General features: G+C 47.8%; 1 protein-coding gene across 4 annotated transcripts; it reads left to right on the plus strand.

The window, feature by feature from the left end:
• The first annotated feature begins 3,070 nt into the window (after window positions 1–3,070).
• Window positions 3,071–54,077, plus strand: BLK (BLK proto-oncogene, Src family tyrosine kinase). 4 transcript variants are annotated; one of them, XM_020877195.2, is made up of 13 exons: window positions 3,071–3,278; window positions 35,303–35,411; window positions 37,699–37,753; window positions 39,129–39,222; window positions 40,064–40,162; window positions 41,112–41,215; window positions 45,158–45,304; window positions 45,762–45,914; window positions 47,175–47,354; window positions 48,462–48,538; window positions 50,940–51,090; window positions 52,629–52,760; window positions 53,431–54,077. In XM_020877195.2, exons 2-13 carry the CDS (start codon window positions 35,304–35,306, stop codon window positions 53,634–53,636), a joined length of 1,506 nt encoding a protein of 501 aa, XP_020732854.1. In that variant the 5' UTR covers window positions 3,071–3,278; window position 35,303; the 3' UTR covers window positions 53,637–54,077. The 4 variants fall into 4 exon arrangements, with proteins under 4 accessions (XP_020732854.1, XP_070336763.1, XP_070336765.1 ...); XM_070480662.1 differs by lacking the exon at window positions 3,071–3,278 and adding an exon at window positions 30,004–30,145; XM_070480664.1 differs by lacking the exon at window positions 3,071–3,278 and adding an exon at window positions 30,049–30,141.
• Window positions 54,078–64,291: the final 10,214 nt, after the last annotated feature.

A 64,291-nucleotide genomic window follows, 5' to 3' on the forward strand; every position in this document is an offset into this window, starting at 1 on the left:
AATATAAGTAGTAGTTTAAAAAAAAAAAAAAAAAGCTGTGTTTCTCATCAGCCAAGCTAAGGTGTGTGGACGAGGCACAGAAAATCCAAACAAGAAGACCACAGACTCACAGCCGTTCTGATGCAGGAGCAGTTTTCCAAGATTAAACACTTCTCAATCTGTCTGCCTTTGGTCAGGCTCCAGTGCCTTTAAATGGTGAATTTTGATGATTTTATCTGGCTTTATGCTTGTTTTCTTCAGAGGGAATTTGCCCCACTTCTCACACCACCATTCCTAAGTGAATCTTGGACTGGATTATTTTAATGTTTCTTCCCTTCAACTATTCTACTGTCCACAGCTTTTTTTTTTTTTTTCAGAAATGTTCTGATGTCAGAAGGCTATTGCAAACACATGGAAGGATAGCTCCGAATTTTGCATATGTCACCTCAAATGTGCAAAAATAAATGGGGCAGCCAGTGAGGTTGAACACTGAGCTGAGAGGGGGAGGATCAGAGCTGGAGTCTCATCTCAGTGCAGCCCTGGGAGCCCTATCTGAGGTTCTCCAACAGAAGTTTCTGCTAAGGACACCCCTCGCCTCACCTCCTGTGTCTTGCTGCTTCCAATCTTCTCTCCCGGCTCCTCCTCTCCTCCCCCTGCCTTTCTTATGGATGCTATGACTCTGTCAGGGTGAAAATGGCTGAAAGTAACTTTCACTTCTGCTTAGACAACTGAAACCCAAGAGTAAGGTCATTTCCTCCTTCTTTTCTGGGTGGCTGCTGGAATCCATTTTGGGGTTTTTTTCCGATCCCTGTCTGTTGGGGGTGGACAGAAAGGTGACCATTTTTTCCCCCCAAATCATACAAAAGCCAGCTTCCCTGGACTCCTTTCCCTGCAAACCTCTCACATCTCCTCTCACTCTAACCTTGAATAGATAAGTCATTGGAGGAAATGGATTTTCTCTTTAGAAAGGTAGACCCCCTGTTTCCCACTGTATTCTCTGTATCTCGGGTTTAAGTATGTACAAATTCTTCACAATTCACTTATTTAAGCCCCATAGATTAAAAAAAAATTAGACATAATGCAGGCAGTATCACTGGACCCTTGGTAAGTAGAAAGCTCAATGCGGGCTCTGCCCCAGAGTTTGCAGGATCCTTAGAGACAAACCATGTTCAAAGCCACCTCCTTGGTAATGTTCTCCATAGTCTCTGGTGGAGGACATAGTCCCTGTTCCTGCCTCTGTTCTAACACGTGCCTTGTTGAGGTACCTATGGCCTCACTTACCACACGCAGTCATTGTTGTCTATCTACCAGACCCCTCCCAGACACCTTAGACTGGCTCCCACAGAAGACAGGCATGCTTACTTATATCTGTATCCCCAGCCTCTTGTGTGTTCTTAAAGCAAACAATCAGAAAAGTTTGTTGTGTTAGTTGAATTGAAATAATAGGACTGAATAATCTCTCCTCAATTCAGTAACTTTTCTGTATTTAAGATTTTATTTTATTTTTTTGACTTCCAAGTTTTGTTTCATTTTTAATTGGAGGATAATCACTCACAGTGCTCTGTTGGTTTCTGCCGTACAACGATGTGAATCAGCCTAAGTACACACATATATGCCCCCTCCCTCTGGGGACCCTTCCCACCGCCTTCATCTCTCTCCTCTAGGGTGTCTCAGAGCACCAGGCTGAGCTCCTGTGTAATTACTATATATCGAATCAGTAACTTTTAAATCATAAGTTTAAGTGGTTTGGGAGTCTTCAAACTAGAGTGTAAACGCTTAGGTCCAACTCTCAGGTGTCAGGAAGTGAATACAAAAATAGTAACACCTACGATTCACTGAGCACAGCCAGTTCTGGGCACGGCTCTGGGCCCTTTGCTGTCAAGGATGCAAGAAGACAGAGCAGTTTTTCTAAAAGATCAGATTTGGCACTTGGATTAGGCATATTCACATCAGCTACCAGTTATTTGGAGTTCTCATGTGCTAAATACTGTAATAGAGGCTTTTTATACATTAATCCGTCTGTTCTCACAAAAAAATCTTTTGGGGGAAATAAAACAGATTGTTTCCAAGGAGGCTTAGAACCCAAGATCTCTATGTTGCTGCTACGGTTGCCATGAACATCTGTCAAAAGACTTTCCTGCCAGAGACTCACAGGGAATTACTCTCTTAATCCTAAAATCCAAGGGAAGGGACTACGTTAAGAAGCTGAGATTCTGAACTGTAGTCCCAGGGCAGGAGTAGAAGCCAATGTGTCTAAATGCTATCTTGCCCCCACCCCCCCACCCCCATATCGAGGTTCCCAGACATAAAGGCAGGAGAGGAGATCACCCCTTGGCTCCCTTAGTTCACAGGTCAGAAAGTAGGAGGCCAGTGGCTCACTATGTCCGGCTGAACCAATAAGTCTCCAGAGGGCGTCTCAGCAAACGTCTTGGTCCCATTGATCCCTCAGCTGGTGTGGTACAGGACAGCAGCTCACCACTCCAGATGTTACGGTCCTTCCCCATCACCTCCATCATTCTCTGCTCCTCTGAGTTTTCGCAGTGGAGTGACATAGCACAATTGAAAAGGCTCTGAGATCAGAGTCAAGGACTGGCTAGAGTCAAGGGAATTTCCTCACTAGAGACAAGGGAATTAGCCACATTTTCGCTGTCACTCCATTCTATCATTTGTGCTCTTACTATCCCATGAGCTGGGTATCATCAGGACTGTTTGGAAGACAAGACAAAACCAGCATGGCTGGGAGATGGCCACCTTGCTCACACAGACGGCATACGGCAGCGGAACCCAAGCTCCTGCTTCCCGTGCAGGCAACCCTGCGAGGCAGCGTGAAATACCTTGCAGGGTTAACTTGGAGGTTTACTAACTCTTCAGGCTCGCTGCGGGAAAAACACCTCCCTGTTGTTAAACCAAAGCCCCTTGGGAAAACTTTCTGACGGCAGAGGGGCACAGTGACAAACGAGGCGCAGCTCCAGAGAAAGACCAGCTGCTCGTGGCCCTTGCTCACAGGCTTTTCCTGGGCACAGAGAGCCCAGGAACGCTTTCGAAGGGCCGGTGGGAGGGGCGGGGCTCGGTGGAGGCAGCTGTGACCACAGACGGGGGTGGGGGGGTGGCCTGCCATCTCCGCAGGGTGCTTGCCATCGTCGGCAGGAAGCCACGAGCTGCTGAAGTGACTGAGACGCCTGGGATGGGCTCCTGCTTCAGGATTGTTTCCGAGTTGCTGGTTGTAGCCAGGAGGCCGCTGCCCCACAAGGCGCCGGGATTTGAAGAGCTATGGTGAGCCGCCGCTGAATACTGCCAAGGTAAGACTCATCTTCCGCCTTCCTGATCATCGCATTTCCTCATACAGCGCCGGCAGTGCTTAGGGGCCTGTGGGTGGGAGAATGGGCAGGAACATTGCTACGGGTGTTACAGGGGAGAGGGAGGACTTTCTTAGGATCTGAGCCCCAGCTGTGGATAGATTGCCCCGTCGTTTGTTCGTTTCTATTTTAGAGGGTTTAAAATTTTTTTTTCATCTTATTTCTAATTGGAGGACTATTACTTGACAATATTGTGATGGTTTCTGCCCTACTTCAATATGAAATGGTCACCCAGGAGAGTTTTTTTGATTGATAAAAGTTCAGTCCATCCAGGATAGAGTCTGCTGCTCAGGCCTTCAAATCTGGAAGAGTTGGTGAATGTGCCAGGGAAGAGAGACAGGAGGAGGCTGTGGGTGGGGTGAGGGTATGGATGGGCGCTCAGGGCTGTGTGCTCCAGGCAAGAGCCTCCCTGTGAAGGAGGGTAAAGGTTCCATGGTGCCAAGCTGATGCAGGGCTGCAGTGACTGTGGAGGGTCTGACTCAAGGTCAGTGATTGGTTGTTGCTTTCCTTTCATTTTGGTCTTCTTTTTAAAATCAGGTTTTCATTTTTCAGACATTTGGAGGTAGGGTGATGGAATAGGCTTGTTGCTGTTTGGTTGCTAAGTCATGTCCAACTCTTTGCGACCCCGTGGACTGTAGCCCACCAGGCTCCTCCGTCCATGGGATTCTCCAGAAAAGAACACTGGAGTGGGTTGCCACGCCCTCCTCCAGGGGATATGCCCAACCCAGGGATGGAACCCGTGTCTTCTGTGTTGGCAGGTGGATTCTTTACCACTGAGTCACTAGCGAAGCCCTGGAATAGGTTTGAAGATGGCCTGTTTGGCTAAGAGAGCTCTTTGGCCAACTGTGAAAAGGAAAGAATAGTTGATATCTTGAGAGGATTTTAAAAATTCTAGGATTTTGACAACTTTTCCAGTCATTTCCTAACTGGCCAATGTGTTCACTCACCCTCAATTGCCACATGACCGAGGAACTAAAGAACTGTTATTACAGTGCTTCTGTTATTATAGATAAGAATTCCACATGATATATGTCAATGCTCTTCCCTCCTGGAAGGGAGTTTGAATTCCCTCAGCTTAAATGAGGACTGGACTTACTAGAGAGTATGGAAAAGGAAAACCGGCAATCTTGCAGTGGAGAATCCTGGCCCCAAGGTCAAGGCTAACATCTCCAGGAATAAGTCACATTGTATTTATTGTGTAACTTTGGCTGCAAGGAGAAAGTACTTCATCTCCATGCTCAAACCCCTAATCCTAGTCTAGTTATGAGAAAACATCAGACAAACCCGAATTGAAGGGCTACAGACTACTTGAACTTCAAGATTTTCAAGGTCATGACAGACAAGTGAAGATAGGGAAATTGTCACTTCAGAGGAGAGTAAGGAGAAATGACAACTAAATCCAGAATTCACATATGGGTTGGATTGGATCCTGGAACAACAACAACCCCAAGGTCATTAGTGAAGAATAGGGGAACTCTAAATAAAGTCTGGAGTTTAACAGCTATCACTGATGTGCCTTTCTTGGTTCTGGCAAGTGTACCATAGTTAGGAAAGACACCAACACGAAGGGAAGCTGGGTGCAGGATGCATGGCAAGTCTCTATCCTATCTTTGTAATTTTTCTGAAAACCTAAAATTATTCCAAAATAAAAAACTAAAAAGTAAAGATCTATGCTCATCCTGCCTTGGAGCAGAAACAGTCAACATCTGTACACGCTTGGGAAAATTGGTGTCCATGGCCCAGGGGGCCCACCCCCTCTTTGAACATTCTGGAACCCAGAAAGCCTCTTGCATTTTCTATTAGCCTCTCTCCTAGCATCCCACCTGATTCTCAGAAAGCACCATATTTCCCTCTCTTCGTGGTCTTCCTCATCATTCATTTATTTTTTCATTCAACACACATTTCTGAGCCCTCACTCTGTGTCAGGGGGATTTAGGCCTAAGGACCGCACTTCTGTCTCCCAGCGGAGCTCACTGTGCTGGTTCTGGCTCCTGGGCCTCCAGCACTTGCCCAGCTGCCCACACCTGGCCCCTCCCCAGTGAGGAAGCAGGAGGCAGAGTGTGGAGGCCAATGAGGGCCCAGACCCGGCATGGAATACCCGGATGAACTCTGCCATCCTGGGCTTACCCATCCCTGCAGAATCTGTGGTCAGCCAGGCAGCAGTGAATTGTGCTGCAAACACTCTTCCATGAGCAGAGCATCTCCTGAGGAATGCAGAGTCAAACTGGAACTCTAAGAGCCAGCTCCTGCTTGAGTGACGCCTGGGCGGCCTGGTCCCTGCACAGACCCTAGAATCTGCAGCATCCGGACGAGATCACCAGGGGCAGCAGCCTTGCTTTAGGATCAAGTGTTTGGAGAGGTACCAGGGAGACAGAGAAACTCAACCCACCTCCCTCAACACGCATACACATTCTCACACACACACGCGCGCGCTTCACAGGCCCAGCAGAGCAGGTGTGCCCTTGTTCAAAGGCGATGTCTCAACCAGATTAGAGAAAGCTTCGGAAGCAGACTTGAAAGAGGAAAGAATTATGAAGCTGTGGGGAGAGAGCGTTTACACGAAAATCACAACGCTGAGATGAAGATCTGCGCTGAAGAGCGGTGATTACCCCAGGCCTGCAGCCCCTTTCCTGTCACATCTCCTGCCCCCCCCCCCCCCCCACTGCTTCTGGAGCACACCAGGCCCCTCCTGCGGGAGCACACAGGCCCCTCCTGCGGGAGCACAACACGCCCCTCCTGCGGGAGCACACCAGGCCCCTCCTGCAGGAGCACACCAGGCCACTCCTGTGGGAGCACAGCAGGCTCCCGTGCGGGAGGCTTTGCCTGCTGCACCCCCCCTCTCACCCAGGCAAGCCCCTCCTGTCCTGGCCTCAGGATCAGTGCCCGTGTCTTCTGTTGTGTCGTGCTGTGCCATGCCAAGTCGCTCAGTCGTGTCCAACTCTTGGCGACCCTATGGACTGTCGCCCACCAGGCTCCTCTCTCCGTGGGATTCTCCAGGCAAGAATACTGGAGCGGGTTGCCATGCCCTCCTCCAGGGGATTTTCCCAACCCAGGGACTGAAACTGTGTCTCTTCTATCTCCGGCGTTGGCAGGCAGGCTCTGTACCACTGGGACCACCCGGGAAGCCTACCAGTGCCCAGATCCATCCCTGAGTCCCCAAGGCCTCTGGCACATGCCTGGGGTGCTTTGTTGGCAGGCATGCTGCCCCTCTGGATCTGGGCTCTTCCAAGACAGGGACCAGGCCCTCCCTCCAAACACTATCCAAAACAGGAGAGTGTTTTAGAAAGACCTTGAAGCATGAATGAGGGTGTTAAATAAGAATTATCTTCCTTTCTGTGTACAAAACATAGATTGGTTCTTTATTTTTTCACCAAGAGGGCCAACTTATGGTGAGATATCTAGCTGTGTTTATTATAGTTAGACAAATGACCTATGTTTCAACTGTCCATTTTTACAGTTATTCTACCTTGTATTGCTACAGAAATTCTATAAAATTATTTCACAGTAAGATTCTTTTTAGTCCTACCATTTCTAAAGTAAATGAGACTTTTAAAAAACAATTTCTTTTTTTTTAATATTGCACTTTAAGACAGGATCAAAAGTAATAAACCATTTTATGATTTTGTTTGGGTGGCTTTATGGGAAAGGCTGAAGTTTCCATTTCCTAATGGAAAGGAGCCATTTCTGTTTTGTGGTGTCTGTACCTTTGTCTGTCTGGCGGACTCCCTGGCACCTGTCAGAGCTGTCGGGGACATGTCAGGTTAAGACTGAGAACAGGGGTGTGCTGGCAAATGTTTAACCTCTAACTTTCTGGGAAACACACACACAGACATGTAAGTTATTCATCAGTTTTACTGGTATAAAGGCTGAGTAACACTCATTTACAAATATTAATATATATAATACCCATACTTATAAATACCACATAACCAACTGATTCTCCCTAGAATGCTCTTGTGAACTTTTGCCAGACTCTTGGACCCAAAGTCAAGCAATTGATGCACATGGACTTCACTGATATTTTCATTTATTCCAAGAAGTAAGATCAGAGTGAAACCACAAAGACGTGTCTGAACTGCACTTGATAGTCTGTGGGGTGACCCACTTCTTTACTAAATTGGATAACAGTATTTTATTACTTGAAAAATTTTCTCCATGTTGAGGGGTGCTATCCAAAGCTGCAACTCTTTTTAAGCGAAATCAACACTATTAACATTTTCTCCATCACTGCCTTAAGTCGGGGAAATCAACAAAAATGCATCAACCACACATGTGTTCAGTTCAGTCGCTCAGTCACGTCTGATTCTTTGCAACCCTGTGGACTGCAGCACAACAGGCTTCCCTGTCCTTCAACTCCCAGAGCTTGCTCAAACTCATGTCCATTGAGTTGGTGATGCCATCCAACCATCTCATCCTCTGTCGTCCCCTTCTCCTCCCACCTTCACTCTTTTCCAGCATCAGGGTCTTTTCAAATGAGTTAGCTCTTCGCATCAGGTGGCCAAAGTATTGGAGTTTCAGCTTCAGCATCAGTCCTTCCAATGAATATTCAGGACTGATTTCCTTTAGTATTGACTGGTTGGATCTCTTTGAAGTCCAAGGGACTCTCAAGAGTCTTCTCCAACACCACAGTTCAAAAACATCAATTCTTCGGCGCTCAACTTTCTTTATAGTCCAACTTTCACATCCATGTATGACTACTGGAAAAACCATAGCTTTGACTAGATGGACCACTGTTGGCAAAGTAATGTCTCTGTTTTTAAATATGTAGCCCTTGCCTATTCCTGTGGTATAAACATTCCTACCATAGCTGATTTCAAGCTGCCAAAACATCTTGACTGAACATGAAGCTGGGAAGCCAGAAAGAGGGGAAGGTAGCACATGGTTACATTGTTTCCACCCAACAGATACAACTGAGATAAACAACTTCAGGATCAGAGACAACAGTAAAATATCAGGGAAGTTTCCACATACATGTGTTAACATATGGTTTTTGTTTTTCTCTTTCTGACTTACTTCACTCTGTATGACAGACTCTGGGTTCATCCACATCTCTACAAATGACCCAATTTTGTTCCTTTTTTATGGCTGAGTAATATTCCATTGTGTATTTGTATCATAACGTCTTTATCCTATTGGCAGGGCAGGAAGAGGTGCAGATGTAGAGAATGGATGTGTGGACATGGGGTGGGGTGGGGTGGGATGAACTGGGAGGCTGCAATGTGCCCATACACATGGTATACATATGCACACCTCTCCCTGGGGGCCAGCAGAGGAAGGAGCTGCTCCCTGAGTGCAGGCCTGCGTGTGCGGAGCGCTTTGGGAAGGAAGTGCCGGGTGTGCAGGGTGGTGGCTCTCGCTGTTCACGACACCCCAGCTACAGGCTGAGGAGATAAAAGGGAGGCGGTCAGGAGCTTGCCTGAGGGACGGGAGCCAAGTCTGAGGTCAGGAGCCTCCGTGCTCACGCCTGGTGTGATGACTGACCATGACCTCAAGAAGGTCAAGTCCCGATTGATGACGATGCTGCCTCCTCACCCCTGGCAGGTTGCCCTGCAAGAAGCTCTTCGGAAATTTTCTTTTGGTGGCTGTTTTGAGAGTAGCTACCCTCCCATGACCCAGGGGAGGGGTCTGTCACCTGAGGGGATCCTTTACTTCTGTTTGTGGGTGGTGGGGGGGCACCTAAACAGCAGAAGCTCACATGGACTTAGATATGAAATTCCCCGTGCTCTTTGCAGGAGCCAGTGTCCCCTCAGCCCAGACTCAGAGGCCAAGGCCCCAAGCTGTGCATGGTCTGCCAGGAGTGAGGCGGTGCCCCCCCCCCCTGCTCTTTCAGCCACAGGCTCAAGGCTTGGTGCTCAGTGGGGGTCTGTGGGGCTCTGACCGAGTCCTCTGGGGGTCTGTCTTCTCCACCTGCTCACTTAAAGAGCCTTCTAAGCAGGGCCACTTAGAAGCAGGAGATCAGCCACAACCCTTTGGGAGAACAGGCTGATTTTGTACAGATATTTCATGTATCTCCTTTCTTTCTAACGGTAACAATCATATAATACAAAAAAAAAAAAACCTTTTGGAAACAGATATGAGCCATCAGTAATTTCACCTCTTATTTCTACCCAAGACTTGCTCGCCTTGGTTTGTAGGATGCAGCTTTTTATCCCTGGACTCATAAGGGACAGAGACCTTTGGAGTCTGTGTTTTTTCCTTGTTTTCTTTTTTCATCTTAACATAAGTTTCTTCCCCATGGCAACATGTCTCCACAATGATCATTTTTTCTATTTTTTATTTAACTATTAAAAAAAATTTTTTTACAATATTGTGTTGGTTTCTGCCATGCAATAATGCAAATCAGTCATAATTCTTCATATATTCTCTCCCTCCCTAGCCTCCTTCCCATCCCCCCTTCCCATCCTTCCAGGTCGTCACAGAGGGCCAGACTGGGCTCCCTGAACTACACAGCAACTTCCCAGCAGCTGTCTACCTTACACCTGGTACATATACACAGTGGAATATTACTCAGCTGTAGAAAGTAGGAATCTGAATCACTTCTGGTGAGGTAGATGAACCTACAGCCTGTTGTACAGTGAAGTAACTCAGGAAGAGAGAAACAAATATAGCATATTGACACATAAGTATGGAGTCTAGGAAAATGATATTGATGAACCTATTTGCAAGGAAGGAATGGAGATGAAGATGTAGAGACTGGGCTTGTGGACACTGGGGGATGGAGAGAGTGGGACGAATGGAGAAAGTATTATCACGATGATCATGTTTGAAGCTGCATAATATTTCCTTATCTTAACTCTATTTCACACTGGACATTTCGTCTCCTTTTTTTTTAAACATCATAGAGGGCTATGATTTGGAACAAAATGACATGTAACTTGTAAAGTCCTTCCGAACTACATCACACAGCCAAAGAGTATTCTTCCCATCTTCCAAGGAACAACAATTATATAGAGAGACGAAAGGCTTATTTGGGGTGGAGTGGGGTGGTCTTGAATTTGCGTTTGGAGTCCTGGTGATCGTGGCCTGAGTCTTCTCATCTAGCTGCCTTGTTGTCAACAGCTATATTCATTGGCCAGGGTTCCTGATGTGGTCTTTGGCAGGAGAACAGACTTTCCTCTCTGTGAGATGAAATGACTCAGAAGGAAACAAAACCCAAGGATTTGGCCTCATTTGTCCCATAGTTTAAACCAAGATTCCTAATCAGAGGCCCATGAATTGTTGTGTGGGTTTGAGGGGAGAGGAGTCCTGAAACTGAACACAAAATTGGATGTGTCTGCACTTAAGTGTACTTGGGGGTGACGGAAGTGTCTGTAATTTCGCCAGATTCTCAAAGGAGATTGTGGTCCCTGAAAATATTTTTTTTAAAAACTGATCTATCTTTCTTTCTCTCTTCTTCCCTCCCATTCCCTTTGGTGAGTCCAGTGTTGAAATGAAAGAATTCTAAAGGTCTGTGCCTACATACAGAAGTCCAGATGTGGAATGGGGACCATATTATTCCATCTGAGGAGCCTTGGATTAGAACCCAAGTCTATCTTACTGCCTGATCTGTGTGTTCGTACCCATAATATGAGGCTTCCCAGATGACACCAGTGGTAAAGAATCCGCCTGTCAAAGCAGGAGACGTAAGAGATGCAGTTTCAATCCCTGGATCAGGAAGATCCTCTGGAGGAGGGAATCCACTCCAGTATTCTTGCCTGGAGAATCCCATGGACCAAGGAACCTGGCAGGCTATGGTCCATAGGGTTGCAAAGAGTTGGACACAACTGAGGCAACCCAGCACACACACATGCACACACACCCATTATGCAAAGTGCCTTATGGTTAAGAGAGTTGCTTCTCTTTTTACTTCTTCAACCAAAGCTAATTGCTAATGTGTTCAAGGTTCTGCCATGATCATGGCCATCCTTGGTTCTTCACTAAACTAAATGTTTTGATTTTTTTTTTTTAAAGCCTTGCATTTCTCTCTAGGGAGTCAGACTGACGCAGAAATATTTGTGGTTGGTTAGTTGTTCTTTCCTCCTACAGGCATTAACCGTAAGAGATGAGCTGTGTTTATCAAACTGAAATGTTATCACTCAAGGCTTAAAGAGCCAAGGAAACTTTGAAGTCCAAGAGATTGAACCCAACAGTCCAACTTAATGGGTGGGAGACTTGAGCTTATGATTTACTGAATACAAATGGACCTTTTCTCTTCAGATGTGTTTATTAACAACAATCTACTTGGCACCTGTAGGTGACTTTGGCTTCCTAAATGTGTTTGATTTCCTTTCTCTCTTAGTAGTCCTGTCCTGAATCTCCTTAAACTCAAGCATTCATACCTGGAGGCAAAAAGATGGGGCAAAATTTAATCTCAAGTCTCCTTGCTTCCTCTGAAAATCTCTGCTAAGTTAACCACTTATTATTACTGAAAACTGGCATCCTTGAAAGGGGAAAGACTTCCTGAAATATGGGAAATAATCATGCAATAGGAAAGAGTAAATTATAATTTCATCTTGGGCATCTTATATGTAATACAACATTAAATGTTATATCAGTGTGCCTTATTGGCCCTCTAGTTTTGGCCAGTGAACAATAATCAGTGCATGGAATAATACTGGCTTTGATATAAATGGCATCTTTCTACCATTGTCCTAGAAAATTAAACTGTTAACTGTTTACAGGAGTGGAGTCTTAGGGGGAAGTGGGTGAGAAGGCATTTTCTTGTATTTGTGTTTTCTCTTCAATGCAGAAGACCCAGGTTCAGTCCCTGAGTCAGGAAGATCCCCTGGGGAAGGGAATGGCTACCCACTCCAGTATTCTTGCCTGGAGAATCTCATGGACAGAGGAGCCTGGTGGGCTGCAGTCCAAGCAATTAACACTTTATAATAATATATTATCGTGCCATGGTTTAAAAGTAATAACTCACATTTATTAGTCCTTACTATGTGTTGAGGCACTCTTATAAGTGCATTATATATTTCATCTTATTTAACACAAAATCATTCAATAACTTGCTTTCATAAGAGCATTTTTGGCTTTTTCTGCCTTCGCCTCAACTTCTAGATGAGTCTAAATTATTCACTTTCAAGGTTTTCTGGGCAACAAAGCATGACTGTCTATCCAAAAGCAGGAATTAATTATTCAAGAAAGGCTGAAGCAAAGGCCTCACAAAATTTGTTGTACTCTTGATAGAATATTTTCATACTCTATCACAGTTTACTAGAACATCCGTCTGTACCACCAGCTCTGGATTGAACCCAGGCAGAGTGTGCCTGGGTCCTGAGGCACGTCCACACATTGGGCCCCAAGGAGGCTGCTGCTGAGACCGTATGATGGGCTCCAGAACTGGGACCCCCAAATCTTAAAGGAAGGGTCAGCAGTTTGGGAGATGGGGATGACAAAGTCAGAGGAACGTGGCTGAGGGCACAGAAGTGAAGACAGGTGATCTGTGGGCCGTGATAAAGGCAGAGAGGGAGTTGAGAGGGGAAGAGAAAGCAGTCTCAAAGAGATATTTGCATACTGTACTTGTTTTCATAGTGGCATTATTCGCAATAGCTGCATGGTTGAGTGGATAAATAAATTGTTGCATTACATGCCATGGAATATTATTCAGCCTTAAAAAAAAAAAGGGAAATTCTAACGCATGCTACGACATGGATGAACTGTGAGGGCATTATACTAAATGAACTGTCAGTCCCAGAAGGACAAATACAGTATGGTGTCACTTCTATGAGGTCCCCAGAGTAGTCAAATTTTAGAGACTGAAAGTAGAAAAGTGGTTGTCAGGGACTGGCAGAGGGGGAAATGGGGAGTTTTTCTTTAATGGAGATGAAGTTTCAATTTTGCAAGATGAAAAAGTTCTGGAGGTTGGGTGCCCAGCAATGTGAATATTTGTTCCATTACCGAACTGTACATTTAAAAATTAAGATGGTAAATTTTACGTCATGTGTATTTACCTAATTAAAAATTTTTTTTTGAGAAATAGAATAGAATAGGAAATACTCAAATGCATTGCTTGAGGAAGGACAAATAATGTTGTGTGAGCCTTTGTTCCAAGGTGTGGGGGATGTGTGTGTACATGTGCGCCTTGGCATGTTCTATCTTGCAGGTGTACACTGTGTTCTTACTGAGGATCATACCAACCAAGAAAAAAGTTTCTGATAAACACCACAGTGGACGACCTCAGACCACACAGCCCAGTAAGGCTTCTCATAACCTGTGTGGTTGAGCCATCCGTCCCCCAAGGCACAGCAGAGAGCTGGTTTCTGCTGTGTGGTTCTCACCTCCCAAGGCGTCTTTCCCACTCAGAAAATGCTCATTAATTGACAGATACCCTAGGAGGCCTTGCATTGATACTTCTCCATCTTCTCCCATTTCCCCAAGAACTAAACTCAGAAAACTGCGTGGATGTGGGAGAGAAAGGAAATGCATGTGTGCTCAGCAGCTCAGTCGTGTCCGACTCTTTGCAACCCCATGGTCTGTGTAGCCCGCCAGGCTCCTCTGTCCGTGGGATTTCCCAGGCAAGACTACTGCAGTGCCTTGCCATTTCCTCCTCAGAGGATCTTCTCGATCCAGGGATCAAACCTGCCTCCTAAGGCTCCTTCATTGGCAGGCAAACTCTTTGCCACTGAGCCACCTAGGAAGCCCTGAGAAAGGAAATGACAAGTACTTAATTTATTCCCAAACTGCCAAGGGAGGGAGGAATGGAAGGGGAGAAGAAAAGAAGGAAGGAAGGAAGATGGCTGTGGCTTTGATTTCTGAGACTTGCAGAGTTTAGATAAACCCTCTGTAACCTCAGGAAGCTCAGAGGATCACCAGAAGCCTTACTAGGGCTTGGACAGGGGTCTGGGAATCAGTCCAGTTCCAGGGAAGTGGCAGGAAGAAACACTCCATCCTTCTGGAACTTCATGTGTGTTTAATATAGTGGCTGCCATCAGCACCCGGCTTGTAGCATCTATAAAGCTCTGCATGGCAGCTCCTAGAGGAGGAGAGGGGCATTCAGCTAACAAGAGGCAGAGCTGCGACTGAAATGTGTCCCTTGTGACTTAAAATCGCTCCTCTTCTGCTGCCTCGGGAAAGGTGGTGCTGTAGTCCTGGGCCAGGGCGGGAAGTGAACAAGGCTGTGGACCAAAAGGAGGAGGTTTTCATCCTAGCATATCATGTAATAACCCTGAAGCCCCTAGGGCTGTGGCAGGGATGGAATTTCACGATACGATCAACTGCCTCTGTTGATGGTAGAATGGATGCCACGTGAGAAGAGGAGCTGTCCGTTCGCTCACCCAGACGTAACCGTGAGCTTTCCCTGAAACACTGAGTCACATCTGTGGACAAAACAAAGGCCTCCTCTCTGGCAGGACGACAGACACCACACAAATTTGGAGATATATGTAGTGTCAGGTGGTAATCGGGGGAGAAGAGACACGGCCTGACCTGCCTCTTCCAGCATCAGGCTGGTGGGAGGGCAGGAAGAGGAACAGAACAGCTGGGAGACCTCTGCCAGGGCCTGGCTTTGACTGGAATAGCAACAGTGGAAGAAGTGGTCCAGTCCTGGCTGCCTGTTGAGCTCACAGAACTTGGTGATGGTTTGTTTGTGGGATGTAGGAGAAAGAGCGTGAGAAACTCCAAGACGGAGTCACTGTTTGGCGAGATGGGAAAGCTTTGAGGCCCTGGGTTTTGGGGAAAAAAGCAAGGGGCTCCTTTTGGCCATTTCGAGTCTGAGCTGTTTACTAGAAATCCAGGTGGCAATATGATTGGTGATGTAGTCAACCGCTTCTCTGAGCTCTACCAGCCCTTCCTCTGGCTCTTTTCCCCTGTGAGTATCACCGACCTCCTAGGCTCCAAGCACACTTGAACCTCTCAGATGCCGCCAGGCTTCCCGGAGCCTCCTGCTGCTGCAGCCTCGGCCTGGCTCCTCTGTGCCCCGCATACTTGCTGAGTCAAATTTGAGAGAGAGCTTTTCCTGGGCATGAGCAGGGCAGGCGGCAGCTGCCCAGCTCTGGAAGACCACGCTCCACTGGGGCTGAGCCCACTGAGGTGAGACCCTGCTTATTCTGGTGCGGCCCCAGCTCTGTGGTCAGAGTTCTGGGCCCCATTACACAATTGGGTGCTACTCCCCAAGGTTCCACAATTGCATCCTGAGTTCAGGCCCCCCAACCTTCAGCTGAGAGTGACTTCTGGGAAGCCAAAGAGGTAGCTTTCTCCTGTAGCAGCTTCTAGAGCAGCCCAGTGCTGGGCCCATGGTTCAGGAGGGTAACCTCCAAGAGGAGGAAGCTGAGCACCCTTAGATGCTGAGGACAGTGAGAGGGATGCATGCCGGCCGCTCAAAACTCACTTAACAAGGGGGAAACCGGCGCAGGGAGCAGGTGGGGGAAGACACAGTGTCCACAGCCAGTTGATGGTTGAATCCCAGTTCTCCCAGTTGCCCAGGAGCTGGCAGCACCGCCCCCATCCCACTGAGCAGCCCTCTGGCTTCACACAGGCACTAGGATCACTTTATCCTAAACAAGGCACAGACGATCTTTCAGGGCCAGGCTCCAGCCAAGGCTGTAGAGAGCAGGTACCCCTGGCAGAACGTGGCCTCGGACATCAAACACGCACTTTCATGTGTGATTACTTAGCACGTTCAGTTTTTGAAGACTAATCTGTTGAATCCCTTCTGGGAACTGGGTTCCAATTCTGAGGACAGACATCCCCAGTTTGGGGAGGGTGAGAGGTTCTGATCCGTAGGAGGCACACAGGCTCTTTCCCCTCCGTGCACAGCCCCTCCCACAGCTAAAGGTCATCATCACCTTGTTTGGCATCTCCCCATCTCCCCCAACATCCCTTTCTCCACTCTCTCGTCCACCACCTTTCACAGAGGCCCCCTGCCGCTGCCGTGCTCTCTCGATCAGGTAAGTGGGTCCACCTGAAGCCATCTAGAGGTTCATGTGGCTTCTAGAAAGGAAGCTCGGCTCCCTCCCCTGCCCCCTCTCTGCCCTCACCTCCTCCACCCTCCCCACCGACACTGCTGCAGGCCGAGCCCTCCTCTCACCGCTGCAACCCTGGATCTCCCATCCTGCCATCCCCCTGCCCTTCCAACCTCAGGGAGCTGCCTCTGGTCACTGAGACCCAGGAGGTCTTTCACTGAATAACCTTGCGCGTCTGTTTCAAATCCATCACACCGCCTCTGCTCTCCGCACAAACTCCCCTTTCTCAGAAGAGACTAGCCATTTTCTCTGCTTATACGCTGTCTGGTCTCCCTTTGGCTCACCTCTCTGCCAGCCAGCACGCAGGCTCCAGAGCGCATCCCTGGTCTCTGCTCCCCACAGCATGCCCAGGACCTGTGCTCACCGGCCTGTTGGGAGAACAGGCTCTTCACAGGAAGTGAGGGAGGCAGGACACGTCAGGGGCCACGCTGCCCCAGGTGGGCCTGCTCCCACACAGCTGCTGGCAGACCAGGCTGTCACAGGAGAGCAGGCTGACAGTTTGGATCAGGAGTCTTGAAATAGTTCCTTGGTGTTGAAGCAAAGTAATCTTCCTTCTGAAGGCCTGAACAGAAGGGGGAAATCTGAAAAACAGGCAATCTAAATACTATTGATTATAGGAATGAGCTTTACATTGCATCACAATGACATTCATTTTTTAACTGGAAATTTATACCTCTTAGAAATGCATTCTTTTTTTTTTTTTCCTGGTTAGGACATATCTTTCTCTTATTTACACAGCACTGAGGGGGAAAAACAACACTGAGAATTAGACCTTGACAGGTTGCTTTCATGATGGTGTTGATCAGTACTTCTCTTGCCTTTTAAATTTCTCTTATCCAGTCTAAGGAGTCTGGCAGTTGTCTTCATGTGCATTGCTTCAAATCCTTTTGAACATATCTTGGTTACAGACCATAGCAAAGTTTCATCGATTTGTAAATAGTTTCCATGGTAGAAAAGAAAATCAATAATAACTGAAAATAAATGAGTTCTTTTTTAAAAAAGAAAACTACAATTTTTCTAAATGGTCAAAGGATATGAATGGGCCATCCACAGAGGGGAAAACCCACATAAATCAATAAACATCTCAAAAGTAATCAAGAAAAAACAAATAACAAAAAGATTCCATTTATTACTCATGGGATTAGCAAAAAGCAATGTCTCATAACACTGGTTTTGGCAAGCATGTGGGGAAATGAGGATTCTTGGGTATTGCTGGGAGTAGGACAGCTGGGTACCTTGGAGACAGTTTTGGGATTCCAGAGCCAAACTGAAGGATCTCACTCTATAGCCCTGTGGGTCCTCCCAGTACCCTGGAGCCGCGTTGTTCAGAGACAGTCTCACACGTGTGCAGGGGGACATGGGCTCCTCGCCGTGGAGTCTGTCACCATGAAAAAAAGGAGACAACTCAATTGCTGCTTAGCAAAAAATGATTAAAGGGACAAATAAGACATGGTTTATTCACTTAATGGAATAAGATTTTTAAAAATAGAAGAATTAGGGATCTGTATAGCAAAATAAATAAACTACAAGAATAAGTTTGGGTTAAAAAAAAGCAAATTTCAAAAACGTTACTTGCATTATGAGGCCATTTTTGGCAAAACATACAAAAGTATATATTGCTTGTGGCTGTTTATTTGTATATCATAAATGCACAAAATCATATGTGGTAATAACACCCAGTCACTTCAATATAATGATGACTTTGGAGACAAAGAAAGGAGAAAATTATGATCAAGATTTAGTAATATTGGTGACATAAAAAGAGAGAGGAAGAAAAAGAGAACCAAAGTAAATGTGACAAAATATTAATGCATGTTTGACGTTAGTGCTGTTACATTTGTTTCTGAGTTTTTATGCATATAAAATATTGTGAAAAAACTAATAATGAAAATTAATAAATATATATGTAGGTGTATACATCTATAATCTTAGGTTGGGGAAGATATTTCTGAGAGGGAACACCAAGAGCAAAGATTGGTAAGAAAGATTAGCAAACTGACAAGATAAAGATGATAATCTTTTGTGCACAGTGAATACTGTAAACAAAGTTAAGAAGCAAAAGATAAAATGAGAAAGTATTTACAATATATTTGACAAATTAATGTATAAATTAAATATATCTATGATATAAAGAGTTCCTATATGTAATTAGGAAAAATGATAAACACCTCAATGTAAAAATAAGCAGAGAATGTGGACAACCAATTCATCACGTGAGAAACACAAGTGGTTGATAAATACATGATAAATATTCATAGAAAAGTAAATTAAAGCCATGTTGCTTTTCACTTAGAGGATTGGCAAAGGTTTGCAACTTGATAAAAGCTCTTGACAAAGACCAAGGGAAATGAGCTTTCTTCATTGCTGTGAGAATATAAATTCATCTTTGCAGAAATTAATTTAGTATCAGAGTTCAAGATCCTTAAAAATATGCATCTTCTTTGACTTCATAATTCCACTTATAGAAATATAGCTTTAAAAATATTGGACAAAAAACTAAACATTTATCCTATAAGGATGTTTACTACAGGTTTATTTATAGTAATCAAAGTTTGAAAATAACTCATTTGGGCAATAGTGATTAAATAAATTAATGTTGTCTGTAGATGGCATGCAATTAATAATATTGGTTCCCAAATTATACTTATGTATATATAGTTTACACTGTACTGTTTACTGAAATAACCATGTTATTATACTGCATAAACAGTCTGATTCCATTTTCTTAAGGGTATATGCAAATATAAAAGCTCTGGAAATTCATCACCAAAGTGTTCATAGTGTTTTTTCATACGTGGTGAGATTTTGAGTCTTTTTAATTTTTTTCTTTATATAGAGCTTAATTTTCTGATTTTCAACATGGGTATATTACTTACTTAGTCCAGGGAGTTGCAAAGAGTCAGACACAACTGAGTGACTGAATGACAGCAATGAAACACAAAAATTAGATTAAAAAGTAAAAGATAACTTTTTAAATAAATTAACTTAGTAAGTATAAAAAGAACAATAACCCTTTGTAGAGAAAGTACAGGGAAACACATATATCCAGTTGTGTGAAAATGCCTGAAGGACAGTTTGGCAAAACATATATCAAAAGACTTAAACATATTATGCTTTTGAGCCCAGCAATCCCACTTCTAGGATTTTTTAACCTCAACCAAGATTAACGGGGGACTTGAACAAGAGTAAGGTATATGAGCAAAGGACATCTTTGCAGCATTATTTCTGATACTAAAAAAATGGAAGTAGCTTGGGCATGGAAGCAGAGGAATGGGTAAAGTAAGTATGGTACCACCTTCCAATAAGAAGCCCCACAGCCCTGCATGTGATGCAACGAAGGGGATAAATGACAGGAAAATGTAGCCATGATACAGTCTTAAAAACAGGTCACCGAACCGGATGTAGATAATGATCCCAGTTTTGCTTTTTTTAAAAAATGCCAATGGAAAACGGCATACCAGAATGTTAACTAACAGTGGTTATCTCTAAATAATGGTGCTGTAAGTAAATCTTATCTTCCTCTCTACTTTCTGAATTTCCTATAACTGCAAGCAAATTACATGCGGAAAGAGGAGAGTATATTAATGTGATTCATCAGAGGAGGCCAGCTCCTCCAAGCATGGCCTGAACCCATAAAGGATAGAAATTCCGTCACCTCTTTCATCCTTTAGAATGTTGCTCGGGGGCACGTGTCCCATATTTTTTAGGGTAATTGCCAATTCATTTTTTTTTTAACTTCACATTTAAAAAACAATATTTAATGGTATTTTTGAGAAGGAAATGACAACCCACTCCAGTATTCTTGCCTGGAGAATCCCATGGACAGAGGAGCCTGGCAGGCTACAGTCCGTGGGGTCACAAAAGTCGGACACGACTTAGCGACTAAACCACCACCACCACCATTTAATGGTATTACGTACTTAAGCATATCGTTCTATGTTTAATACAAACCGCATCAAAGTATGTAAAGTAAAAATGTAAGGTCTTTTTTGTTTGTGATTTTCACTCTCCAGAAACAGCCCTGCTGGCTGCTTTATTTATACCAAAGGGCTTTTGGCTTTTTTTTTCATTTGCAAATATATTTTATATACTCCCCTTTTTTTATTTTCCACAATTATTTTATACAAAGTATTCTGCAATAAACTCTTTCACCTAACAATAATGTATTCCAGGCATTTTTGGTCAGTTAAGTCTTTTATTCTTTTCCTAATTTGTTTGTCTACCCATTCATTTGCTGAGTTAGATTTTATCACTATATAAGTTATCCATAAACATTATTTCTTAAAATGTGGAAAGCTCCAAAGGGTCTAAACTGAAAAATAAAAATTTGTCCCACCCCTCCCTCTATCATCCCAGGAATAAGGGATGCTAACAGTGTTTGTTTTTAAATCTCCTTTTCGTCAGCTTTGTAACTTTAAAGAAGACCAACACTTTGATTTTAAATATATCTCTGGACTAATTATATCAAGTCCCACTATGAAAGATGCAGAAGCCCTTCCTTCCCCGCCTCCCACCTGTACCCTCTCTTCTTTATCGAAAGTTTCACTTGTGGTTGGTTCAATCTGTAAATACAAAAACTGTAAATATGAAGGGCAGACAGTGACCTTGAGAACAAGGAGGTATTTTGGCAAATGTGGGGGACTCCTGGAATCAAATCCCCATGGATACGAGAGGGCTGTGTATGGAATCAGACAGTGTATATTCTTTGTGTTTTGTTTCTTTCTCTTGGCACGGTGCTCTGGAAGTTCACCATGCTAGTATAGCTAGAGTGATCGATCACAACTGCATTTTTGAAATCCATTTATCAGTTAATGGACCTTTGTGTTGTTTCCAGTGGGAGCTAATGAGTTAAGCTGCTAGGAGTGTATGCCCACAAGCTTTTGTGTTAGATGTGTCCACTGCTGTTTGATAAATAACTAGAAATGAGATCTTGGATCAGAGAATAGAGGCTCCCAAACTGGCTTCCCAAGTGTCTGTTCCATTTCACTTTGCCGTCGGCATTCAGCATTGTGTGAGAGCTGCAGCTTCCCCGGAGCCTGCCCAACATTTGCTTTGGTTGGTCTTTTAGCAGTAGCCATTCTGGAGGGTATGTAGGGGTATCTCTTGGTGATTTTAATCACCATTTTCTCTAATGATTGATAATGTTGAGCGCCTTTTCATGTACTTGTTTGCCAATCATATAATATCTTCTTTGTTCAACTATTTAAGTTGAATTTTTGTCTTCTTTTATTGAGCTGAAAAAGTTATTTATATATTCTCACATCAGATACATGTTTTTCAGATATTTTCCCCAGTCTGTGGTTTACCTCTTCATTTCCTTAATCGTGTCTTTTAAAGTGCAGACATTCTTAATTTTGAAAAACTCGAATATATCAAATTTTCCTTTCATAGTTCATGCTTTTATGTTCTAAAAGATTTTTTGCCTGTCAAAGTCACAAAGATTTTCTCCTGCGGTGTTTTTCTAAAAATATAATGTATCTTTTTTAGCAGTTTTTAGAATTTTTTCATTATCGCCAGTTTTCAGCAATTTGATCATGATATAACTTGATGTGGTTTTCTTCATCCATGAGGCTGAGTGACTTTCTCGAACTTTCCTTGAGTTTATAGTTTTCATCAAATTTGGAATTTCCATCTTTCACTTCTTCAAATTTTTTTCTCTTCTATCCCTTTTCTGATAATCCAGTGACATGTTTTTTGACCGCATAATACTGTCTCACAGGTTACTGTGCTTGTTCTTTTTCCACTTTTATTTCTTTTTTTATTTAAAGCTTCACTTTAGTTTCTTTTTCTATTGCTATGTCTACAATTTCCAAGGTCGTCATCTTGTTCTAAAATCCTATCATAATCTACTTTTACTTGTTTATCACTTATTACTGAATTTTCTAATCAGTTTCACGTTTTTCACAGATGTCATTTTCATTACTCCAGTGTCTTATTTTCATTACTTCACATACTTTGGGACAGACTAGAATCAGCTAGTTTTCGAAGCTATAGGACTGATTTTCAAGTATCAGTCTGTGACTCACTATATGGTCTTAATCAAGTCTTTAGACGTCAGTGAGCCTCAGTTTCTTCATCTATAAAATGGGAAGGAGTGTGTCTACTGTCAATACTAGATGCACTACATGTAAAGCCCATGGCAATGTGTCTGACTTTGAGCAGGAAGGAACAGAGGCATTCTGTGTCAGTATTCACTCTCCCATTTGATGGGCAAACCCTACGACAAAGAGTTTTTATAAGTTAATTTTAGATCTCTTTGCCTATCAATCCATGTCTGTCAATTATTACAGATAATTACAATAACTGTAACATTATTACAGTTAGCCCCCAAAATGTCAGGGGCCTAAAACCTTTCTTTCTTTCTTTTTTGCTGTCTTTACCTTTCTCAAATTCCTGTTTGCAAGCATAAAATAGAGCCAACTTTTTCAGTCCAAATGTCCCACCACCCCCTGAAACCTGTGGAGGTGCTTCTCTGCACAAGTCTCCTTTCTGTTTACCAATTCCACTTCTGAGTTGTGCTTAATAAACATTGGAGAGGAGGCTGTCGAGGACCGATGATGGATAATGAGAAAGAAATTCAGGCTGTGAACAGATGTGCATTTGGGAACACAGCTGTGAGCCTCAGCATGAGAGAACACGGCTTCACGTCGGAGACGAGACTCAAATCCCTGTTCGGTTTCTTCTGCTTCTCCCCTCTGTCTTCAGCCTCCGGAGGATGGAGGTGAGGATTCCGCTCACAGGCTTGTTCTGAGGCTCCTGAGATACACATATGAAAATGCTTTGCCAGTTGGCAAGTATCAGAGTCATGCTGGCTGTTGTTGTAGAAAGGGAAGTTATTTCCCCCATGTCCAAAAACTGCATAGAAGTATATTAATACGGAAAGAATATGTGTATGGAGGACAAAAAATGTTCCTTTTCAAGACGAGAGGACCAGTGGCAGGAACACTATAAGCATTATTTACGAGAGACTCTTTTTCGATTTTACTTATTTTTTAGAACTTTTGTGTTGGGGTGTAGCCGATTAACAAACAATGTCCTGGTTTCAGGTGAGGAGTGAAGAGACTCAGCCACACATACACATGTATCCATTCTCCCGCCAACTCCTCTCTCATCCAGACTGTCACATAATGCCCGGCGGAGCTCCCTGCGCTCTACAGTAGGTTCCTGTAGGTTACCCATTTTAAATGCAGCAGTGTGTATGTGTCCATCCCAAGCTCCCTGATTATCCCTTCCCCCTCATCTTTTCCTCCAGAAAACACATGTTCATTCTCTAAGTCTGTGAGTCTCTTTCTGTTCTGTATGTCAAGTTATGAGGGACTCAAATGAAGGTCTGCCTGCAATCCGGGAGACCCGGGTTCAATCCTTGGGTTAGGAAGATCCCCGGGAGAAGGAAATGGCAACCCACTCCAGTATTCTTGCCTGGAAAATCCCATGGACCGAGGAGCATGGTGGGCTACAGTCCATGGGGTCGCAGAGTCGGACACGACTGAGCGACTTCACTATGAAGGTCTGCAGGATTATCTTTAAATCCCTTTTGCAAGTAATAGTCTGGAAGTGCAGCCAAATAAAAGAAAGAGTCTTCATGAAGTGGGGTAGGTGAACTTGTCTGCATCAGCATGGTCAGGGAGCTAATTAAAAATGCAGACACTTAGCCCCAGACTGGACCTTCATGTCAGAACTGCTGGGGCTGGAACTCAGGAGTCTGCAAACTCCCAGCTGTGATCATGCAAGTTAAGCAACTACTGTGCTAAGAAATCATAGCTGACTCCATTAGGAAGTAATGAATTCATGATTTAATTTTGTAATAAAAACAATGCAAAAAAGAAAAGAAACAAAACAGAAGTAGATTAAAGTCCACAGTCCCATCAATACCAAATATACCAGTAGTTGTTTTCATTTTGACATATGGGCAGCAAGTTTTACTTATCACTACTGTGTTTTTTTAAACACGTATATGGTGTCTCCAAATAAAAGAATTTTATTCGAAAGCTAGTAATTATCACAAGAATTTAAATATTATCCTGGTGCCATTTTTCCACATAATTTGCCTAACAAATTTCAAGCTTTGCTATGTCAGCAGAATCAAATATAGGTGACACAGTAAGCATGCATCTGTATTTTAACACATTTTCACAGAAATGCTGTCTTCCTTCCTGAAGTTTTGCTCAGCACCCTTAAACGTTTCACCACTTGAAAACAGTTTCCATCAAATTTATCATTGTGGGGAGTGAATTTCCACTGTGGAAACATTTTCAGTTTACAAAATTGAAATAGCCACATGTGTGTCTACTCATCCCTGAACCTAAGTTGGCAGTCACTTTGGCCAAGGGCACATACAAGTCCAAATCCACTGCTAGCTCGCCCAGCAGCCCTGATATATCCAGGCAGGAGTTACAATTCTAACAGTGGGTCCTGTGGTAGCATTGGGCAGATATTGAAATTAATGCACAAGGCATTCACTGTGGTTTCTTGACTAATTCCATCACATGCTCTACAATCTAGCCAATGGAAAAGCTGTTTTCTGAACAAGGTTTTTGTCTCCATCTCTTTGGGAAAGCACTATTTCTCCATATGCGGATACTACTTAATTCTGGTGGAATTATTCATGGCATTTTTTTCTGATGTTCTCTCATCCTCATCCTTTACTCTCTCAACTCCCAACTAACCAGTGTGAAAGGAATGCTGGAATTAAAGCATCAGTATTCAGTGGCCTCTCATGGAACATTAGCTGAAAATGTTGATAAAGAGCTTTTCAATGAAAGGATCAGGCTGGCATCACCTGAACCCAGATGTATCTTAGCATCTCCGAAGTGGTGCAGCTGTATATTTGAGCCTCCTGACAGATAAGCCTCCACATGACACTCTTTTTAGGCATCCCTATCAGAAAAAGATGAACCTGGGTGTAGTGAATCCTGCAGAGTTGTTCTACCAACAACCTCAGACATGTGGATGATACCATTCTACTGGCAGAAGACGAAGAGGAACGAAAGAGTCTCTTGATGAGGGTAAAGGAGGAGAGTGAAAGAGCTGGCTTAAAATTAAATATTAAAAAAATTAAGATCACGGCACCCAGTCCCATTAACTCATGGCAAATAGAGGGGGGGAAGGTGGAAGTAGTGACAGATTTTCTCTTCTTGGGGTCTAAAATCACTATGGATGGTGACTGCAGCCATGAAATCAGAAGAGGTTTGTTTCTTGGCAGGAAAGGTATGACAAACCTAGACAGTGTGTTGAAAAGCAGAGATATTACTCTGCCAACAAAGATCCGTATGGGCAAGGCTATGGTCTTCCCAGTGGTCATGTACAGTTGTAAGAGCTGAACCATAAACAAGGCAGAGAGTCAAAGAATTGATGCTTTTGAACTGTGGTGCTGGAGGAGACTCCTGAGAGTCCCTTGGACAGCAGGGAGATCAAACCAGTCAATCTTAAGGGAAGTCAGCCCCGAATACTCATTGGAAGGACTGATGCTGAAGCTGAAATGCCAGTATTTTGGTCATCTGATGCGAACAGCTGACTCACTGGAAAAGTTCCTGATGCTGTGAAAGACCGAGGGCAGACAGAGAAGAGGATGAGATGGCTGGATGGCATCATCGGCTCAATGGACATGGACTTGGGCAAACTTCGGAAGATGGTGAGAGACAGGGAGGCCTGGTGTGCCACAGTCCATGGGGTCGCAAAGAGTCGGACACGACTGGGTGGCTGAACAACAGCAGCAGCAATGAGACGTAGGGAGACAGAGGAACACGTTATGAGCCATAATGAGGAAGCAAACTGTGGAAAGCAGAGCATCCCACAGGACCACCAGTCTGGATCTGAGAAGTCAGCAGCATGCAACAGGCCCATGCAGGGGCGAGGGTGGGCGGGGTGGGAGGTCGCTCCAGTGAAGGTGGCCCAAGAGACTCAGCCATCCCACACAATGTGCGAAGCTCGTCTGAATCCTGAATAGGACAGACCAACATCAGGAGGCCAGTTTTGAGACGACTGGGGGAAACTGATCATGGATTGGATGTTAGATAAAACCATAGAATTACTGCTCATTTTGTTATGTGTGATAATGGCATTGTGATTATATGAGGAAAATGTCTCCATGTCTTAGAGATGCATACAGAGTATGGAGGTGGCACATCGCATTTCAAGCCATGAGTTTCATTTCACTTAAAAGTTTAAATCCTTTGTAAAATGATTTGTCTTAAAATACTTAAAGTATTTCCATCAAGAAAATGATTTCTAGGCCTTCCCTGGTGGTCCAGTGGTTAGTGCTCTGTGTTTCCAGGGCAAAGGGTGTGGTTGATTCTTGGTTGGAAACTAAGATCCCACATACTGGGCAGTGTAGCCAAAAAAGGAAAAAATAAGATAAGTATTAATAATAGTATCTAAAGATAATTGGTGAATCTGGGAGATGTGTATAGAGGTGTTCATTATACTCATGCTTTATATTTTGAATATTTTCGTTCAAAACAGTTTCAATCTAAAAAATGATATCTGAACCATCCTTTAAGGATTACCTAGTGTTTCTCGCAGGTGGAAGTGATTTCTTCTTGCTCAGCTCACAAGACCTCTCTTTAGAACGTCATCTGCGTACCCCTGCTTGTTGTGACTTGATTGTACGTCTCTCGTCTTATCATCCCTCAAGAACAGACATCTTCCTTGTTTCATCTCTGTGTCTTGGTGTGCCTGACACAGTACGCAGTTGGCTGTGACTGAGTGAACACAAGAATATAGTTTCCAAGAGCCAGCACTGTTAGAACACTTGTGATCGTGAAACACTTGTTGTTTCACGATCACAAGTGGAGGGAATGATATGCATGAGGTGAAGTACCTTCATTCAGGTTGAGTTATCCTGAACATAAGACTCAAAAAATAAGTTTCAGTTTAAGTTCTTTGGCCTCTTTTTAGTTCAGAATCATAAGCCTATCATTGTATTCGTCTCATCTAGGAAACGGGCATTGCACTAGAGGATTCATGGAGGGAGGCAGGACTTGGAATGCTTAGAGGTTGGCAAATACTCCATAAGGATGGAAGGAACTCACCAATGGGAGGCTGGTGTCTCACATATTTGTATATGTGGAGTAATAGTGAAGTATTTATTAAGCTCTTACTTTATGGGCCACGCACCATTCTAAGATGTGCCAGTAGCATGAAATAACTCATCTAACCCTTACAGCAATGTTAAGCAACTTTCCCAAGGACACAGAGGTTGATCGCAGCAAGACTGGAGTTCAGATCTCTGCATTCTTATCTTCGGTGTTCTGTGGTCTCTCTCAAACACAACAGTGTTTGTGGGGTGTCTGGCTCAGTATCTGGCACAGGAAGGCCACTTAACACATGAGAGTACCTGCTATTTAAAAAATCTTTTTGTTGCAAGGCCTGCGGGATCTTAGTTCCCCAACTAGGGATCGAACCCAGACCCTCTGCATTGGAAGCAGAGTCTTACCCACTGGGCTGCCAGGGAAGCCCTGTGCCTGCTCTTTAAAAGAGTGAGTAAACCAGAGCCGCAACGTTGTGCTTTGTGTACTTCAGTTTTTAAAAATTTAAAAAAGTAAACCAGCATCAAAATGATTTTTCTGTCTTGCCACCATGTGCATTCCAGGGTTGACTTCGTATAATAGAAGACATTTTTCCACTACATCAACCTCCCGCCTCTCAGATAACCTGCTTCTGGAGCAGCCAGTGCAGGTGGAGGGACTCGGAGCCATCAGCACTTCCGGGGCCATGTGGCAACCCGCCATTCACATTGGCCTCTGTCCCCTCTGACCACCCGGGCCCTCAACCCAAGAGGAAGGGTTCAGAAATTCAGGGCGTCCCAGGCCAGCTCAGAGCACCGTGAAGCTGTCCTCTGTCACCCAGGTCATCCTTCAGTTACGATTCACTTAGTACCCTGCCTGCTCTGGTCCTTTCATCTGGTTTGGTCTGCATGACAACCGTATGACTTATGCTCAGGCCCTGGGTCCCTGACCTTTATGAAACCTAGGTAGCTGCACACTGTGGGTCAACATTCTCCAAACATTTTCCGTATGTTGAACTTGAACTTGAGCATGTCAGCTGATGAATGAACTGCCGCCTGCGTGTCAACGGTTCCGTCTTGTCCGGATTAGCACTTTCATCTGAGTAATAGTGTTTGCACAACTGTTTCCATGTTTTGATGCCTTTTCCCCTAATTTTACACAAATGGACAAACAGTCATTGGAATTACACCTGTAATTGTGGGTGAGTGCATGATTAAAAGACATCTGTGAAAGGCTAAAAATAGACCAAGTTTTTCCAAATAGGCAAGACAATCGACAGGTTGTCAGTATTTATATAAAAACATACTAAAAAAAAAAAATGGTGTTCCACAATGCCAGGACCAGGATGAAGGAAGTGCACAGACAGGGTGATGCAAGCAGAAAAGTGCATTGAAACCTGGTTTAATTCTGCAGAAACAAAGCTGCCTCCTCGGCCCCAAACAGGAAAGTATATTGTTTGACTTTTTCGGCATTCATCTTTGAGTATGTTTTTTCAAAAAGTCTTTATATACGAAAATGAGGAATAGTTTCACACTTCCCCATTTTATAGGTGAGGAGACTGAGTCTAGAAGATGAGATGATTTGCCCAGGCTCACCCGGCCAACTGGTCGCTTGCTTGGACCACCCCCTTCCCCTGGACCAGGGAGGAGGGAGACTGCTTTGCCACGCTCTCCCTGGAATCCCACACTGCCCCTCTCCCTAAGCTCTTGGAGGACTTCTCTTCTGGGCTGGGGGGCTTCAGAGGCAGGTGCAGTCCCCACAGAGATGAAGATGAGGTGTCAGAACTCGAACTGTGAGCCCTGGTGGTAGAGCCCCAGGCAAAGCACCCATGCACCCTCTTTGGGCAGGGAGGTCTCCTCTAGCGCCTGACTCTGTCACCTTCAGTGTGATCTTAGCAAGTCACCTGGCCACTCCATCCTCAGCAGTGAAATGAGAATAATCGTAGCCACCCTATGGATGCTATGTGCTGTGCGAAGTCACTTTAGTTGTGTCCAACTCTCTGCCACCCTGTGGACCATAGCCCGCCAGGCTCCTCTGACCACAGGATTCTCCAGGCAAGAATACTGGAGCGGGTTGCCATGCCCTTCTCCAGGGGATCTTCCCAACCCAGGGATGGAACCTGCGTCTCTTATGTCTCCTGCATTGGCAGGCGGGCTCTTTATCACTAGCGCCACCTGGGAAACCCTATGGATGCTACATGAATATCCAATAAATCACATCTATCAAGTCCTTTCAACCTGTGAAATGCTGGCAACTGTAAATAAAAAGTTTTACGGTTGAGGCTGTGTTTCAGACTACAAGCGTCTCCCCTGGGGCCCACGTTGATCTCCCTTCTCCGGTCAAGGTCTGCACGGGGGTCTAACCTAGTCCAGATAAACAAGCATGAGCCTCCCCCACAACCTTCCCCTTCTCTTGCTTCCCCCACCCTCTCTGCACTACTCACACACACATAACATACGCACGGTTGTCTGTCACGCGCACACACACAGGTGCACATGTGCGTGCTCTCACACATACACATATACCCTTCTCCCATCCGTCCTTCACTGCTGGAAGGAGGCCAGTATCCCCCGGGTGCAGCAAAGCCCCCTGAAGCTCCTGGGACCTGCACTTGTTGCCTCGGCCTTCTGCGTGGACCCTGCGTTTCCTGGCTCCACCCAGCCTGAAACTGCTAAAACATCACAGCAGGGCGGCAGCCCGAGCCCAGGACAGGACTGTGCTCAGTCACATGCCCTCCTGATTACCTTGGGCTCCAGTCAGAGCCCCTGGGGCGCCGGGACCCTAGAGAACCCATGTGTTTAGAAAACCCATGGAAAACCATCTGCATACACACTGCTGAGGAGCTGAAGGACAAGGGTGTGTAAGTAGGGGTGATTTAATCTGAGGAATTGTGTTCATACTTCCTGTCAAGTTGTGTGGCTGTTCAGTTCTGTTTAAGTGGACAGAAAGGTTTGCACAGAAAGTTTAAAGCTGGTGGCAATAGGGTTGACCAGACAGGATTAGTCATTTGGGCAGGCGCAGAACCAGATGTCCATGTAGGGAAAATTCTAGAAGCTGCTGCCTGCTGACCCTTTGTTGAGCCAGGAGGCTGGAAGGAGGAGGAAAAGCCTGAGACCCAGGGAGTTGTTCCCCAGTGCTGGGGCTGACCCTGGTCCAGGTCTTACACCCTCTCTGGTGCTGAGGAAGTCATTCACGTCTCTTTTCATTTTACTACTTGTACCAATAAGATATGCTTGCTGTTAAAAAATTCAAGGAATATATAAAATCATAAGAAAGCAGTTAAAAAGTCACATGAGGTCCCATTATTTGAGATAAACAATATTAACATTTTAGGAAATATCTTTTTGGAGCCCTACTTTGCATCAACACTCCTACACACTCCCACACACACATTTTTTAAAATTTGCTTTTTCTTTCTGTTGGAGGTTGGGGGTGGGGGGGTTCTACCTCCTTTTCTGCCTCTACCTTCCCCACCAATAACCAAAGTAAACATCTTGGTGTTTACCCTCCCAAACCTAACCCTAACCCTATACAGGAGTTTCTTGTCTCATTCTTTTTTTTCCGAATATGGGTAAACCTCACCCACTTCGTTGCATCCTGCCTTTCTCACCTAACAGTATGTTGTAGAAATTCCTCTTAGCCTCGCTGGTAAAGATCTAGCACATTCTTTTTAATAGATATATCATATTTTAGAGACTTTTAAAGTCCAGCTTTACAGTTGGTGAGCAGCTACAAAGATTTTTATGTTCTGTTTTTTGTTGCCCCAACTATTACTGCAATAAAGCATGTATATCTTATACATTCCTGTATAATGATGTCTGATTGTACCATGAGAGTCTTAGAAGAGGGATTGTAAATCGAAATGTATGTATATTTTTTTTTTCATTTTAATAGAACTTGAAAGATTGCTTTCTAAAAGATTGTTAATATTTAATATTTTATTTGTTCAATAAATGTTTATTAAGCACTTATTCCATGCCAGGCACTGTTTTGGTAATTTAGATTTAACAATGTATAATACAAAAATCCCAGCCTTCATAAAGCTTTCAACCTAGAAATGGAGTGAGAAAGAACAGATGAATTAACAATAATAAATACTTTTGTACCAGAAAAGTAAGAAACACAATTTTCCCTTTATCATCAACAATTGGTATTACCATTCCTTGTATTTATTTCCCAATCTTATTGATGTAATATAGTGTTTCCTTGATACTCTGATTTGCATTTTCCAATTGGGAAGTAATTTTAGCATTTCACATGCTTATTTAGTGATTCACATTTATGTTGGATGGATTGCCTATTTATATTTTTACTAATTTTTCTATTGCGTAGATTATATGCTAATCCCATACTTCTGGTCAATTTTCATGAGCTCTGTGTATATTATAAATAGACATTTGTCTGCCATACAGTTTGCAAATCTTTTCCCCAGTCTATTGCTCATCTACTGACTTCATGATGGTTTCCTTTACTGTATAGTACCCTTAACATTTATGAATTTGCCTTTCTGTTATGAATATGTCTTTTTATCCTTAGTTTCCAGCTACTCTATCTTGGTTCATTGTTATCTCCAGCTCTGAGTCATATGTTGTTGTTGTCATTCTTGCTGTTGTTCAGTCACTAAGTCGCATCTAATTCTTTGCAACCTCATGGACTGTAGCCTTCCAGGTTCTTCTGTCCATTGGAGTTCCCAGGCAAGAATACTGGACTGGGTTGCCATTTCCTTCTTCAGGGGATCTTCCTGACCCAGGGATCAAACCTGCATCTCCTATGGCTCCTGCGTTGGCAGGTGGATTCTTTACCACTGAGCCACCAGAGAAGCCTGGGTCATACGTTTTAGACTCCTAATTTTTTCTTCCAAATTTTTAATTTTTTTTTTATTTTTTTATTTTTTGTTTGTTTGTTTTATTAGTTGGAGGCCAATTACTTTACATCATTACAGTAGTTTTTGTTATACATTGAAACGAATCAGCCATGGATTTACATGCATTCCCCATCCCAGTCCCCCCTCCCACCTCCCTCTCCACCCGATCCCTCTGGGTCTTCCCAGTGCACCAGGCCCGAGCACTTGTCTCATGTACCCAACCTGAGCTGGTTATCTGTTTCACCCTAGATAATATACATGTTTCAATGCTGTTCTTTTGAAACATCCCACCCTCGCCTTCTCCCAGAGTCCACAAGTCTGTTCTATACATCTGAGTCTCTTTTTCTGTTTTGCTTATAGGGTTATCGTTATCATCTTTCTAAAAAAATTTAAAATTTTTTTTAAAAAATTTAAATATATTTTTTCAGTATACCTGGAACTTATTTTTAACTTGGTGTGAGATTGGGGTCCAGTTGCACTTTCTTCTAAGTAGATAGATATTTTCTCAATACCTTTTATTAAAATAAACCCTCAGCTCTCCACTGAATTAAAATGCCACCGTTTCTATATGTACTGGAATCTGTTTGCATGCTTATTATTATGTTTCACTGGTGATACATCTATTCCTATTCCACTTTCATGTTATTTTGATTATACTCTCCTTTTTCATAATTTTAAAGCTGGTATAAAACTTTATTTGGCCTTAGAAACTTTCAGATAATTTTATCCAATTAAAATCATACTTATTATTGAAAGTACTTTTAATGGCTGTTGGGAACAAGAAATAAGCCATAATAAAGAAAGAGAAGAAATGAAAATAATTACAAAACAGTATGATGTAAACCTTCATTGCAATGAATTTGAAAAATAAAGGAAACCAAAGATCTCTTATAAATCATATAAATTATCAAAATGGTGTAAGAAGGAGGAAAAAATAGCAAGAGACAAATTCCTATAGAAGAAATTGGAAATTTATTTAAAGATCTATTATTTAAAATCCCAGGAACAGAGGACTTAACAGCTGAGTTCCATTTAGCCTTTAAAGAACAGATAGCCCCAGTGTGATTAAATTACTCAAGATTATAGGAATAAAGGTGAACAGCTCCCTGGTATGTTAGGAAGCCAGCATCATCTTAATGTTAATTCCTCATAGACTAATCACACTTGGGAATATAGATTTTCATTCAAAATAAAATATTAACAAATAGTATCTAACCATGTATTAAAAAGACTAATGCACTGCAACCTATAGCTTTTACTCCAGAATGCAATAGAAATAGAGTGCAATAGAAAAAAATTTATCAACATAATTCATTACATCGACAAATTAAAGAAGAAAAATTACTATATTAATAGATATTAAATAGGCACCTGGTAAAATTCAGCAGCCCTTACAAGTACAAACCCACTATCCCTTATCCAAAATGTGGCTACCTAAAGATCTCTGAGAACTGAAATGTTCACTGTCACTTTGGCACTATATTTCATTTGATGTTAAAGGTGACCTAAACTAACAAAAGAGACTACTTAAATACACGTAAATACAAAAAAGGGGCTTTGCTGGGGACTCAACGGTCTATAATCAGCCTGTAATGCAGGAGACCCGGGTTCAATCCCTGGGTCGGGAAGATCCCCTGAAGGAGGGCATGGCAACGCACTCCAGAACTCCTGCCTGAAGAATCCCATGGACTGGGCGGGCTGGCGGGCCACCGTCTATAGGGTCACAAAGAGTCAGACATGACGGAGGCAGCTGCGCACACACACACAGATACAAGAAAAAGAGGGTCATTCTTTAAACATGTGAAGTATCAGAGCTGTTTACATTATTAGTAACCACAACTAATTAGTAATTAGTTTACATTATTATTACTATTAATAATTAGTAATTAGTATAGTACTAATAAAATTAGTACTATATTACTAATATAGTTTACAAATGTTCTGTATGAGAAATATACTAAAAAAAAATACTTGTGGGTTATTTGTTACAATGGTTCTTTATCCATTATTCACAATTATTATAGTCTTTTCTTTTTTCAAGATGGTTTTGAAGAGAAATAATATGAGGTGTGTGCTTTTAACTCTCTGAAAGAAATGCTTTACGGTGTTTCTTTGAGTCTAAGACACCACTGCTCGGAGGGCTAGTGTTCATGTATCACTAAGAGAGAGGGGGAAATGCTGCTAATTACCTATGAATCATCATTAACTGTAAGACACTGAGATGTGGGAAAAGGCGTGCAGCTTAGAACACGATGTATATATCCAGTGGCAGTCATCCACACACCCTTCAGACAAGAGCCCTTTCCTCCATTAGCATCTGCCTGGTGGGGGTGGGCCGGCTGTGAGCTGGAGCGTGGTGGTCTAGGGTCAGCCCAGGCTCCCAAACTGGCTCTGTGTTGGTTAACTGACCAGGAACCAGCTATTTACCATCGCAGGCCTCCCACTTGCACTCATTTTGGAGAACTGAAGTATGATATGAGATAGGTGAAGTTCTGGGTCAAGAGTAAGCTCTCGCCGAACAGCTGCACCTGGAGCGAGGGTGGTGGCGACATGGTGGGGATGCTGGGGCCTTTCCCACATCTGTCACTGAAGTCTCTTTATTCAAGAAAAATCTTGATCATATTTCCTTTGCCTCTAGAGAAGTTTCCCGGATATTACTGAGAAGTGACCTTAGGTGCCCAAGCTCTCATTGTGCTGTAAATTACAGCATCTCATCAGAAAACCTGAGCTGGAAAGAACCTCAGAATGTTCTAATGGTCCAAGAGAGGGGATGCGATCTTCCCAAGTGAAGATTGAAACCCAGACCGCCAGATGCGCCGGTCACCTCTTTCTAGATAGCAAGGCTCCCGTCCCCAGGGCCTGGGATCCACCGCAGCAGGTTTCTGGCACTTCCCTCAGACCAGGCAGACCATCTCTGAGTCCTAAACCCAGGCATCTCTCCTCTCTGGGCCACCTCTTCCGGCTCTTGGAAAAAGATGCAGACAAGCTTAGCCTGCCCAAACCCCTTCTGAACCATGTTCTGACTTTGACCTCACGCTCCCCGCCACTCCCTCTCTACCTTTGTAATCGGCCATGGGAAGGGGTTTGGGGGTTCTCTTGTGCACAGAGGTTCTGAAAACTTACATCGCTGATCTGCTGCGTGCTCTCTGACAGGATGGGAGTGGTGAGCAGCAAAAGGCAGGTCAAGGAGAAGGGCAGGAGTGGATGGAGCCCTGTGAAGACCAGCGCCCCGAGCAAAGAGCCCCCCCCACTGCCGCCCCTGGTGAGTGACCTGGGGGCCCAGCTGGAGAGGGTGGGGGACGGGAGCACAGAGCCCACCTGTGTGGCTCCAGGGCTGCTGCCTGCCTCCAGCCAGGGTCACCATCTCGAGATAACTCAGGGATCTGACAAACAGGCCCCCTCCCACGGCCACCCTGGCTCAAGTCGTGGTGGTGGTATAGTATAAAATTAAGCAGCCAGGTTGCTGAGCTGTGTGCTTTGAAGCAGGTTACTTACCTCCCCTATGCCTCAGTGTCTCCATCTGTAAAATGGGTACAGTCAGAATGCCTTTCTGATGGGGCTGTGACCATATGCAGTGTACATACAGGTATAGAAGGCAATACCATATTGCCTTTAGTGCAGGACCAGGCCTGGTGGACCCACCTGTTAATTCTTAGCCAGTTTTCAATGGGCAAGGGCAGCCTGAACAGAAAAGAAAATTTAAATATGTCAACTTGAAAAAAGGAAATTGGGGGAGTCTGGAGCATTTAGCAACATCTGCTGCCCCCACCTCTGCCCAGAAGCTCCTGGAAATCATTGTCCCCTTCGAGGTTCTGGTCTGCTCACAAAGCACCATTTGATGGTACCATCCCCAAAGATGCACTTTTAGATGACTATTCATGTCTCTTCCCGCCTGGCCACCTACCCCCTTTTCATTTGGGGCAGCTGGGAGTCATGCCTGGATCCCCCACTCCAGATCTCTCTACCCCCATCAGCATATCCATCTGGCCATTGCTTTATTCTGACAGTGACCTGAAGTGGTTGGGGGAGAGGGGATTGCTAATACCATTTTCTAGAGAAATCTCCGTGTATTCCCAATTTAGTGCAGGGCTTGGCAAATAACGAAATGTTTATTGAATGAACGAATGGGCAAACTCTGACTTAAATTGAGTTTGTTACTTGCTAATAAGTGTTAGAGTTTGGAAAGATTTTAACTTTTTTAAAAAGTCACATAACATATATTAATAATGGAAAAAAATTATAAATACTCATTTGTCCCACTGCCCAATGACACCGGGATTCCCTTTCCTGGGTGCTATTTATGTGTTTATATTTTCAGTGGAACCATGCGATACATGCCATTTTGCAAAATGCTACTTCAAAATTGTGTTCAACAAATATAGAATACAAAAAGAATTTTTGTAACACATACATCAAGTTGAAAGTAAGAACAAAATGCACACCCAGCACAGCACCCCCTCATCCTCAGAAGCAGAGAGTGACCAGCTGAGACTGTCTGCTGCCCCCGTCCATCCTGGCCACCTCGGCTCTCACTGACCTGAGTGTTTTTCATTTCGTAGCCTCCCTTTTTCGGTGTGATCACATATGTATGCGTTTCTACACACTCTTCAGTTTGATTTTGCCCTTTGAATCAGATGGCACATATTCGTCTGAGACGTGGGATCTTTTCTTTAATGTGTGCTTATTGGTTTACTGTTGGCTGTGCTGGGTCTTCGTTGCTGCTCAGCTCTTCCCTAGTTGTGCACAAGCCTCTCACGGTGGTGACCTCTCATTTCAGAGCACAGTTCCTAGGGCACGCAGGCTCAGTAGTTGTGGCTCATGGGCTTAGTTGCTCCTCGGCTTGTGGGATCTTCCCAGATCAGGGATTGAACCCGTGTCTCCTGCATTGGCAGACCAATTCTTTACCACTTAGACACTAGGGAAGCCCGGAGACCTGGGTTTCTGATCTCTGTTACAGATGTGAGTTTTATCCACGTGAATGTGTGGGACTATAGCGGCAAACTCCTAGAGTTGTCCAGAATTTCATTGCATGACTTTCCAACCAGTTTGTCTATTTGTCTGTCTTTGGTCAAAGAGTGATTTCCACACTTCAACAATTTTTATTTAATTTTTTGGGAGGCTAGGAGCATTCCTGTATAAAACTTTCTCTACAGGGTACATATCTGGGAATACACTCGTTGAGTTTTAGCGAAATATGCTTTTTAAGTAATTTTCCTTGAGAACAAATACTCTTTTGCAACTTCATCTTTTAAAGCAGAGCCAGGCTTATAACCTGAGTGATCCCGCTCCCTGCCCCCAATTCCACAGCTGCTTCTTACGAAGTTTGGGGCATCCCCATGTACCCCTCCTCCAACCCTGTGTGTGGTCTGGCAGATGGTGGGGGGTAGTGGGGGGTGGTGCCGGCACCTGGGGAGTTTCAGCAGCTCTTGTAGAGTTTAACTGTGCAGCGCGGGCTCCCCCAGACCCTCCAGCTGGCAGCCTCACCCCACAGGGCCCCACCCAGACCTCAGGGTGTGAACTAATATAGAGCGCCTGCATTTCCGCTCTAGGTTGTGTTTAACCATCTGGCTCCCCCACCTCCCGACACCACGCACCCAGATCAAGGTAAGAAGGGGCTGCAGCTGAGCGCCCCCTGGCCACGTCCTCTGGGCCCCGGCTTTGTGCAGCTGGAACAGGGGCTGAGGTGGGAGCAGCTGCCTGGAGGAGAGGGCTTGAGAGACGTCTGGAGGGAGGCTTAGTAAGGTGCCCCAGGTTCCACCTGTCAAAGGGGATCTCTCCAGGAGTCTAAGCACCAGCTCCTTCAGTATCTGAGCCTGAGTCTTTGTAAAAGACTTTACAAACTATAAACGAACACCAAAAGAGTTACCGCAGATACAGACAGCACCATCAAACCCAGGCTTTCAAAGATTCTAGCACCGAGCTTCCAAGGGTCAAGGCCGATGCTCTGCATCCTAGCCCCTGCTCTGTTCCACACGTGGAAGCACCATCTTGTTTCCCAACCCACTTTTAAAGGCCCCCCACCAACCTCCTAACCACCCCCAGCCTCCACTTCACTCTGATGGGAGGGACTGTGGAGATGCCGTAATGAATGACCTCAGCCGTTCTGCATCAGAAGCTCAGAATTGGGCAGGGGGCTCACGGGCTGGGGCTTCCAGCAGTGCTCCACCCCAGCATCCTCATCACCCACCTGCACCCAGCACCTGGGGTCCTCAGGCTTCATGCAGTCACACCCCTGCACCAAGCAATCAATGACACGGCCCTTCTGAAGGAACTCAGGAGCCTGTCTACTCCAAAGAGCTGGAGCCCAGTTAGGGGCCTCTCCTGGTGCCTCGTGTTTCTTATCCTGCTGAGGAAATGATAAATTACCATTGTGGGGTGGGGGTGTGGGTCCTTCACTTCCTGCTGGGGACTTCTCACCTCCAGGAAGAAAGCTCAGGGGGAGGAAATAAACCAACAGTCTTCAGCACTTGTATTCCAGCCCCTCCTTCCCGGCAGAGGGGGGTGAACAGCCAGGCTTTGGTGACAAAGCTGAGTCATCTACTCCCTGGGAAGATAAGTGGTCTCCAGGTGACCTTTTCCTGGAGGGGTCGTGGCTCCCCCGAGCTGTGCAGAAAAGTAGTGGTCACTGGAAAAACGCTAAGCAAGCTCCGGAGCCCCCTTCCCACCTCTGCTGTGGGACCACCAGCTTGTCTGGGTACTGTCAGGCTGAGCACTGTGACCAGGCCCTGGGCACAGTCTCAGGTCAGTTACAGCTGCTGTGTTCGGAGACCACTGCTCCCCTTGGGACAGAGGCGGGGAGGGCGGGAGCGGCGGGGGAGGGAGGGGAGGCTCACGGCCTGCAAGGTGCTGAGGGATCTGCCGACGCCGGTCCCAGGCTTGGGTCCACAAAGCCCATCTCCCTAGACCCTCGGAACTCTCCCGCGCCCACCATGCCTCTTGTGGCCAGAGCAGTGGCCATGTCTAACCCTGTTCCCTTTAGAGAATCACTTCGTGGTAGCCCTGTATGACTATAAGGCCATGAATGACCGCGACCTGCAGATGCTGAAGGGGGAGAAGCTGCAGATCCTGAGCGAGTAAGTGTCCAGGACACCGTCCCTGTCACTGCAGGACCCCCTGCCCTCTCCCCCACCGACACCCCACAGCTGCCTCCTGAATATCTCCTCCAGGGCCCCGCCCCCCCCCCCCCCCAGCCCAGTCACCCAGCACTTTCTTAAACTTGACCCCACCACCTTTCCTCCATGCACTTTTTAAAAGTCTTTCTGGTGAGGTGGTTCCTATTCACTACCTCCTGCTCACTACCTCAAAATCCTATCCTCCCTTCAAAACCCACCTCTAATGTCACCTCCTCCGTGCAGCCCTCCTGACACCCGCAGGGCTTGCCTGACTGCTCCATCACAGCTCTGGGTTGGAGTCAGTTGTGTCCAGATTTATCCAGGGTTTCTCCTCTGCCTCAAACGTCATGCTTGTCCTGTGGAGCCTGGAAGCTGCTTTTGTTCTTGAAGTTCTGCGAGGGCCTCCAGCTAAGAGCAGAACAGCTCTTGGTTCATCCTTTCTTAGCAGCCCTTCTTGTTTCTGTCTTTCTTATCCAGTGCAAACTTACTCCCTAAACTCTAAAAGTGTCCCATTGGTTGAGAGGAGGCGGCTCACTAGAAGACTGGGCCCCTCTTGGGTGAATCAGGCTGTGTAGACAAACCTCCCCTGGAGGCCTCATCGTCCCCTTCTTCCCTGGAAGGAAGCCTGCAAGTTGGAAATGACCTGGACACCCCTGGCACTGAGCCCCTGGCCCCAGTCCCTTCTCTCTACCTGACTGTCTGCCTCTCGAAGTTTCTGCCTGAGATGCTGCTGTGGTCTGTGAGCTACCGAGGGAGAGGCCCGCGAGAGTCACTACCCGTTCTGTTTTTCCTTCCTTCCTAGAACTGGAGACTGGTGGTTGGCCAAGTCTCTCATCACAGGAAGAGAAGGCTACGTGCCCAGCAACTTTGTGACCCGGGTAGAGACCCTGGAAGTGGAAAAGTAGGTGAACACACAGCCCCACGGGTGTGCTGGCCGCTTCTGTTCCATGCAGGACCGAGCCAGAAAGCAGCTAAAAATCAGAGCAGGGTGTGAATCTGACAAGGAGGGCACAGGAGAGGGGTGGGGACTTGGAGTCGCTGGAAAAGGCTTGTCTAAAATCCCAGACAACGTCTGTGTCCGTGTGATGCCAAGTACACCAGGGAGCCTATGCACTCCGCCCATCTGTAAGATGAGAGCTGCCCATTTCCTGGCTAACCAGCCAGCCTCCTCCCCTGCCTCCAGGGGCAGGACTCAGGGCTCACATCTCGAGGGGCTCACAGGATGGGGGACTCACAGGAGAGCCTGGGCACAGTATCCTCATCACTCACAAGCATACAGCACCAGCCACGTCCTCAGGCATTAGAGCCCCGAACAACCAGAGCCAGAGCCCGGCTCTGCCCAGGACTGGGGAGGACGCCAAACTGACTCGGACACGGCCCCTCCCTGGAAGGAGCTCAGAGTCCGTCAAACTCATGAGCTGGAGCAGGTTAGCAGCCTTGCCCAGTGATATTCACCCTCGGGAGGGCTCCCTGCCCAGCACGCCCAGTCCTTGGACCAGAGGGAGGCTAGGGCAGGTCCACCTCAACCAGCCACGCTCAGGGAGCACCAGAGACGCGACCGCAAGGAGGGCGGGCTGCAGGGGAAGGTATCGGGTGCGTTTACCCAGAGCGAAATTAACAAAGGGCACCACATGGCGTTCTCACTTCTTGTCAAGGAAACACCGAGACCATTGCTGAGAGCAGAGAAAGGGGCTGAGGGAATTTCACGTAGCAAGATACGGGGGTTCAGCTCAGGGTCAAGTTGGCAACAGGAACACAGTGTATCTCAAGGGGGAAGGGACTTGGGTGACAAGATCCCCAGGAGCATGGCCGCTCTCAGCTCTGCCGGCCTTTGTGCTTTTCCCTTCCAGGTGGTTCTTTAGATCCATTTGCCGGAGAGATGCCGAGAGGCAGCTTCTGGCTCCAGTTAATAAGGCTGGAGCCTTTCTTATTAGAGAGAGCGAAACCAACAAAGGTAAGCCTGGGGCCCTGCTGCCCTCCGCATGCAGCCGGGGACCCCCACCTATGGCCGTCCTTCTGGGAGTTGTGGGGGGGCAGAGGAGGTGCCAGCCAGGAGAATCTGATAGCTTCCACCTGGGTGTCCCTGCCACATGGGCCAGCCAGGACAGCCGATAAGTATCCAGTATTTGACCTTGAGGCTGTGCACACAGACAGCTCTCCCAAGACCTGGCTAGAAATGCACCCAACACGGATGGTGGATCGGAGAGGGTGTTAGAGAGCTGCTCCAGCCACTGCGGGCTGGTCTCACACCGCCTGGGTCAGCAGGAGCGCTGAAGCTGGCAGGGGCAGAAGAGGGGGGTGACCCATCTGGAATCAAAGGATTTGGGAGCTGAAAGAATCTTCAGAGATCATCTCAGTCAGAGGCTGTGACTCAGACACTTGCAAGAGCCTGGAAGGCAGTGGAAGTTTGGGGCACAGCCTGTGATGCAAAAGAAGTGGGTAGTGATCATGAGAACTGGGGGGACCCCTAGACTTAAACCCACTGACCGAGTGGAATGTTTCTACCGCCACTCTCTGGTCACTGGGTTTTCTCTTTCTCTGTCATTAGTTTTCTGTCTTTCCTTCTTAAAGTGCTTTTGGCCATCAAATATAAAACACAGCTAAATATTGCATAAATTATGAACAAGAGCAGAATTAAAAACACAGAGTCATAATAAGTAATCATCTGCATAACCACAAGAGGAAGAATATTCCAGATGCCCAGAGCCCCTCTCACTGCCCCAGTGGTACCCCTTCCTGATTCACCTTCCCACCCCCAGAGAAGCCACCACTATCCTGACTTTGATGGAAGCCCTTCCTTGCCTTTCTTTATAGTTTTACCACCCATGTTTCGTCTGTTTTTCACCTTTATTATACAAGTGGGATCGAGCCATTTTCGTTTTTGTGTCTTATTCCTTTCACTCGACATTGTAAAATTCTGTATTTGTTTGCTAGGCCTTCTGTAGTAAAGTACAGCAGCTGAGAGGCTTAAACAGCAGACCTGTGCTTTCCCACAGTTCCAGAGGCCAGAGATCGACGGTCCAGGTGTCAGCAGGGCTGGTTCCCCGAGGCCTCTCTCCCCGGCTTGCAGGCGGCCGTCTTCTCTCTGTGTCCCCAAGTGGCCGTCCTCTGTATCTGTCTGTGTCCTCATCCCCTCTTATAAGGACACCAGTCGCGTTGGATCAGGACCCACCTCAGTAATGTATCCGCCCCTTTAAAGACCCTGTTTCCAAAGATAGTCACATCACTGGGGTATAGGACTTGAACACAGGAATTAGCAGGGATGGGAGGACACAATTCCATCTATCACAGATGCATTTGCATGGTTGAGGCAACAGCGATAATCTGTTCACTTCGACAGCTAAACAGAATCCAGGATATGAATATTCCATAGCTCTTTCTCCATACTGGTGGAATTGGGGCTGTTTCCAGTTTGGGGCTGCTATGAATCTTGAGGCATATGCTTCCTGGTAGGTTTGCCTCTAGCCTTCCATCTTTGAGATACTGGGCCAACATCCCCATTTGAAAGATGGGGAAACTGAGGGAAGAAGTGACTCACTCTAGACCAACAGTGAACAAGCATCAGGGCCCAATCATCTGAGAGGCTCTGAACATTTTCACAAGCTCTAAAATGTGTCAAACAGACCTAACACTGGGCGGATGGGGGAGAACTTGCCAAGCAGGGTGAAGATGACTAGATGTTTTGTTTGCTGTAGAATGTTTCAAACACACACACAAGTAAAGCAAACAGTAAAGGGAACCCCTGTACTCAACACCCAGCTTCAACAATAATCAACCCCGCTAATCTGATTTCATGTACATCCCCACCCCCACTACTTTGAAGCAAATGCCAGACATCACGTCATTTCACCAGGAAATGATGTTTTAATGGCTGTCTGTTGCTAACGGGCCCTCTGGAGGGAAAGCCACCCCAACCTCCGTGTGAAGCAGGAAAGGGTCTCTAAAGGTGGGGTATCTCCTCCTGTCCTTGCCCCCCCACCCCACAGCTAGTCCAGGCTGGGATTGACCAGCTGGAGCAGGGGCTAGAAGACCCCGCGCAAGTATACAGCACCTCTATACACATGCGCACACGCTCCGCGGAAATCCAAAGCCTCTTCAGGCGGGAAGGAACACTGCTCCCAGAAGGCGGGCAGAGACTTCTAACCTAAGAAGTCTCTAGGACATCCCTTAGCTTCTCGAGACTAATTTTATTGGTATGTATGTTAGAACTGACTAGTTTCCCAGTTCAAGGACAGGTGGCCTTACGAAAATCTCAGTCTCTGGGAGCCCAGCCCCGCGTCCCAACTCATTCCAGCCACAGGGTGGAGGCAGGACAGGGGATCCAAATGTTGTGAACAGGAAGGATTGAGATCCGCTTTAAGAAGTGGGAATGCCAAATTGTAAAAAGATGTTAGGGACGGGCCCTGAGAGGAGCCCACACGGCAGAGAGGCCCTAAATAAGAGCTCCCGTGGCACTGGAGGAAGAGACTCGGGTCTCCTTGGCTGATCTGGAGGCATCACAAGCTGGGAACAGCCGAGGGAGTGAAGATAGCTCTTTTCCTCACTAGGGCGGAGCGTGGATGAATGTACTCACTAGCGCCACTCTCCTGTGATACCCGGGCTTGCTGCACTCACCAGGGCCGAAGTTGGGAAGACACTTTGCAGCGTGCAGGTTGGGCTGGGGTAGGATACGAGGGGCGGGATGTGTCAGCGGTAGGACACGTCACAGGACGCGCGGCCTCTCCACATCCTTTTGCAGGTGGGCGATGAGACAGGCGCAATGGCCAAGGTAGGGGAGAAGGGATTTGAGATGGGGTGATAGTCTGATAAGGGAGGAAAGACGCCGGAAGACGAACAGCACTGGGCAAAAATCAAGCGCCCACGCCCAGGACAAGAGGTGTCCGAGCCTGACACCTGGTGGCGGAGGGTGGTACTGCCCGCGGTAGGCGCGCCTTTAGCAAGGTCACGGGAGCCCCCAAGCTGATCACTGATCAGCCAAGGGCCCTGGGGCAAGCGACATCCCCCTTCGGGGCCTCAGGTTTCTCATTTAGCAAGTAAAAGTGGAAGCATGTGGCACCCAGATAGCTGAACAGAGGCGCCTTATAGAAATATCAAGTTCATGGAAAAAAAATTTCTAAGCTGGAAATTGTTGCCTCCTAAATTGCTCTTAACCCTTGGCATCTGCAACCTCTGACTGCAGGAAACATTAGCCTAGAAAACAGAATACGTAGATGTATGTATGGATGTGAACAGAAGCCCTGGGTTGTGTCTTATTATGCTCTTTCCCCATGGACAGGAGTGCTTTGGGTTGTAATTTGCTATTGTATGTGGGGCAGAGTCAATCTTTCAGTGGAATGAAGGAATGAATGAGTGAGTCAAACTCTTAGTCGCTCCAAAAACTGTATTTCTCAGTGTTCCAGGGCAAAGGGTCCTCACGTCCCAGGTGCCCAAGTAGGAGAACAGCCTGATGGCTAAGAGAGCATTCTGCCTGCTCCAGAGTTCTGGAGCAGTTTTAGGAGGTTTGAGGAGGAATGCCAAGGACAGAGTTAGAATGAGCTGATAGGAAAGGCTTTCAGGAGGGTGGAGGGTGAGATTAAGAAAAAGGTAACTGATGATGGTCAAAATGGAAAGCAGAATTGGGGGAACTTGCCTGCAATGCAGGAGACCTGGGTTTGATCTCTGGGTCAGGAAGATCCCCTGGAGAAGGGAATGGCTACGTACTCCAGTATTCTTGCCTGAAGAATTTCCTGGACAGAGGAGCCTGGAGGGCTACAATCCATGGGGTCTCAAAAGAGTCGGACTCGACTGAGCGACTAACAACACTTTTCCAAGGCCTGGAAATGAAGCCCAAACCCCAATCCTGGTTTTCCCTCTTTGTGTCTTACTTCTCACGCACGTGTCCTTGTTAACTCTCTAGGTGCCTATTCTCTGTCTGTGAAGGACGTGACCACGCAGGGGGAGGTGATCAAACACTATAAGATCCGCTCCCTGGATGAAGGCGGCTATTACATCTCCCCCCGGAACACCTTCCCCACGCTTCAGGCTCTGGTGCAGCACTATTCTAGTAAGAGGGGGGCATCTGACAGAGGGATGGGCTGTACCAGAGGAGCCCTCATGTCTCTCCATCACTGAGTTCTCAAGATCGCATGAATCATTGGTGCTCTTTTGGCAGAGGGGTGGAGGATTATCCCAAGGCTGGACCTAAGGTGTTGATAACTGTTAACATAATGATGTCCCTGATCCTGTAGGTTGGCTGTTACCACATGGAGAATAGCAAGTATTTTCAGTCTTAGAGACAGCAGGACAATGATAGCATGCTAAGCTTATTTTATGTAAAACAAATGCAGAGAGCTGAATGTGTGTGTGTGTGCCCTTGTGCACATTGAACTTGGGGTGGATGTGGGGCTGTCAAGAAGGAGCAGGGACACAGCTGGGAATGATACAGCGCTCATGACCTGTATAGTCTCCACAGATCTGTCTATGCTTGTGACCTCCAGCTCACCTCTTCTTTCCTAATGCAGAGAAAGGGGACGGGTTGTGCCAGAGGCTGACCCAGCCCTGTGTGAGCCTGGCCCCCCAGAACCCCTGGGCCCAGGATGAGTGGGAAATCCCCCGGCAGTCTCTCAAGCTGGTCAGGAAGCTTGGGTCCGGGCAGTTTGGTGAAGTCTGGATGGGTAAGTATGTGGTACTCCGGGAGTTGCTCACCCACTGCCCTGCATCCTAGAGCACAGAAGTCTCGGGACCTGCACAGGGCGTTGTACTTCCCACAGAGGCTTGTGGAGGGGAAGGGACTGGGGCCATATACCCATTTTACAGACGGGGTAATGCAAGCACAGAACACTGAAGTCGTCTGCCCTCGGCTGTTCTAATATGGTGATGGAGCAGGGGTAGAATCCAGCTCTCTCCCTGTCCCCACCCCAGCCCATTCCCACCTTCCTTCTTCACTACCCAAAGCTGCCTTTGCCATTGACTCCTGTGTGACCTGGAAGAGGAGCCTGGCTAGCTTGTCTTAGCTTTGTCTCACTGGGTGGAAACAGTATCTTAACCATGGTGAGAGCTGAACCAGGGGCTCCAGGACCCTGACAACAAAGTCACCACATGCAGCTATGAGAATAGCCCGTCCCTTAACTTCCCGGCCCCTGTGGCCTCACCTTCAATTACAGTGAATGGCCGCTCCTCTGCTTACCAGCATGTGATCAGAATATAAAAGATGCTTTATTTCATCCCTGGAAGGGCCCGTGTCTCTGTGGCATGATTTCAGGTGGGGTCCTGCTGCCTCCTTGATTCCTCTGGCATCCAGGACTGATGCCTGGGGCACCCCTGGCAGGAGCTTCCCCTGGCTCCTTGCAAGTCAGTCCTGACTTATCTTTTCACTTCAGTGTAGACAGGGACCTAATGGACTGGGGCGGGGGGCAGTTAGGGGTGTGTGCAGGTGCTGTAAGGATCTGGAAATGAACATCACAGGACACAGAGAGGGGGACGGAGGCCCTGGCCACCTCTGCCTCCTCTATGATTCTGCCATGGGCTGTGATGCTTACTGCCACACTGAAGCTATCAAGTGGTTAGAGAGACTCATTATGTAGGGATAGGCGGACAAAAGGGACACACCCCAGACTTGGCTATAGGGACCAGGAGGTGAAACAGCCCCCTTCCCAGGCTGGGTAATTTCCATAACTGCCCAGGGTTCCTGTCTAGCAGAGGAAGCTGGGACAGGCTCGAATCCTTCTAGGTAAGCGGTCACATCCGTCACCATCAGGAGCTGTAATTTCAGCCCAGGACCACTTCCAGGGGGCGGGGCTCTGGCCTCAGTGCCCCATCTATATAGAACAGGGATGGCTCCTGGAAGCTTATGTAGATTTTGGTTAAGGTTTCACCTCCCCCCACCTCCAAGTCCTCTGAAATCCTCTTCATCTTCTTCTGTCCCCGGGCCTCAGGTTATTATAAAAACAACATCAAGGTGGCCATCAAGACCTTGAAGGAGGGAACCATGTCTCCGGAGGCCTTCCTGGGCGAGGCCAACCTGATGAAAACTCTCCAGCATGAGAGGCTGGTCCGTCTCTACGCTGTGGTCACCAAGGAGCCCATCTACATCGTGACCGAGTACATGGCCAGAGGTAGGGCCCTGCCCAGGGCTGCGTCCCTCAGACAGAGGCAGGGAGGCTTGAGGGTGGGAGTCCAGGCTTGGGGGTGCCGAGAAGGATAAGGCTGATCTGCTGCTGTGAGTTTGCCTGGCTGGGGGACCTCTGCAGGGGACCACTGAGGCATGAGCTGGATCAATCAGCCAACATCCTGCAGACCTAGGGTGTTCCACAAGCATGGGTGGGGGCAGAGTGAAGGAGGATAAGAACAAGACAGCTAAGTGATCCTTATAGAGGAGTTTCCATAACTCAGGAGACCCTGAACCAGCATCTTTGCAGGGACCCTCCTGTGCCCAGGACTGCTTGGCACTCCCTGGGGTGGACAGAGGGCAGCAAAGTCAAAAGAATAGTAGGCTGGGGGTCCAGAGACAGTTCTAGTCCAGGAGACCTTTTACAACCCTATGAACATTTTATAACACGGATGATGAGAGGTTGGTGAGACGGCCATTGAGGTCCAGAGTATGGCCATTCTCTACTGGGGCCTGAGGAATCCTTCTCACCCCTCCTATGACCCTGACCACACCCTGATTCCTGTCGGATCCTAAATCCTTAAAGGGTGCCATGAAGGGGTCCTACATTGAGCTGGAGGCATGTAGCTCCCTTACTCACCTCTTAGCCACCCCTCAGGCGAGCAATCCCCCGCTCTTAAATACCAAAGAGGAACAGCGTCTGTCCCCTGTACCGACTCCAGGAGATATGTCTCCGTAATTCTGGTGATTTCTTGCATCCTTGGAGGCAGAATGTCTGCCAACAAAGGGTGAGGGGGGCAGAATATGCTTTGTAATGCCATGCAGGGGATGAGCAGTTCCTTGACTGTGTGACCCTGACCCTGACTGAGACCTGATGCCCTCCGAGCAGCTGGCAGCAGATCAGCGCCTCTTGGGAGCTGTGAGGGCTGAGATGGAAGTTTCTGTAGAGCAGAGGCACCTGCAGCCGTGGGTGGTTTGTTCTCTGGGTACGAGAGGCCTGAAAGAGTGCCACCCACTTCCCGCCCAGATGGTCAGCAGCCCACACCCCGAGAGGCCGGCCCGGCCAGGGTCGGGTCACCCTGTGGAAGTTCAGCTGCAACTTCTCTTTCCTCAGGCTGCCTGCTGGATTTCCTGAAGACGGATGAAGGTAGCCGATTGTCCCTCTCAAGGCTGATTGACATGTCGGCCCAGGTTCGTGAGCGCCAGATGCAGTGATCCAGGCCCCTGGGCCCTGTCCTCTGCCCTTGTGGCTCAGAGAGATCAACTCTTTGGAGGCTGTGTCAGTTAGATTTAGGCTGGGCTGTGAGAGACAGAAGGCCCAAGTCGTCATAGCTTCAATGTGTCAGCACCAGAGGCGAGCAGTCTGGGGCAGGCAGTGGAGATGCCCCACAGAGTCACAGGGACCCAGGTTTCTTCCACCCACTGGGGTCTTAACAGATCATCTGCCCACCCAGGGACCTGCTCATGCTTCAGCATCTTGTCCTCCTCAGCCAGGAGGAAGAAGTGGGAGGGAGGGGGCAAACCGCACCCCCTCCCTTTAGCGCCAACTGCTGGAAGTCACTCACTACACTTGCTGTCCCAGCCCCCTGTCACCTGTCACCTGCCCGCACCTAGCTGCAAGGGAGCTTGGGAAATGTAGTCTGTCTCCTAGGCAGCCATGAAGGTTCTATTGGTGAGGACCAGAGGAAGAAGGATGGTGTGGGGAACCCAGAGAGTTCCCACGAATTCCACGTCATATGGCAGGTCAGCACTTTGTGGTGACCTCCTCCATCCTCAGAGGGAGCCCATCAATGCCTTCTGGAGACTCAGACATCATGAGGCGAAGAGCAAAATGAAGGGGAGAGAAACGTTCCTCCTGGGGGATTTTAGCTGAGGGCTCTAACTGGCAGCAAAGCACATCTGGTGGCCCTGGGTGTGTGTCTGTTAAAACTGGAACTCTCAGAAGAAAAGCTCCGGTCTGTGGTCAGCCCGTGAGACGCAGAAACACACACACACATCCTGTTGGAGGGAGGCACCCTCCCCTATCCCATACCACCCCCACCCCCCTCCAAGTCGTTATCTGCTATTAGTATCAGGGCAGGAACTGAGGTCACCGTGCCTTTTTTCCACCCCCTTTTTTCCACTGAGGTGCGCACAGGCTGGGTTGAACAGGATGGTGAGGTGGTCTCGGAAAACTAAGCCTGGTAACTGGTTTCAAACCACAGCTCAGTGATAAGCCTGCCCACTCCCTTTTTTCCCTTTCTTTTCCTTTTCTCACTCGTTGGCAATGGTCTCCGTCAATCCTCTGGGAAATCTTGGGTTCCCTAGAGGCAAAACATATGAAAAGTCACCTGAGTTAAAAGTTCAGTTCAGTTCAGTCACTCAGTCGTGTCCGACTCTTTGCGACCCCATGGACTGCAGCACGCCAGGCTTCCCTGTCCCTCACCAACTCACGGAGTTTACTCAAATTCATGTCCATCGAGACAGTGATGCCATCCAGCCATCTCATCTTCTGTCGTCCCCTTCTCCTCCTGCCCTCAATCTTTCCCAGCATCAGGGTCTTTCCCAATGAGTTAGTTCTTCCCATCAGGTGGCCAAAGTATTGGAGTTTCAGCTTCAGCCTCAGTCCTTCCAAAGAATATTCAGGATTGATCTCCTTTAGGATGGACTGGTTCGACCTCCTTGCAGTCCAAGGGGCTCACAAGAGTCTTCTCCAACACCACAGTTCAAAAGCATCCATTCTTCGGCACTCAGCTTTCTTTATAGTCCAACTCTCACATCCATGCAGGACTACTGGAAAACCATTGCTTTGACTAGATGGACTTTCTTGGCAAAGTAGTGTCTCTGCTTTTTAATATGCTGTCTAGGCTGATCATAACTTTTCTTCCAAGGAGCAAGCATCTTTTAATTTCATGGCTGCGGTCACCATCTGTAGTGATTTTGGAGCTCAAAATAATAAAGTCTGTCACTGTTTCCACTGTTTCCCCATCTGTTTGCCATGAAGTGATGGGACCAGATGCCATGATCTTAGTTTTCTGAATGTTGAGCTTTAAGCCAACTTTTTCACTCTCCTCTTTCACTTTCATCAAGAGGCTTTTTAGTTCCTCTTCACTTTCTGCCATAAGGGTGGTGTCATCTGCATATCTGAGGTTATTGATATTTCTCCCAGCAATCTTGATTCCAGCTTGTGCTTCATCCAGCCCAGCGTTTCTCATGATGTGCTCTGCACATGAATAAGTTGATAAGTAGATGTGGCCAAGAATCTGAAGGTTAGGGAAAAAAGCAGAAAGTCAGAACCTTCCAGGTGAACAGCTTCCAAAACACATTCTGGTCACACGAACGCCTTGCTCTGTGTACAAGCATTCACACTCGCATGCACACTCTGCCTTCTGGGTGCTCCTTATCCTGCTCCACAGCATAAAGGGCAAAGCTCCCCTCCAGCCGCAGCCCGTGTGCCCCACTTTGCAGCCATGCGGTGGCTCCCCCGTCCTGTCGCACCTTGGAACCTTCACCCCGCCTGTCTCTGATGCTAGGCTCTGATGCAGAGGGTGGCCTAAAAGTCCTTTCTCCCCCTGCGGGGGGCTGGCCTTCACTGTGGGGCCCCCTCCCTCAGATTGCAGAAGGAATGGCGTACATCGAGCAGATGAATTCGATCCACCGGGACCTGAGAGCGGCCAACATCCTGGTGTCTGAGGCCTTGTGCTGCAAAATCGGTGACTTCGGCTTGGCCCGGATTATCGACAATGAGTACACCGCCCAGGAGGGTGAGCAGCGCCCAGCTCCCCAGTCCACCTCGGACGTCTTGCCATGCGAGTCTGACCTTGCTCCCAGCTAGTTCAGCATGTCCCTGATGTGCTCTGTAGGGCACAGGTGCCTCAGGAGGAATGACCATGTGAGAGAAGTAGGCTTAGAGATACCACCCATTCTGAGTCCTCTCTTGGAGGTTCCCAGCCTGTAGCAGCATAGTAAAGGCACTGAGAATGCATGCAGCTGAGGAACAGGGCACATATGTTTCACATTGTCTCCTGAAGTCATTTGAACCCCAGAAACTTCTTCCACGTAGGTTCTGTGAACCTCTCATAGAACCAGGGCTTCACAGAGCAGGCTTTAGAAAACACTACTCTAATGGCCTGCCTGCTCAGTCACTTTAGTCATGTCCAGCTCTTTTTGACCCCATGGACTTGTAGCCCACCAGGCTCCTCTGTCCATGGGATTCTCCAGGCAAGAATACTGGAGTGGGTTGCCATTTCCTCCTCCAGGGGATCTTCCCAACCTGGGGATGGAACATGCATCTCTTACATCTCCTGCATTGGCAGGCGGGTTCTTTACCACTAATGCCACCTGGAAAACCCAAAGTATGAGCAGCAAAAACCTAATACCTGAATTGGGGTTGCTACAGGTGCTTTGCTTTACTTTGTAAAAACTTAGGCAAAGGATTTGAGGCACTCAAAATACATTTCATTAAGCAAGTGAGTGATATTAGTGAACATATTCATCAGTTGATATGGGAAATGGATTATCTGTCCCATTCATTGAGGGAACTTCAGGCAAGAAAGCTAGGGAAGGTGCAGGCGATCAAGGGCTGGGCTGTGCAGCCTGCCGAGGACGTCATCCAGGGCTGCAGGATTTGACCTCCTTCCTCACTGTGACCCTAGGAGGTACATGAGTCAAGTGTCACCACTTCCCTTTTGCAGGAAAGGATTAACTAAGGCAGTAAAGTGAAAGTGCTAGTCAGTTGCACCTGACTCTTTGCAACCCCATGGACTATAGCCCACCAGCCTCCTCTGTCCATGGGATTTCCCAGGCAAGAATACTGGAGTGGGTAGCTAGTCCCTTCTCCAAGGGATCTTCCTGACCCAGGGATTGAACCCAGGTCTCCTGCACCGAAGGCAGATTCTTTACTGTCTGAGCCAGCAGGGGAGCCCAACTAAGGCAAGGACAAGTTAAATGATTTGCCCCAGTCATGGGTTCCTGTTAGTAAACAAGGCTAATGGGAGGTGGAAACAAACTCTTCAGTCCCAGGTGGAAACACACGCTGGTTGCCCAGTGAAGCCGATTCAGGCAGACACAAAGCGGGCGAGGGGGGTGGTATTTGCCCTTTGGTGCCATGGACCCCCAGGGTCTTCACACTCCTGGTCACGTGTCCTGTGGTTCTGAACGACTCCCTGGACGCACTTCTGTCTGATATAGTGACCCAGGCATCCCCAGGAAGGGCAGGGGCTGGGGGAGAAAGAGCAAGGAGTTGGGAGTGTGGAGGAAGTCAGTCAAGGCCTCACGAAGCTGCTCATGGCTTTTCTTGCAGGGGCCAAGTTCCCCATCAAGTGGACCGCCCCAGAGGCCATCCATTTTGGGGTGTTCACCATCAAAGCAGACGTGTGGTCATTTGGAATCCTCCTGATGGAAATTGTCACTTATGGGCGTGTGCCCTACCCAGGTAGGCAGCTGCGTCCTGCAGCTACCCTCCCAGCTCAGGGCCATCCAGAGACAGCTATGATGGCAGATGTCTCACCCTCAGGGCCTGGGGCTGCCCACCTGCGTGTCAGAATAGAGCCCCATGGTTGAAACTGAAAGCCAGATGTGCCGCTCTGGGGGCAGGGTTGCCCTCCCTGCCCTCAGCACTGCTCTTGGAAACAGGACTGTGTCCCATGCATCCAGCAGAGGTCAGTGAGCCCACAAATCTGGAATTCAGTTAAGGTCGGGGTCTGAATTCAAGTTTCTTCCAATTAGTTTGCCCTCAGTTGAGTGGCCAAGGGGTCCCTCCCTTGACCTTACACCGTGGGTACAGCCCCCAAACCTCCATCCTGAGAGTCAACCCCCAGGCGGATCTGAAGGGCTTGGGCCCTTAGCAGCCCCTGGGAGGGGCTGGGGCCTGTTCACCAAGCACCTGCTTGGTGAGTGATGCTCACCTGTGTGCCTGACAGTCCCAGGTAAGCAGGTAGCACCCCATCCAGGAGGAACTGCCCCGCACTGAGATCATCTACACTGTTCTGGAAGCAATGAAAAGTACATAGAGGGATGCATGAAGGTGGCACCAACCGGGCTGAGAGGGCAGAGACGCCGGTGGATGCCCCGCCGGTCCTCAGCCACATCCCTTCCACCTCCAGGGATGAGCAACCCCGAGGTCATCCGCAACCTGGAGCGCGGCTACCGCATGCCACGCCCAGACTCGTGCCCACCTGAGCTGTACAACGGCATCATCGCCGAGTGCTGGCGCAGCCGGCCGGAGGAGCGGCCCACCTTCGAGTTCCTGCAGTCGGTGCTCGAGGACTTCCACACGGCCACCGAGGGCCAGTACGAGCTGCAGCCCTAGGCCCGCGTGCAAAGCGGTCTGGCCTCGGCCCCAGAGGCCCCTGGAAGGCGGGGAGATGTCCGCACGCCCATTTCTCAGACGAGGAAACTAGAGGCGGCTAGGTCACGGCCTGGCCGTTGGAGCAGGATGCAATCGCAGCGCCACACCTGTCCGGCTGTGCGCCCCTGGGCGACTTAGCCTCGTCGTGCCTTCACCTTCACGCTGGCACAGAGATGAACCACGAGAGAACCTACCTCGCATGCTCCTCCCGAGGATGACCCGGTGAAAAGTTCAGGGTAGTGCCCGGCACACTCCTCAGAGTCCGTCATCGCGTCACAGAAGCCTCCGTGTGCTGGCACCGGAAACAAGAAACCACCGGAGACCCGAGTCCCGCGGCTCTCACCTGACCCAGACTGCGCTCGGCACTCTGGGACTCCTCGGAAATAAAGTCGCGAGACCTGACCTTTCCCGTGTCGTTCTTGGCGACAAGCCTGGACAGCGCACACAGGCCATTCGTGGCTGTATGGGTGGTGCCTCTGGGGACTCGCAGATGGCCCTGGGTTTCAGGAGGAAATCTAGGACCCCAGCCCCAAGACCGGGGCGCCGTCACTGCCTCTTAGGGCAGCTGGAGCAGCAGCAGCAGGTGGCGCTCTCACCTCAGACATCCTCAGCCTCCAGTCTGAGCTGGGTGATGGGCAGAAGGGGGCTTTGCTCAGCAATGGCGCCTGCAAGGGAGGCGAACAAGCCCTGGGCTCCGGGTCCCTGGAGCGGGACCATAAAGAGGTGACTTGGGGATGGTAACACCAAGGAACGCTCCGGGCTCCGCACTGTTCATTGAAGCTCACCATTTGTCATGTTTTTGTTTTGTTTATGCTAGATTTTACTTCTTGACAGAAATTTTTTTTTTTTTTTACAGAAAAATAAATGAAAAGTATAGAGAATTCCTATTTAACCCCTCATCCTGCCCCACCCCCAACTTCCCCTCTTGTTAACATCTTGCAATCGTGGCTATACATTTGTAAGGACTGAGGAGCCAATACTGACACATTATTATTAACTGAAATCCATAGTTTACCTGTGTGGCTTCTCAGGTAGCTCAGTGGTAAAGAACCCGTCTGCCAGTGCAGGAGATGTAAGAGACATGAGTTTGATCCCTCGGTTGGGAAGATACCCTGGAGGAGGGCATGGCAATCCACTCCAGTATTCTTGGACAGCGGAGCCTGGTGGGCTACGTCCATGAGGTCGCAAAGAGTCGGACACATCTGAAGCAACTTAGCATACAGTTTTACCTTAGGATCCACTCTTGGCCGTGTGTTCTGTGGGTGCGGACCTATGTATACTCCCATGCTGTCAAGCAGTGTTACAGAATAGCTTCCTTGCATTCCCTGGGCTCCACCTGTTCTTCCCTCCCATCCGCCCCCAAACCTCTGGCCAACAACTCTGATCCTGTGACAGTCTGAAGTGAACAGAGCTTCATAATCAATCAATATTTATTGGGTATAAAGAGAGAGGTAGATCCTATGATCCTTGTTTTAGAAATGAGGAAACTGGGGCACAGAGAGTGTAAGTAACCAACCCAAGGCCACACAGCTAGTAAATAGTGGAGTGAGGACTCACCACTCTTAACCATTCTTCCAGGAAGATTCTGTCCCGATATCTCAAACTGTGCCCCCTTGAAGCCTTGGGCCTCCATGCTGGGCTGTCGGGAGAAGGAGGCTCACAGTAGGCTGAGCGGTTGGGAGAAAGCCCACCCACCTCAAGCACAGCAGCCCCTCTTGCTTCTGGCTCACATGCACAGTTATTTGAACAGAGTGTGACTGTTAAATTGTTTTGAAAATCGGTCATTGAGTCCAACCCTCACGCCATTCTCACCCTCTCCCGAGTGGAAACCGAGGCCTAGATGAGGACTCAAGAGTCACACCAGGTCCACAGACCGGGGCCCAGCCCTCAGCCCTAGTCCTGCCTCTGCCCACCCCAACTCACCCGCTTTCCTGGAGGGCAGATTTTAGTTTATTGCAGGCTTTTTTTTTTTAAACAGACATCTTTGTATTTGTGTGTGTATGCAGTCACTCAGTCGTATCCGACTCTTTGCAACCCCATGGACTGTAGCCCACCAGGCTCTTCTGTCCATGCAATTTTCCAGACAAGAATACTGAAGTGAGTTGCCCTTTTCTCCTCCAGGAATCGAACTCATGTTTCCTGAGGCGTCTGCATTGGCAGGTGTGTTCTTTACCACGGAGACTCCTGGGAAGCCCTTCTTGTTTTTGAGAATTCTCCAAATCAGATTAATTGGCTCCCTGAAAAAACCTCATTTCTTAACCATGGCAAAAGAGCTATTCATTTGATGGAACAGAGTCCAGAGCCTTTAAAACATTACTCACAGTACCTCCTTGGTGGTCCAGTGGTTAAGACTCCACGCTTCCACTGCAGGGGGGCGAGGGTTCAATCCCTGGTCCAGGAACTAAGCTCCCACATGCCCTGGGGTGCAGGCAAAAGAACAGTAATCCAATATTTTTTTAAAAGTCACTAATGAGAATGGGGCCCCCAGGGCACAGCACTTGACAGTTTACAAAGGGGTCCCTGGCTCTACGAGGCCTCTGAGACGTGTGGCCGCCTGAGTGGCCATTGGGTTCCTCCTAGTCCTGAACCGGGGGAGGTGGCAAGGCTGACGGTGCCACTCACCATCACATCACTGCGGCGGAGGGGCCTGCACGCTGACCCTGGCTTCACGCCCAGCACTTGAGGGATCCAGCAAATAGCACTGAGATGAAAAGCAAGGATTGGGGTGGACCCAACTCATGCAGGGAGGCTAAGTGGCCGTGTGGGGCTATCCTCTTAATAAGGTTAAGCAAACCGCTCTGAGAGGATGACAGGAAGGTTTTGTGAGCGCCTGGTGGAAAAGCAAGGAGGAGAAACATCTGGTGCTGGTGGGGCCGCGGGCTGCATGAAGTCTCACCCTTGAGACAGTAACTCTGGTCCCCAGAGAGGTGAGGTGGCCAGAGTCCTTGCCCATAAGATGGGGATTCTGTTGATAATTCATGGGGTGGCGGCTCCCCCTGACAGCAGCCAAGAACATAAAAATAGCCATCAGGGAGTGTCCAGCAGACACTGGGGAAAATTAAAATTTCTGGGCAGGATGGTGGGTATGTGCAAAGGTCTGACTGGCACCTGCAGGGACTTTTTGACCTTTCAGTTCCTCCTTGGCCGCGAAGGGCTCCAGCAATGAGGAAGACAAGAATCTGTTCCCAAAGGGCTCTTAAATACACCTCACTCGTGGGAGTGTACGTCTCACATCCATTGCTATGATCCCAAGCGGGGATGCTGGAGCAGTGCTGCACACCTTTGTTACCTGCCCAGCGCCACATTCCTACTTCAGGTACACACCGAGTTTATGCCACATGACAACCTCAGAACCGATTCTGTTACTAGGCCCCTTTGTAGATGAGAAAACCTCGTCTGTGAGAGGTGAGATCACCTGCCTGGCTCAGACATCGGGGATGCAAGCCCAGGTGAGCCTCAGTGCAGAGCCCACTCCAGTGGGGAGTTCCTGGGAGAACGAGGAGGTTAGGCTTTGCTGGAGGCAGAGCTGGCGCTGCCCCAGACCCATCCACAGGCTAGGCCCAGACCCCTATGGCCTCGTTCCCGGGCCACTTCTCCATTGTGCCGTGGAAGGACAGGCTTTGCAGGAACCAGGAAGTGTTCACTCCACCTCTTGGCTCTGCCTCTTACTGGCTGCCAAATCCCCGGCCAGTCACTTAACCTCTCTTGGCCTCAGTTTCACTGTCTTTAAAATGGACACAAACTTACCAGCTCACAGGGAAGCCAAGGGTAAGCTGAGATAACGTGCATAAAGCTTGGGGTATGGGTTGTGCGTACGGTAGGAGGTCAGCACACAATCGCTCCCTCCCCTGCCGGGGGCCCAGGCCAGACAGCATCTTCCTGGGGTCATGTGGGAGTCACTGTGGGAGCCCAGCCTGCTCACCCCCAGCCCCTCCACCTCCATTTCAAATCAGCTTGGCCCCTGGGCCACCAGGTTCCCATGGGTAGCAGAGGCTGACAGGGATGATGGGAGCCAGTCCCAAGGGGTCTGAAGGCAGATTACTGAGGACTGATGAGGTGAAGGGGACAACTGCCCATGAGCTGACAGCATCGCTGTGAGGAAGGAGGGCAGGAGGGCAGGGGGGTCCCTAATCTCGGCCTGATGTCTCCTGGAAGGAGGAGGGTCCCCTCTGGGGGTGCCTCTGCTGGAGCATTTCCTTCTAGGCCAAGGTCACTCTGCGGGCTCTTGGTTAAAATTAACCTCTTGCTCATTGCTCTGGACTGAATGGCCTTTTCCATGAGACAGCAGGACCTGGCCTTTCATGGATGAGCTGGGCTGTGTGCCCTCTGCTCTCCAGAGAGAAATGGAATCTGTGGCCTCTGTTCTGGAGACTGGACAAGAGGGGTGGGGCATGTGCACATGAAGCTACTCATATGCACACGCGGGCTGGCCTGCATGCATGGTAACTAACCAGGCCAGGGCACCCAGTATGTGCTAAGCTGCTTCATTAGTGTCCAACTGTGTGCAGCCCTGTGGACCATAGCCCACCAGGCTGCTCTGTGCATGGGATTCTCCAGGCCAGAATACTGGAGTGGCTTGTCATGCCCTCCTCCAGGGAATCTTCCTGACCCAGGGACCGAACCTCTGTCTCTTAAGTCTCCTACATTGGCAGCCAGGTTCTTACCACTAGTGCCACTTGGGAAACAGGGCACCTGGGGAAGAGACTTAAGTACAGAACTGTACAAGCTTCTTGCCATTGGCATTGTTTCTTGATTGTGTTGTTTCTTTCTTACTCATTTCTAACCCCTAGATTTGAACAGTTGACCTACTGCATCCCCATGCACCACACACGAGATTAAGAAAAACAAGCAGTGCCTCTTGAATCCCAGATGTCCCACGGATACTTATTAAGTGAGTGAACAAATGATAAAGCGAAATGCAGAAAGCTTTGGCCAGATGGTTCCTTCTGTTGAGCTGGGCTGTGTCTTTTTCCACTGCCTCCCCAGCCCTCAGCACAGGGCTGGAAGCATAGAAAGTCCTCAGTGGAGATTTGTCAAATCCATGAGTGAACGGGGACAAGTTGTTATTTTGCTCTTTGCCCACATCCCAGAGATAGTAACATGTTAAAGTCAAAATGATGCACCCAACTGGGGCTCAGGCAAGGATGGTTTGAGCCACATCAGAAAGGGGCTGAGGCTGGGAAGCAAAGAGCCAGTGGTCGTGGCTCTGGGGGCTGGAGTCCTGCTCAGCCAGGAGGCCTTTGCAAGTCAACTGACTCCTTGAGCCTGAGTCCTCTCTCATCAATCAGGTGCACCCACTAAGTGCTTCCTTGCCTGCAGCAGACGAGCTAGTCAATACCTCTCCTGCCCCTCACGGAAAGCCTGGTACATGGCAGGCAATCAATAAGAGTAACTGTTAATACTAGTACCAGATATCTGCAAAAGAAAGGTGGGCTAAACTTCCAGAATCTAAGGATGGGGTGGGCTGCTGCTAATCCTGCAAAGGGGACTCCCCTAGTAGCACAGTGGATAAGCATCTGCCTGCCAATGCAGGGAACAGGGGCTTGACCCCTGGTCTGGGAAGATTCAATATGCTGAGGAGCAACTAAGCCCATGTGCCACAATTACTGAGCCCTCAGCAAGAGCAGCCCCTGCTCGCCACAACTAGAAAAAGCCCATGCAAAGCAATGAAGACCCAGGGCAGCAAAAATCCATAAAAATAAATAATTTTTGAAAAATCCTGCAAAGGACATGAAAGCCTCAGGAAGGACATGAATGAGTTAAGAGTGTCAGACAAGGGGAAATTTTTGCAGTAGTTGTATAACAAAGGAAAGAAAACTTTGAGTCCTTCCTATTTCTAGGGCTTCCCTGGTGGCTTGGATGGTAAAGAATCTGCCTCCAGAGCAGGAGGCCTGGGTTCGATCCCTGGGTCGGGAAGATCCCCTGGAGAAGGAAATGGCTGGTCAATCCAATGCTCTTGCCTGAAAAATTCCACGGACAGAGGAGCCTGGTGGGCTACAGTCCATGGGGTCGTAAAGACTTGGACACAACTGAGCGACTAACACTTTCCTGTTTCTAAACAACCAAAAGACGAGTGGAAAAATAGTGCCCATGAGTACTGGACAGAAAGACAATGACAAACAGCTAATAACATAAGCAAGGTTGCCTGGTCACAGCAATAAGTGGAAAAGTGAAAATTAAATAGGTATGCAATATTTTTGCCATCAGAATGGCAAAAATGACAGTATTGCTCATTTCTAATGATGATGTAGGAAACTGGTTACCCTCATCTAGTGTTGACAAGAGTGTTGATAAAAAATGTTCTGGGGAGCATTGTTGGCAGCATCATGCAAAATCTGGGATGCTTATATTCAGCGGTGGAGTAATTGCACTTCTAGAAAACAATGGTACACTAAGACACACCCTCCTTCTCAAAGATATGTGAGTTACCATTCACGGCTACATTCTGTCATAGCAACAGCAAACATCAAAAACGGCTTGAGGGATTTCCCTAGTTATCCAGTGATTAAGACTCTGAGCTTCCAATGCAGGGGAGGCAAATTCAATCCCTGGTTAAGGAACTAAGATCCCACAGGCCCCAGGACAATAAGCCAGCCGGCCACAATCAGAGAAACCTGCATGCTACAACTAAGACTCAAGGCAGCCAAATAAATATTTTAAAAATTAAAAAAAAAGCAACTCGAAGGTACAGTGAAGAGGAAGATATAAGTAAATTAAGGAACACGTATTTTGTGGACTAGAATTCTGTCATTAAAATGAATGGGGCACTTGCTTATGATGTGAAAACATGCCCAAGACATGTCAAGGCTTCAGGATGGGGAAGGTGCAGAAAGACACGTATGGCATGAATTTACACACACAGTTTTGGCATTTCTCACACCCACTCTCTATGTAAATGTGCAGCAAAGGGACCAGAGAGCCCAGCCTGACCTGGGCTGGGGGTGGGGACTCAGGGGACAAAGGCAGATAAGGGAGGGGCTCACAATTGACTGTCCTTGGCTGGAATCTTTTAGAATGAGAATGCAGTAATGCACTTGAAGGAAAAAAGCCAGGCAGCGTCAGTGATGGATTGCACGATGCAATTGTGCCTGGTGGCAGAGAAGGGATGACGTGACCCCGGGGCTGGGTCCCGCCCTGGGGCTCCAATCAGCCTCCTGATGCCAGGCCTCATTTGCCGCCCCCCATTTCAGCCCATTTCCTCTCCAGATAGCGCCCCCCCCCCCCACCCCAGGTTATCAGCGGCTGCCTCTCGGGGAGGCCAGCCCTGCACCACACCTTTAATGCGCCGTCAGCAGGCTTATCATCCCTGCCCGGAGGGAGGCCAGCGGGAGGTCCAGGAACCAGCCGGGGCTGGTGGATCGTGACCAAGCCCCTGCCCTCGCGCAGGCCGGCGTCCTAATGGGGTGGGGGTTGGGAGCCGAACTTCCCACCACCAGCGTCTCCTCCCTCCACAGTCTTCCATGACAGTCTTCAAGCCTCAGGAGCCCTTTCTTTTTTTTTTTTTCTTTGATGTGGACCTTTTTTTTTTTTTAAAGTCTTTATTGAATTTGTTACAAGATTGCTTCTGTTTTATGTTTTGGTTTTTTGGTCTCAAGGCATGTGGGATCTTAGCTCCCCGACCAGGGATCAAACCCGCACCCCTGCACTGGTAGGCGGAGTCTGAACCACTGGACCACCAGGGAAGTTCTCATCTGTTTCTATAGCAACAGTAAGGTCACCGGAATGGATTGCACGCCGTCCATGGGCCTGCTGCTGTGCTGGGTGGTGGATCTGCTTTTTTGCTTCTTAATCTTTCTACCCAATAGGGAGGAAGCTCTTGAGATATTAAGTGACCAAGGTTTCCAACAAATACAAGGCAGTACCAGGATCTGAATGCAGGCCACTGAATGGACATCAGCGGGGAATGCAGGGGGTCCCAGTGGATCTCATCAGCTCCAGCCCTGGGTCTCCCCCAAGTGCCTGGAACCCTAGCAGTGGCTCCCCTTAGCTTTGTCAGCAGGAGAGGGACCCTCTCCACTGGGGGTGACTCACATGAATGCCATTACACTTGAGCCCCGCTAACTGAGACCTGTGTCTCCCGACTTTTTGAGGGACGGAGTGAGGTGGAAGGTGCACTTCATGGGATCAGATCCCCGCCTCGCAGGCCTCTCTGAACCCCTGAGACTCCAGGCAAAACAGCACCCAGGTGGACTGCCAGAAGAGACACAGCAGACGGGGGAGGTGGATGCAGAGAGCCTGATGGGGACACAGGTGGCAGCTGCCAATGGCTGGAGGCACCTGCAGAGTGTTTTCCACAGTGGAGTTGGGGTGGGGGTGGTCGATGGCCAAGTGGGGCTTCATCTCTGTGAGGACTCTTTCTGAGTTGAACATTGATCTTGCTGACTCAGATTCACCCAGCACATATAGCATGAGCACTGACTGGGTGCCTGGAGCTAGATCCTTGGCACGTATCATTCTGTCTAATGGTGAAAACACCGTAAGAAGACACAGGGGAGGAAACCGAGGCCCAAGGAAGTGGGTGACTTGCTCAGATTTCCATGGTTTAGACTTCCAGCCCAGACCCCCTCCACTACTCCTCAGCTGGTGACTTTGCAGGACGGCAGACCCAGCTGCTTGCAACACAACTGGCCCTGGATAAACTGTGCTGAGAACAGGCAGCTGGATGAGAAAGGACTTGAGCAAGAAAGGTATCAGAGTTCCAATCTGGGTTTTCCCAGCAAATTTTCTTGAGTCAGTGTGATCTTCTCAATATTAGACTGGACCATATGAAACTGCCATTTTTGTTGGTCACAATAATTGAATATTAGCAATTTTGGGTGGTTTATCCTAAGAGTATTTTAGGGGAAAAAAAAAAATCTGGAGACAAGAGGCTAGAGGAAATGACCTTTGTCTGGCTCAGGAGGCTATGATTCGTCCCTTGAATTTAACTGCAAGTGTGATTGGCCTTGCTGAGACAATGGCTGTGACCCAATAGTTTCTACACTCACGAGAGGTGACAGACATGTGGTCTTGGATAAGTCCCTCCCCCGTGGCTGGTGAGTCCTAATGCCGATGTGCTGTGGGCTGATGTCCTCGTTCCCTGGGAGTGGGGTTGGGGTGGGACCGGTGGTGGGCTATCTACCCACTGACACAGAACCCTCAACCCTCTCTTCCATCTTCTCTCTGAGTTCCTGGAGCCCCACAAGGATTCCTGCTCCCAGGCTCATGTGAAGGCTTGGTGGGAATCCCAGTGGGCTTCAGTCTAGGACTGTGGAGTAAGGCGGGGCTCTGGAGCTGACTCGCCTGGATTAACATCCTGGCCGGCGCCCCCATGTATAGCATTTACCCCTCTCTGCTCCATACCTCGGTTTCCCCAGCCACAGAATCTGGACAGTGCCCGTACCTGCCTCCAGGGCTGCGGGAGGGCGGCAGTGTCTGTAACGTGCCTGGGAGATGCTAGCAGTACTTGCATTATTGTCTCTGCAGGCAGCGGGCATTCATTACACACCCTGTGAGGAGCCAGAACTGGTCCAGGGGCCTGAGGCAGCCTCCCTTAGCTTTCCTCTTCACTCCACCCCGCCCTTGTCCTGGCTGCATCGTTGGTGGTCCTGGGCCCACCGCAGCACTGAATCCCTGCGATAACTCTGGGGTCACAGGGGTCAGCCTGCGGCCAGCAGCTGCTCAGGCCTCCAGATCTCTCCACGCTCCCTGCTGATTGGGGGCTGAACTGGAGGCTCGAGAATCTCTGAGAAGTTGGTGTAAACACTGAGATGGACACGACAGCATCCGTAGCAAATCTGGATGAGCTGGGAAGCATCCTTCTCTCTGCTGGGGGAGCCATAGGCCTGGGGGACGGGAATTCTTCCACAAGCCTGGAAAGCATCATCTGAGCCTAGGAGGACCTGATCTAGGGACCCAGTGCTGCAGGTACCATGTGCAGATGGTAGAGTAAGGGGTAAGCCAGCTCTGAGGCCTCCTTTCCTGAAACACTGCCCCTCTGGCTCACTTACTCCTGATAATCCCCATATAGGTCTTTGTAATCACGGGACCACTGTGAACTTTGGTCTCTTCTGCAAATGGAGGATAATGCCTCCTCTTGCTTGGCCTGGAATGTTTGTGAACAGTGGACTGTGCAGTGCCCAGCACAGGGCCTAGACACAGAAAAGCACTCAGGACCAGTTAGCACCTTCCCACCTTGAGCTCTCCCCTCTCCAAAAGCCCTTTCCTAAGATGCTAAGATCCCTGGGATAGAGGCAGGCTGGTCTATGACATCTGTCAGTGGAGGAACAATGAAGACAGAATTACAGAACTCTGAAGCCAAAAGGCCTCTGCCGATCTGAGCAAGCCCAGTCACAATTCCCTTAAAAAGGCTGCAGGACTTGTGGTCAGCAGGGTCAGTCAGGACCCCCATTCACCAAGTGTGCACACTTAGAGCAGGCTCTCAACCTCCTGAACCACAGCATCCAGGTCTTAACGTGCAGGTAATAAGGACGTCTGCTCCCCTGACCCCACATTCATCAGGTAAGATACAAAGGACTTCCCTGGCAGTCCAGTGGTTAAGACTTTGCCTTCTAAAGCAAGGAGTTCGGGTTCAAGCCCTGATCAGATAGCTAAGATCCTATATGCCTCAGGGCCAA

The sequence above is a fragment of the Odocoileus virginianus genome, chromosome 18, assembly GCF_023699985.2.
Source record: "Odocoileus virginianus isolate 20LAN1187 ecotype Illinois chromosome 18, Ovbor_1.2, whole genome shotgun sequence".
NCBI classification, from domain to species: Eukaryota; Metazoa; Chordata; class Mammalia; order Artiodactyla; family Cervidae; genus Odocoileus; species Odocoileus virginianus.

Excerpts from the sequence above, each read along its gene's own strand:
- BLK (XM_070480662.1), top strand. The coding sequence starts at position 30,078 with ATGTGTTTAGAAAACCCATGGAAAACCATCTGCATACACACTGCTGAG. Across the intron at positions 41,216-45,157 it reads AGAGAGCGAAACCAACAAAG|GTGCCTATTCTCTGTCTGTG; the intron begins GTAAGCCTGGGG and ends TTAACTCTCTAG. Across the intron at positions 47,355-48,461 it reads GACCGAGTACATGGCCAGAG|GCTGCCTGCTGGATTTCCTG; the intron begins GTAGGGCCCTGC and ends CTCTTTCCTCAG.